This window comes from Tachysurus fulvidraco, chromosome 21 (assembly GCF_022655615.1).
Source record: "Tachysurus fulvidraco isolate hzauxx_2018 chromosome 21, HZAU_PFXX_2.0, whole genome shotgun sequence".
In the NCBI taxonomy this organism is placed as follows: Eukaryota; Metazoa; Chordata; class Actinopteri; order Siluriformes; family Bagridae; genus Tachysurus; species Tachysurus fulvidraco.
The window spans coordinates 3267530-3339078 of record NC_062538.1 but is presented as its reverse complement, the minus strand read 5'-3'; the positions used below and the strand labels follow the sequence as shown (position 1 = coordinate 3339078).

Below are 71549 nucleotides of genomic sequence, written 5' to 3'. Positions count from 1 at the left end.
TTAAATTCTTTTTTAATATAGTGAAAAATAATTCAATATTCTTCCAGCAGATTATATTTAATCCATAAACACTAAGGCAGGTTTACTAAAGAATAACGCAGAGGTTATTCACAGCACTTCAGGACAGTCATGCTTTCTCTTTCTCTCTTCACATCGTACACCATAAATTTCTGTTCATAATCTCTAAATAGAATCATTTACATTAATTCACTGTTAAACCAGCGTGATGTATTTCTCCCCCCTCACATTAAACAAGGAGGTCGTTGACACCCTGCAGTTCCTCAGTCAGGCTTTTGTAGACAAATGCGTTAAAAACCCAAACTAAAGATCTGTGTGAAGTAGGAAATGAAGACGTCATGACAAACATCATCGATTATAATGATGTTAAAGATAAAAACTCGATTCGATTATTAACATATGTGATCTTTCGTTAAGTAAATTTAAAGCATGACAGATGGAAATTAGGTAACACATTCTCACAAGACAGGTTTAAACAGTGAAGGATTATCACAGATTTTTAAAATATAATGATAGAGCCTAATAGTCAGAGACAATAGAATAAAGACTTGGATAAAATCAGGTACCCACATTATTACAGAAAGTTTTTCATGTACTTAAACACACAAACAAAAGCTGCTCATACTAAATATTTTTTTTGGTAGAAAACATTTTAGATCCTTTTGGCTTTACAGCAATTTCTTTACACAAGACTTCTTTACAGATTGTATGTCTAGTAAAAATCATATATATATATATGTGTGTGTGTGTGTGTGTGTGTGTGTGTGTGTGTGTATGATTATTATTGGAATCACTGCATATTATTTAACACTGCATTCGTATTGCACTGAAATCTCTATTTAAGATTTAAGGAAATCATCTTGGAATCACTTTCCTCCTCTGGAATATCTGCTTGAGCCCCTGTCGTATTTCTGTTGTCTGAAGGCCGTATATGACAGGGTTCAGGCTTGTAGGAACGACATGAAATAAGATACTGGCTAGATTTCGAAGTTCCTCGTGAGATGTGAAACGGTGCAAAATAATTACAGTGCAGCCACATCCAAGTAAAATGAGATACACAATCAGATGGGTGCTGCATGTTTTTATAGCCTTACTCTTCATTGTGCTGCTTTGGTTTTTACAGCAAACGTAGGCGATCTTTATATAAGTAAGAGCGATGCAGGATACCGACAGAGTCCAAAGCATGACAGAAGAAAGCAAGCCAAAGACCTGATTTAGCAACAGATTCTCACACGACAGTTTAAACAGTGAAGGATTATCACAGTAAGGATTTGAGATTGTTGAAGTACAATGAGAAAGCCTAATAGTGAGGGCCAATAGAGCTCCAACTGGGATAGTAGCGATTAGCCAAGCTATTACAGTAAGTTTTACAACCATCCTGTTAGTCATTATGGTGTGGTATCTTAACGGGTCACATATGGCCACGTGCCTGTCGAAAGCCATGATCATTAATATAGTGTGTGAACTTGTACTCAATGAGTGAACCATGAAGGCTTGAATTACACAAGCGACATAGCTGATATACCTGTCAGATTCAGTCAGAATGTCTTTGAGTAAACCAGGCAGTACAGCGGAAGCACTGAGTGCGTCACACACAGGGAGGTTACAGAAAAGAAGGTACATCGGTTTGTGAAGAGCTTTTTCCGTCGCTATCATCATGACGATGCCAAGGTTAGACACCATAATAAACACATAGATCAAGAGAAGAAGAACGAACACGGGATAAGCCGAGTAACGTGTGATCCGCAGTCCATCGATCTTGAGAATTTCATATCTGTATGATCCGTTTTCCATCGCCGCCTACAAGCCTGTAGAAAACAAACAGGTTAATGACATTTCATTCTTCATCAGTTTATCAGTTTTACCTTTAACAATAAAGTTTAGATCGTCTTAACAGCTGTGGAACTATCAGATGATGTGAGATGCATCTGTAATATATTTTCCTGTTCAAATCCCACCTTTAAAGAGGAAAGGCACAGGTGCCACTGTGATGGTCTGTTCAACTTTTATAATCTGTAATGTTGCCTGTTTCCTGGTAACTGTCTGACATGCCAAAACAAACAATTTGATAAATACAGTAAAAACAAAGTGTCACTTGGGAGTATTATCCCTTTGAGCCCCAAGCCATTTCTAAATCTGTGTAGTAAAATTTGTGTGTTATTTGCAGAGTTATTAAGAGATTCCTGTTGAACCTCTTTTGCACTCAACCATTATTGTTATTATTATAAATAACAACCAGTAGCATGAGAAACTAAATATCTTATTACATTTTAGTGTTGAATTATTGCACATGATCTACTACACACATAAACTGTATCAAATCATGACCGCTGAACACGAGGGCCGGGGTGGTGAAAAAGAGGTGGGTTGAGGTGAAAAGAGACGGCGGTGAGCTTTGGAAAGCAGAGCGAAGCATTTGTCAGTTTACTGTCAAATTAACACTTGCTTATCACAGATTGAGTGGGAAGTCGTGGCCAAGAGATTGACTCCTAACCCTAAGGTTGTGGGTTCGAGTCTCGAGCCGGCAATACCACGACTGAGGTGCCCTTGAGCAAGGCACCAAACCCCCCAACTGCTCCCCGGGCGCTGCAGCATTAATGGCTGCCCACTGCTCCAGGTGTGTGTTCATGGTGTGTGTGTTCACTGCTGTGTGTGTGCACTTTGGATGGGTTAAATGCAGAGAACGAATTCTGAATATGGGTCACCATACTTAGCTGTACGTCACGTCACGTCACGTCACGTCACGTAACGTCACCCTAGGACACTCCATGACATGTACCTGTTTCTTGGTAGTGGGTGGTGAAGTGGACTACTACATCGTCAATGTAAGAAGCCAAATACTGCTGTTGGGGACTCGAGATAACATCCTTATGTTTCTGAAATGTTTCTGAAAGGGAAGAACTTGGCCGCTGGTGGTTTTGGCTTGGTATCTAATGGTGAACCAGGTGCAACAGTCCAGGGGTGGAGGAGAACACGTATGCATCATGGTCCCCCAACTCTGTTAGGTCTTGGTTTTAGACTGGAGTGAGCTCAGCCCCTCACAGGACCGAGGTATGTTCCATGGGATCTGTGGAGGTAATAGCAAGACACCAGCTCAAAACATTTCTTTAGCAAATCAATGTGATAAAGTTGGGTGTCTCTGTCAAGGTTGTGGTGTTTCCCGGTTTGCTTCGAGTACATAGGGCAGGATGAGATCATGGTTCCTTTCTTACTCATCTGCCACCTCCCGGAGCATCAGCTTGAACTGACAGAACCCCTCGATCAGTCTGTTTGTCTTGGAGTGGCAGATGGACATCCTAAGGTGTTTCATCTGCAACAGACAATGTCTCCAATGGCTTAGTGGCTCAGTCCAGAATCACAGTGCTCCCAGAATCAAGAAGGGTCTAGCTTGGTCTGCATGGGCTCATCCATGTTGGGTCCACAGGCATTGTGGCTCTCTTGGTGCTTATGTCAAAGCGATGGACAATTTGGTGCTAGCGTGGACCAGCCTAGTTCTCTTGTCTGTCTTCCTTTACATTCTCCAAGGTGGCCATGGTACATTCAAAAGTCTCTCATTCAACAGCTTTTTACTTCTCTGGAAGCAGAGCTCAAAGTAACCAGTCCATCACATGCTATTCTGCTCTCCACAGCAGATGTGCTTAAGCGGTCCTGTCCTTCCTTTGTGCAAACAGTTGTTTGTTTAATCTACATATGGGCAGCAATGAGGGTTCTGTCGTCACAATACACAATACTGATAGGGAATTATTTTGCAGGCGGTGGCCATAGACAACTGCTCTCATCTTATACATCCTGAATAATTTGTCTCTAGTTTCATGCTTTGTTATGTTCTCTGTCATTACTTGTAGAATTAGGCATTACCTTTAAACCAATAAGGTTGCACATATCGTCTTGTGGGGGCACGGTGGCTTAGTGGTTAACACGTTCGCCTCACACCTCCAGGGTTGAGGGTTCGATTCCTGCCTCCGCCTTGTGTGTGTGGAGTTTGCATGTTCTCCCCGTGCCTCGGGGGTTTCCTCTGGGTACTCCGGTTTCCTCCCCTGGTTCAAAGACATGCATGGTAGGTTGATTGGCATCTCTGGATAATTGTCCGTAGTGTGTGAGTATGTGAGTGAATGAGAGTGTGTGTGCCCTGCGATGGGTTGGCACTCTGTCCAGGTTGTATCCTAGCTGCTTTGATACCCCGATTGATGCCTGAGATAGGCACAGGCTCCTCGTGACCCGAGAAGATCGGATAAGCGGTAGAAAATGAATGAATGAATGAATGAATGAATATTGTCTTGTCATAAGACAGGAATGTAAGTCACTCTGGATAAGGGTGTCTTCTAAATGCCATATGCAACATCCATATGTGTAATCACAAAGACGTTTAATAATGGGAGATGGGCTGGTACTTGAGAAGAGCAGGACAGGACCGTAGAAACTCCAAGAACCAAGCAGCAGGACCGGTATCTGATCCTTTTGGTTAGGAGGAACAGGAGATGCAATGCCAGAGCCCTACTAAAACTAAAAAGGGTACTGGTTTAAATGTTTCTTACCAAAATGTCACTCTGTCGCTTTATTTGCATTTTCCAGAGAACACCAGAAATGGCAGGTCTGCCACTGGTGCTCCATTCTCTTCACGGAAAAGAACATGCTCACATTGAGCCCATGTGACAAGCATGAAAGAGTCTGGCTGTGGGAAACGTTATGCTGCCTGTAACATTATCTAGCATGACCAGTTTGGCAGTGGATCACTGATGGTCTTGGGAGAAATATCTTTGGCGGGTCACACGGGTCTCCACATTTTAGCCAGTGGTACCATTAATGCTGTTAGATACCGGGATGAAATCCTCAATGCCATTGTCAGGTTTTACGGTGGTGCAGTGGGCCCTGGGTTTCTCCTGGTGCATGACAATGCTCAGCTTCAGGTCATCGGAGTGTGTAGGCAGTTTCTGGATGACAAAGGCATCAATGCCAATGAATTTTTTTTTTTTTAGTTTTATATACTCTAGTTTATTATATTTACTGTATATAAATATATTTATTTTGGGGACAAGGTCGGAGGGACTAGATTGAGATAGTTACAGGATATTGGTAGGATGTTGGAGAAGGGGGAAGGTCAAAGAGGAGATATATGGATGTGTTGAAAGAGGACATGAAGTTAATTGGTGCGAGAGTAGAGGATGCTGAGAATAGTAATAATTATTTAATGATTCATTTTTAATGAATATAATCCTTAACTTCACATGCATTTCAGTTCTAAGCATATTAATGAATTTTTATTTAAAAAAAAAGTTGGTATTAGATTATTGTTTGATGCCTTCTGCATTATTTTAATCAGATTTACAAACACCTTTCCATAAAAAGTCAGTAAAAAACGTAACACATTACACAATAGTCCACATTAAGAAGAAGAAGACAAAAGTTTAAATAAATATGATAAATATGACATCATAAATAGTCTTATTGTGTTTACTGATCCCTATAGTATTTTTTAAAGAAACGTATTTTTATTTACACCAATTTCTTTAACTTTTGCACAGTAAAATATTTGATAAGTAAACGTGTTTACAGACATGCAGTATGTACTGTATATCTAGTGAAAATCTGAATACATTTAACAGACAAGGTAATACTTCATCAATTCAATAGAGTTGCTTAGATTCACCATTCAATTCATTCAATTTAAACCATCCAGTTTTTTTAAAGAAATGTTTAAGCTTTGATATAGAATGCCAGTGCGAATAATAATAAGAAATGAACAGACTGCTGCGGTGCATTAACTTAGATTTTTTTATCTAACAATCATTGCTTCCTATCTCTGTGGAGAAAAAGAGCAACAGCAGAACAAGCAAAACCCCATGGGCTCACACTCGTGGGCTCACACTCGTGGGCTCACACTCGCCCGTTCAGTGAGGCAGAGGTACTGCCTGCCTCACCTCGTGCTTTGTCAGTGCAAATTTATGTCAGATACCAGGGGCAGTTCTAGGCCTTTTTTTAGGGTGCCTCCAGCCCCCTGTGTGTGATCTCATCCACCCTAAAACTATAAGTATAATTTTTACTTTCATAAATAAACAATAAACTGCACGCGCAGTCAGAGCTGGAGGCGTTTATGTATAACGTTAATCGGCGGAAAGACGCAAAGATGGCAACCAAAAGCAGTGAAATGTCACTATTCTTATTACCAGAGTTGTCATATAATATATAATATAAAACTCTTCTTGTTTTAAATTCTCACTGAGGGCTAAAACCCCCTAAAGATGAAATCCTATAACCGCCCCTGTCAGATACGCAAAACTACATATATTATAGTACACGTGGAATACATTACATAGACTATGGAAAGTGAGGAACTATAATAAAAGTGACTAGAAACGTTATATTGGTGACAGATGGCAACAGGCACGTGCCAATTACAATAAATGTCACTCTATCAGAGAAAAAAATTATAATTAATATAAATTATAGCTGTATATCTCATGTTGGCAACGTATAACATTGTATAAATTTATCCGTCCATCATGTTTCTAGTATAACATGCCATTATTGCTATCATGCTTTAGGCATTACTTACATTTTTTTCTCTGCAATCATATAAATATACAGAAATACATATATTTTATACTTATATATTTACGATTTAAGGAAATCATCTTGGAATCACTTTCCTCCTCTGGAAAATCTGCTTGAGCCCCTGTCGTATTTCTGTGGTCTGAAGGCCGTATATGACAGGGTTCAGGCTTGTAGGAACGATATGATATAAGATACTGGCTAGATTTCGAAGTACCTCGTGAGATGTAAAACGGTGCAAAATGAGTATGGTACATCCACATACAAGGAAAATGAGATACACAATCAGATGGGTGCTGCATGTTTTTATAGCCTTACTCTTCATTGTGCTGCTTTGATTTTTAAAGCAAACGTAGGCGATCTTTATATAAGTAAGAGCGATGCAGGATACCGACATAACCAAAAGCAGGACTGAAGAAAGCAAGCCAAAGATCTGATTAGGTAACACATTCTCACACGACAGTTTAAACAGTGAAGGATTATCACAGTAAGGATTTGAGATTGTTGAAGTACAATGAGAAAGCCTAATAGTGAGGGACAAAAGAATTATGACCATGATAATAGCAGGTACCCAAGCTATTACAGAAAGCATTCCAACCATCCTGTTAGTCATTATGGTGTGGTATCTTAACGGGTCACATATGGCCACGTACCTGTCGAAAGCCATGATCATTAATATAGTGTGTGAACTTGTACTCGACAAGTGAGCCCCGAAGGCTTGAATTACACAAGCGACATAGCTGATATACCTGTCAGATTCAGTCAGAATGTCTTTGAGTAAACCAGGCAGTACAGCGGAAGCACTGAGTGCGTCACACACAGGGAGGTTACAGAAAAGAAGGTACATCGGTTTGTGAAGAGCTTTTTCCATCGCTATCTTCATGACGATGCCAAGGTTAGACACCATAATAAACACATAGATCAAGAGAAGAAGAACGAACACGGGATAAGCCGAGTAACGTGTGATCCGCAGTCCATCGATCTTGAGAATTTCATATCTGTATGATCCGTTTTCCATCGTCACCTACAAGCCTGTAGAAAACAAACGGGTTGATGACATTTTTTGGTTCTTGATCCATTTCACTGTCAGTGTGATAAATAATATAACTTGCACCATGTACATTGAGTTACTTTTATAATAAACTTTTTCAGTACTATAGTAAATGATCAAAAGTTAAACGACTTAAACACCACCTTGAAAGAAATGTGCTGTATTCGGTTTTCCACAGCTCATCCGTTACCTGCTGTACCACTGTGGTGGTCTGTGCAACTTTTTATAATCTATAACATCTACTGTTTCCTGGCAACTTTCTGGCATGGCAACAGCAACCTGATTACAAATGGTCAGTTGAGAGTTGACGAATGTGTCAGATATTATTGGAGGACATCTACCCAGGGTATTAATATGCATACAAAACCCTTCAGAAGAAAACCTTTATGTGTTTTGAGAATTGTGTTTGGTATTTGTGAATGTTTTTTAAGAATCCTCTAAGGTAAGTTCATACACATAAAATGCACGGTAGGAAAAATAAATCAGAAAGCGTACACGACGGTCTGGGCCTTCTGATTTTTACTGGAGTTGATAAAGATTTATTATGAATACAAGAATCAAAACTGTAGATGAAGATGAAGATTGAAGATGTATTTGTATGGTGTTTACGACAGAGAAAGTAATAATAATAATAATAATAATAATAATAATAATATTAATAATAATAACAACAACAATAATAATAATAATAATAACAACAACAACAACAATAATAATAATTGTTATTATTATATAATACATACATAACTAAATGTCTCTAATAAAATATGGTTATTATTATTATAAGACAAAGAACAACAATATGGATGAATGAATGAATAGATGGATGGATGGACTGATGGATGGATGGATGGATGGATGGATGGAAGGATGGATGGATGGATGGATAGATGGATGGATGGATGGATGGATGGATGGATGGATGGATGAATGAGTGGATGGATGGATGGATGGATGGATGGATGAATGAATGGATGGATGGATTGATGGATGAATGGATGGATGGATGGATGGATGGATGGATGAATGGATGGATGGAAGGATGAATTGATGGATGGATAGGTGAATGGATGGATGGATGAATGAATGGATGGATGAACGGATAAGTCTATTGATAGATAGATGGATGGATGATTCTGTTTTCAATTTGAATTGAATAAAGAACAAAGGGCAATATGTGATCTTGACAATACTCATTCATGGTGACTCACACAGAAGAACATCAGGACACTCAGAAAGCTATATTTGTCCTCTTTTTAATACACAAGCTCTCATGATTGACAAATGTCGCTGTGATTGTCAACATTCTCACTGAAAAAGCTTGACTACAGATGGCAGTTTATAGAGTTTTTTTGTTGCAAAATTCAGAAGCCCAAAACAATGTAATATTCGAGAATAATTAACTAGAGACATTAGCTGTATGTTCATCTGTTAGGTTTCCTTCCTTCCTTCCATCCATCCTTTATTCCTTCCTTCCTTCCTTCCTTTATTTCTTTCTTTAGACTTTAAATCTGCTTTTCTCCGTCGTTTCCTTTTCACAATAATCACGGGCCACATCAAGGACAGTAGAAATTTCCTTAACTGACTTGTGGATCCAACACAGTGCTGCATACTGTGTTTAAAGTTCAAATCAATTCAGGTTCATTTTATTTGTATAGCGCTTTTAACGATGGACATTGTCTTAAAGCAGCTTTACAGAACATAGAAATATAGTACAAAATGTACAAAAAGTTTAACAATATGCAAAGAATAATATTATACGAAAGATCAAGGTTCATATTAGATTTATATTTAAGTGTGTTTGTATTTATCCCTAATGAACAAGTCTGAGGTGACTGAGGTGACTGTGGTGAGGAAAAACTCCCTTAGATGGAAGAGGAAGAAACCTTGAAAGGAACCAAACTCAAAAGTGAACCTCATCCTCATTTGGGTGACACTGGAGGGTGTGATTATAAACTGTTATAAACACCCCAGAGTGTTATTACGAATAATATCCTTTCTACAGTCAGATACATCTGATAATTGTGTATTGGAGCTGGAGCTGGAACAATCTCTAGATGCCTCTTGGTAGAAAAAGAGAAGCAAGTGTAGCTGCTGTACAAAATAGTAACCAGCACTAGATAATAATGTGTACTGTATTTGATCAGATCTACTGGAGCACACGGTTATAGAGTGTATTATGTATTATGTATACGCCTGGCTAAAGAGAGAGGTCTTTAATCTACATTTAAACTGGGGGAGAAAAGTCACTGAGCTCTTCAACTGCCAGAGATTGTCTGTGGATATTACAGTACATGTCGATAGATAGATAGATAGATAGATAGATAGATAGATAGATAGATAGATAGATAGATAGATAGATAGATAGATAGATAGATAGATAGATAGATAGATAGATAGATAGATAGATAGATAGATAGATAGATAGATAGAACTTTATTGTCATTGCATTGTACAGGTACACAGCAACGAAATGCAGTTTGGCATCTACCAGAAGTGCAAAATGTATCAGTCGTGCAAAAGTGCAGATAAATTTACAGCAAGTGGTATATATGAAAGCTTATACAGTGAATAAATATAAAGGCTATAACTGTAACGAGCCTGTCTGTGTTTGCCCTGTTTCTGTCTGCTGTCTTGCCCTGCTGTTGATTGTTTTGCCCCGCCCACTTGTTTGTTACCATGGACACTAATTATACTCAATCTTTCCCTCAGGTGTGTCGTCTCTGTCTCTCATTGTCTCTGCTTGGTGATTGGTTCATGTCACATATATATATATATATATATATACACACTGTTTGTTCACTTCCCTGTCGCGAGTCGTTATATGTATGTGAATGTTTTTCTGTTTCCTGTCAGCCCGGTGTTCTGCCGAGTCCTGCCTACCTGTCTGTGTTCCTGTGTCGTGTTTTGTTTATTAAAAGGTTAACTGCAATTGGATCCTCACTCGTCTTTGCCTCACCGTGACAATAACGTTGCAGAGATGTGTGGACATACAGGAGTACAGTGAATGAATATAAAGGCTATAACAGTGCAGAGATGTGTGGACATACAGGAGTACAGTGAATGAATATAAAGGCTATAACAGTGCAGAGATGTGTGGACATACAGGAGTACAACGAATGAATATAAAGGCTATAACAGTGCAGAGATGTGTGGACATACAGGAGTACAACGAATGAATATAAAGGCTATAACAGTGCAGAGATGTGTGGACATACAGGAGTACAACGAATGAATATAAAGGCTATAACAATGCAGAGATGTGTGGACATACAGGAGAACAACGAATGAATATAAAGGCTATAACAGTGCAGAGATGTGTGGACATACAGGAGTACAACGAATGAATATAAAGGCTATAACAGTGCAGAGATGTGTGGACATACAGGAGTACAGTGAATGAATATAAAGGCTATAACAGTGCAGAGATGTGTGGACATACAGGAGTACAACGAATGAATATAAAGGCTATAACAGTGCAGAGATGTGTGGACATACAGGAGTACAACGAATGAATATAAAGGCTATAACAGTGCAGAGATGTGTGGACATACAGGAGTACAACGAATGAATATAAAGGCTATAACAGTGCAGAGATGTGTGGACATACAGGAGTACAACGAATGAATATAAAGGCTATAACAGTGCAGAGATGTGTGGACATACAGGAGTACAACGAATGAATATAAAGGCTATAACAGTGCAGAGATGTGTGGACATACAGGAGTACAGTGAATGAATATAAAGGCTATAACAGTGCAGAGATGTGTGGACATACAGGAGAACAACGAATGAATATAAAGGCTATAACAGTGCAGAGATGTGTGGACATACAGGAGTACAACGAATGAATATAAAGGCTATAACAGTGCAGAGATGTGTGGACATACAGGAGTACAATGAATGAATATAAAGGCTATAACAGTGCAGAGATGTGTGGACATACAGGAGTACAACGAATGAATATAAAGGCTATAACAGTGCAGAGATGTGTGGACATACAGGAGTACAACGAATGAATATAAAGGCTATAACAGTGCAGAGATGTGTGGACATCATTAAGAATGACAGAATTACAGAAATGGTTCTAAGGCTCTGGCATTGAAGAGGAATGTGCTCGATTTGGGTGTCGCTAAAACTCCTAAAGTCAATAGTCTAGAGGGGTTTCCACATATTTTTTTTATGTATATATTGTATGTATTCGGTACGCATTGTATATGTATATATTGTATATATTACAAATATGTTCTATTACAAATGACATTACTGAATATTCTTAATAGATATAAATGTATATTTAAACCTACCTTCACTGCAATTCAAATACACTTGTCATAGCTTATTGCATTAAATAATATAAAATAATATTTACATTTACATTTACATTTTCAGCATTTGGCAGACGCCCTTATCCAGAGTGACGTACACAGTAAGTGCTTAAATCTCTCTCATTGAATACAATAATGCTGCTCACTAGGTTACATACTTAAGATACCATGAGTTTAAAACATTTGTTCAAAGTTACAATGAAAAAGTGTCAAAGGTTGTGTTTTTTTTTGTTTTGTTTTTTTTTAAATGCAAAAGATAAGGAAAGAAGTGCTAGTTGAAGTGTTTCCTGAATAAGTACGTCTTCAACCGCCGCTTGAAAATAGCCAGTGACTCGGCTGTCCGGACCTCTAGGGGAATTTCATTCCACCACCTTGGTGCCAGAACAGAGAAGAGTCTTGTAGTATACTTGCCTCTTACCCTGAGAGATGGTGGGACCAGTCGAGCAGTGCTGGTAGATCGGAGGGTGCGGGGTGCAGTGTGAGAAGTGATGAGGAGTGATGAGGGCTTTGAGGTAAGACGGAGCTGGTCTGTTTTTGGCTTTGTAGGCCAGCATCAGTGTTTTGAATGTGCAGCTACCGGAAGCCAGTGGAGGGATCGCAGCAGCGGGGTGGTATGTGAGAACTTTGGCAGGTTGAACACTAGCCGTGCAGCTGCATTTTGATATAATATATAGTAATATGCAACAATATATTACTTTGGCATAAATTGAATTATAATTTTTTAGCTACATTTAAACGTAAATCTTTTACGAAACAGACAGTACCGAGAATGTTAAAAGGACGATCGATACGACCGTCAGGATCTATCATGATTACAGCCGATATTCGGTGGTACAAATCTAAGGTTTCCAAGTAAAAATATCCAGTAAATCAGGGACAAAAGCTCCTAAACTATTATGTAATCACTTTTTAATATCAATCTAAAAACTTCAATTTAATAAGGTTCAGGTTTTAAAGGCTCATTTCTCTGTAATTAATATGCATAGTCCAATCTAGTGTGGATTTATTACTGTACATGCTTTTTATCAGAATCAGAATCAGAAAGAGCTTTATTGCCAGGCATGTTTTCACATGTGAGGAATTAGTTTTATTGACAGAAGCTCCACAGTGTAACAGAATGACATGTACTATATTGACAAAATTGTATGTACACATGTACAGGTTTGAAATGTGCAATTGAAGTAAACAGTATAGAAACATTTGTATGTACAGATGTGCAAGTACGAAATGTGCAATTGAAGTATACATGGTACAAATGTGCGAGTGTGAAATGTGCAATGAAGTGTTGTGTGTTTCATGTGTGTTAAGTGTTCATCAGATGGATTGCCTGAGGAAAGAAACTGTTCCTATGTTCGGTCATTCTGGAGGTCAGGGCTCTGTAGCGTCGACCGGATGGCAACGGTTCAAAGAGGGAGTGTGCTGGATGTGAGGGGTCCAGAGTGAGTGTGCTGGATGTGAGGGGTCCAGAGTGAGTGTGCTGGATGTGAGGGGTCCAGAGTGAGTGTGCTGGATGTGAGGGGTCCAGAGTGAGTGTGCTGGATGTGAGGGGTAAAGAGTGAGTGTGCTGGATGTGAGGGGTCCAGAGTGAGTGTGCTGGATGTGAGGGGTAAAGAGTGAGTGTGCTGGATGTGAGGGGTAAAGAGTGAGTGTGCTGGATGTGAGGGGTCCAGAGTGAGTGTGCTGGATGTGAGGGGTAAAGAGTGAGTGTGCTGGATGTGAGGGGTAAAGAGTGAGTGTGCTGGATGTGAGGGGTAAAGAGTGAGTGTGCTGGATGTGAGGGGTAAAGAGTGAGTGTGCTGGATGTGAGGGGTCCAGAGTGAGTGTGCTGGATGTGAGGGGTAAAGAGTGAGTGTGCTGGATGTGAGGGGTAAAGAGTGAGTGTGCTGGATGTGAGGGGTCCAGAGTGAGTGTGCTGGATGTGAGGGGTCCAGAGCGAGTGTGCTGGATGTGAGGGGTAAAGAGTGAGTGTGCTGGATGTGAGGGGTAAAGAGTGAGTGTGCTGGATGTGAGGGGTCCAGAGTGAGTGTGCTGGATGTGAGGGGTAAAGAGTGAGTGTGCTGGATGTGAGGGGTAAAGAGTGAGTGTGCTGGATGTGAGGGGTCCAGAGTGAGTGTGCTGGATGTGAGGGGTCCAGAGTGAGTGTGCTGTATGTGAGGGGTCCAGAGCAAGTGTGCTGGATGTGAGGAGTAAAGAGTGAGTGTGCTGGATGTGAGGGGTCCAGAGTGAGCGTGCTGGATGTGAGGGGTCCAGAGTGAGTGTGCTGGATGTGACGGGTCCAGAGTGAGTGTGCTGGATGTGAGTGGTAAAGAGTGAGTGTGCTGGATGTGAGGGGTAAAGAGTGAGTGTGCTGGATGTGAGGGGTAAAGAGTGAGTGTGCTGGATGTGAGGGGTAAAGAGTGAGTGTGCTGGATGTGAGAAGTCCAGAGTGAGTGTGCTGGATGTGAGGGGTAAAGAGTGAGTGTGCTGGATGTGAGGGGTAAAGAGTGAGTGTGCTGGATGTGAGGGGTCCAGAGTGAGTGTGCTGGATGTGAGGGGTCCAGAGTGAGTGTGCTGTATGTGAGGGGTCCAGAGCAAGTGTGCTGGATGTGAGGAGTAAAGAGTGAGTGTGCTGGATGTGAGGGGTCCAGAGTGAGTGTGCTGGATGTGAGGGGTCCAGAGTGAGTGTGCTGGATGTGACGGGTCCAGAGTGAGTGTGCTGGATGTGAGTGGTAAAGAGTGAGTGTGCTGGATGTGAGGGGTAAAGAGTGAGTGTGCTGGATGTGAGGGGTAAAGAGTGAGTGTGCTGGATGTGAGGGGTAAAGAGTGAGTGTGCTGGATGTGAGAAGTCCAGAGTGAGTGTGCTGGATGTGAGGGGTAAAGATTGAGTGTTCTGAATGTGAGAAGTCCAGAGTGAGTGTGCTGGATGTGAGGGGTAAAGAGCGAGTGTGCTGGATGTGAGGGGTCCAGAGTGAGTGTTCTGTATGTGAAGGGTAAAGAGGGAGTGTGCTGGATGTGAGGGGTCCAGAGTGAGTGTGCTGGATGTGAGGGGCCCAGAGCAAGTGTGCTGAATATGAGGGGTCCAGAGTGAGTGTGCTGGATGTGAGGGGTCCAGAGCGAGTGTGCTGAATGTGAGGGGTCCAGAGTGAGTGTGCTGGATGTGAGGGGTCCAGAGTGAGTGTGCTGGATGTGAGGGGTAAAGAGTGAGTGTGCTGGATGTGAGGGGTCCAGAGTGAGTGTGCTGGATGTGAGGGGTCCAGAGTGAGTGTGCTGGATGTGAGGGGGTAAAGAGTGAGTGTGCTGGATGTGAGGGGTAAAGAGTGATTGTGCTGGATGTGAGGGGTCCAGAGTGAGTGTGCTGGATGTGAGGGGTAAAGATTGAGTGTTCTGAATGTGAGAAGTCCAGAGTGAGTGTTCTGGATGTGAGGGGTAAAGAGGGAGTGTGCTGGATGTGAGGGGTCCAGAGTGAGTGTGCTGGATGTGAGGGGTCCAGAGCAAGTGTGCTGGATGTGAGGGGTCCAGAGCGAGTGTGCTGAATGTGAGGGGTCCAGAGTGAGTGTGCTGGATGTGAGGGGTCCAGAGTGAGTGTGCTGGATGTGAGGGGTAAAGAGTGAGTGTGCTGGATGTGAGGGGTAAAGAGTGAGTGTGCTGGATGTGAGGGGTCCAGAGTGAGTGTGCTGGATGTGAGGGGGTAAAGAGTGAGTGTTCTGGATGTGAGGGGTAAAGAGTGATTGTGCTGGATGTGAGGGGTCCAGAGTGAGTGTGCTGGATGTGAGGGGTAAAGAGTGAGTGTGCTGGATGTGAGGGGTAAAGAGCGAGTGTGCTGGATGTGAGGGGTCCAGAGTGAGTGTGCTGGATGTGAGGGGTAAAGAGTGAGTGTGCTGGATGTGAGGAGTAAAGAGTGAGTGTGCTGGATGTGAGGGGTCCAGAGTGAGTGTGCTGGATGTGACGGGTCCAGAGTGAGTGTGCTGGATGTGAGTGGTAAAGAGTGAGTGTGCTGGATGTGAGGGGTAAAGAGTGAGTGTGCTGGATGTGAGGGGTAAAGAGTGAGTGTGCTGGATGTGAGGGGTAAAGAGTGAGTGTGCTGGATGTGAGAAGTCCAGAGTGAGTGTGCTGGATGTGAGGGGTAAAGATTGAGTGTTCTGAATGTGAGAAGTCCAGAGTGAGTGTGCTGGATGTGAGGGGTAAAGAGCGAGTGTGCTGGATGTGAGGGGTCCAGAGTGAGTGTTCTGGATGTGAGGGGTAAAGAGGGAGTGTGCTGGATGTGAGGGGTCCAGAGTGAGTGTGCTGGATGTGAGGGGTCCAGAGCAAGTGTGCTGAATGTGAGGGGTCCAGAGTGAGTGTGCTGGATGTGAGGGGTCCAGAGCGAGTGTGCTGAATGTGAGGGGTCCAGAGTGAGTGTGCTGGATGTGAGGGGTCCAGAGTGAGTGTGCTGGATGTGAGGGGTAAAGAGTGAGTGTGCTGGATGTGAGGGGTCCAGAGTGAGTGTGCTGGATGTGAGGAGTAAAGAGTGAGTGTGCTGGATGTGAGGGGTCCAGAGTGAGTGTGCTGGATGTGACGGGTCCAGAGTGAGTGTGCTGGATGTGAGTGGTAAAGAGTGAGTGTGCTGGATGTGAGGGGTAAAGAGTGAGTGTGCTGGATGTGAGGGGTAAAGAGTGAGTGTGCTGGATGTGAGGGGTAAAGAGTGAGTGTGCTGGATGTGAGGGGTAAAGAGTGAGTGTGCTGGATGTGAGGGGTAAAGATTGAGTGTTCTGAATGTGAGAAGTCCAGAGTGAGTGTGCTGGATGTGAGGGGTAAAGAGCGAGTGTGCTGGATGTGAGGGGTCCAGAGTGAGTGTTCTGGATGTGAAGGGTAAAGAGGGAGTGTGCTGGATGTGAGGGGTCCAGAGTGAGTGTGCTGGATGTGAGTGGTAAAGAGTAAGTGTGCTGAATGTGAGGGGTCCAGAGTGAGTGTGCTGGATGTGCTGGATGTGAGGGGTCCAGAGTGAGTGTGCTGGATGTGAGGGGTAAAGAGTGAGTGTGCTGGATGTGAGGGGTCCAGAGTGAGTGTGCTGGATGTGAGGGGTCCAGAGTGAGTGTGCTGGATGTGAGGGGGTAAAGAGTGAGTGTGCTGGATGTGAGGGGTAAAGAGTGATTGTGCTGGATGTGAGGGGTCCAGAGTGAGTGTGCTGGATGTGAGGGGTAAAGATTGAGTGTTCTGAATGTGAGAAGTCCAGAGTGAGTGTTCTGGATGTGAGGGGTAAAGAGGGAGTGTGCTGGATGTGAGGGGTCCAGAGTGAGTGTGCTGGATGTGAGGGGTCCAGAGCAAGTGTGCTGAATGTGAGGGGTCCAGAGTGAGTGTGCTGGATGTGAGGGGTCCAGAGCGAGTGTGCTGAATGTGAGGGGTCCAGAGTGAGTGTGCTGGATGTGAGGGGTCCAGAGTGAGTGTGCTGGATGTGAGGGGTAAAGAGTGAGTGTGCTGGATGTGAGGGGTAAAGAGTGAGTGTGCTGGATGTGAGGGGTCCAGAGTGAGTGTGCTGGATGTGAGGGGTAAAGATTGAGTGTTCTGAATGTGAGAAGTCCAGAGTGAGTGTTCTGGATGTGAGGGGTAAAGAGGGAGTGTGCTGGATGTGAGGGGTCCAGAGTGAGTGTGCTGGATGTGAGGGGTCCAGAGCAAGTGTGCTGAATGTGAGGGGTCCAGAGTGAGTGTGCTGGATGTGAGGGGTCCAGAGCGAGTGTGCTGAATGTGAGGGGTCCAGAGTGAGTGTGCTGGATGTGAGGGGTCCAGAGTGAGTGTGCTGGATGTGAGGGGTAAAGAGTGAGTGTGCTGGATGTGAGGGGTAAAGAGTGAGTGTGCTGGATGTGAGGGGTCCAGAGCGAGTGTGCTGGATGTGAGGGGTCCAGAGTGATTGACTTTGCCCTTTTGCTCACTCTGGAGAAGTACAGATCTTGGAGGGTGGGGAGGGTTGTGCCAATGGTTTGCTCAGCAGTCCGGACTACCCTCTGTAGTCTTCTGAGGTCGGATTGGGTAGCTGAGCTGAACTAAACAGTAATTGAGGTGCAGAGGATGGATTCAATGATGGCAGAGTAGAACAGTTTCGGCAGATCCTGTGGCAGGTTGAACGTCTTCAGCTGGCGTAGGAAGTACAACCTCTGCTGGGCCTTTTTCCACAATGGAGTCTGTGTGAATGTCCCACTTCAGGTCCTGAGAGATTGTGGTTCCCAGGAATCTGAATAAGTACAAAAGTTGTGTTCAGTCGTGTTCAATCACAAGGGTTGGTTAAAGTCTTTTTTCAAGCAACTGAGAATTGTATTGTTTTGTACATTTCTGGCATTGAGCAGACACCCTTATCCAGGGTGACTTACAGTTTTTTATTTCAGTTTATACAACTGAGCAACTGAAGAGTTAAGGGCATTGCTCAGGGGCCCAGTGGTAGCAGCTTGGTGGACCTGGGATTTGAACTCACAACCTTCTAATCAGTAACACCACCTTAACCAACTGAGCTACCACATTCCCCCAATCCTCATTTGTAAAAATGAGCAATTGTTTAAACCAACATTGACTTTGATAATCATCTTAATGACTCAGCGCACCAATGACCAGGGCTTAATTGAATTAATACCACCAAGGGCAGATGCTAAGGGACTGAAATTAAGTCTCTTATTGGCATTAAGGTCTGGAATAAAGGACACCACAATGGAAACGTGTTGACAAACTCATACATTGTTTAAGACCCATATATTTTACAGGGCAGTCAGTGTTTCAAAAATTTCCCGGACAAAAATGGGTCACATTTCCTTCCTTCCTAAGACTTCTTACGTCTTTACTCACTCTAGAATATATTTTAAGATGTGATCCTCTTTTTTCCGTATAACGCTTTTAACTGTCACAATGAATATGAATAAAGATAAAAAATTTTAAAAAAATCTCGAGATTTTAGCCCGATTTTGACCTGATATTTCTCTCACTAAGTGTATTATTCAGTTAGTGCTTATTTTGAAATTTTTGTCATATTTTATTTATAGTGACTTCCTACTGTTTAAAAATATGTAAAAAAAAAAAAAAAAAAAAGAACCATTTGCACTTCCACCATTCCCAGCCATTAAAAAAACAATATTGATAAAAAAAATGACAAAGTGATGAATAACAACTATATATATATATATAGTTGTTATTCATCACTTTATATATATATATATATATATATATATATATATATATATATATATATATATATATATATATATAGTGTGTAGTGTGTGTGTGTGTGTGTGTGTGTGTGTGTGTGTGTGTGTGAGAGAGAGAGAGAGCGCTCTCATTAAAACCTAGATTTTATATAATATTTGCTTATTTATTTATTCATCTACGTTTTAATAAGTTTGTGTTACAAAGGTCTAGAAATTCTCTCTTGGGATTTCATTATCTGCTCCCCTCATTAGCTGAATTATTATATAAACATTCATTATCTTGTGAAGTAGCCCCAGTGGGATTAATTATTATCTCACATATTTAATGCTTCATGAAAACACCCTAATTTTAGAGGTCATTAATGACGGCGCTACAGTTACAGCTGCCCTGTAGAGACAGACACACATCTGGTGTGTCAACAGCTCATTAGAGTTCATTAGGGCACAGTGTGGTGGGTAAGTGGGTCCCAATAGTAGTAATGGGACAGAGTTTGATGGCATCAACATCTCAGTGTGAGAACCTTTTATCAAAGCCATTCAGTTCTCCATCATAAAGATTGGGGAAATCTATCTATGTAAAAAAAAGTTACAAATAAACCCAAAAAAATAAAATAAAAGTTTTGTTATTTAATTATGGACTTAATTACATATTAGTTCCAATATAAACTCTCCACTAGAGGGCAGTGCCATAAAACAAACTACAATGCAAGCAAGAGGGTTTAATTCGTTTTTAAAATATTCTTAATATATTTAAATAGCTATCCCTTCTTTAGCAACCTTGAGTCTATTTATGAGTTTTTTTTTTTTAAAAATATGTGTCTATAATTTATTTAATTTATACGTTTATTATATTATAATAATTAGTTATAAATATTAAAATAAATATTTGCCTTTATTGCATTATACTTCTAAGACAGAATTAGGGAAAGTAAAAAAAAGAGAAAATTATATGTTATGAAATTATATGTTTTTTCTTAATTATTAGGAGATTCACAACAGAATGAAATGTCTTTATGCTATAGACTGGTTCCAACATATTATTATTATTATTATTTTTGCTTGAAGAGGCGGAATAAATAATGATGTGCAACCTAATCTTCTTCCAAAAATTGTTCTAAACCACAGGCTTTATAATATTTTGAGCTTGAAACGATCAGCTTGTGTGTGGTCTCTTTTTTCGCTTAATCGTAAATAATCTATTGTGAGTCATGACATGCATATGAAGGTTCAGTGAACTACAGCATCTTCACCTCAGCTTAGAATAAACCATGTGCACTATTTATGACTGCTATGACTGCATACGACTTCTCCAAATTAATCCCCAGCAATCTGATGAGAGGATGGTGATCGTCACATACGGTGCGGCCTTAAAGTCCAGGATTTTTGTTTCAAATTTAGTTTGATGTGCAAACTTATAGTAATCAATTTACAAATGACCGCAAATTTGAGACTTGAGACTTGCTTGACAAATATTAAAAAAAGACTCGACTTGACTTTGACTTGACATTCATGACTTGAGTCTTACTGGTGACTTACATGTGTGTGACTTACTCCCACCTCTGTTATTTTTAATGAACATTAATGATGAATGGAAAATGTATTTAAGATCATATTTGTAAAATGCAGAAATATGTAATGCATAAAAATAGAAATTCATGTACTGTGTGTGTATGTGTGTGTGTGCGTGTGTGTGTGTGGTGTGTGGTGTGTGTGGTTTGTGGTGTGTGGTGTGTGGTGTGTGTGTGTGTGTGTGTGTGTGTGTGTGTGTGTGTGTGTGTGTGTGTGTGTGTGTACAGTAGGCATTGTATAAAAAGAATGAAACCATCTCAAAAATACTTGGGGTTTCTAGTCTGGGCAGAACACCAAAACCAATAAAACAACCTAAGACAACCTACTCTGGAGCAGTAACATAATCTCAGCAGAGTTGTATGCCTGTATGCAGTCTTCTGCACAATACTGTCAATAATCTGTAACATTCTTAAATCTTACATTAAAAAGTTATTAAAGTTAAAGTCTTCACCCTTCTAGTTCAATTGCTTTTTTTTTTTTTTTAAATAATTGTTGTTGTTCTGTAACAATCCCTTAAATTCTGATTATCCTGACCATCAAATATGACTTAAAACTAATGCAAAGTTGAAACAGAGATACCTGAACTTGTATATTTATTTTGTATGAACATTAACCCCATACTAATCTTTTCTGCAGATAATCTACAGCAAAGCCCGCCCTTCTGAGATCCAGTTTAACTGGAGGAAAGCTGTCTTAAAGTGAAAGCAGGACTAACCACATTCAACTCAGCAACACTACAGTAAGTGAGAGCCTTCCTATGAAAAGATATGACTTGAAATTTATTTTTGAAATTAAATTTATGTGTAGCCTGCATAGTTGTACTGGAGTCCTGCACAGGTAACCTGACAGATCTAGATTTCAGTGTAGAACAATTAAAAATTAAAAAGGTAATAGTTTCTTTGACTATTAAAGTGATATATATATATATATATATATATATATATATATATATATATATATATATATATATATATATATATATATATATATATATATATATACACACACACCAAATATAGTGATATATATATATATACTAAAACCTCTACATGACAAACTCTTTAAACAGAGATACAAAGTGTAAATGTGTAGAATGGGACCTGGGTAATTATTATACCATTTTTGCCATGATACATGATACCATTTTTTGCCATGATTACTATACGTCATAATGCAGCATGCTGTAACTGCAACCTGAAACACGTGTGATTTATTATATATACAGTATACAGTGTGTGTGTGTGTGTGTGTGTGTGTGTGTGTGTGTGTGTGTGTGTGTTTATATATATATATATATATATATATATATATATATATATATATATATATATATATATATATATATAAAGATAAAAGACTGTACCTATTTAAATAATGATCAGAATAAAATAGTAAATATATATTTATAAAGTAAATATATGTTGAATGACTGAGTTACATTATTTTTAAAAGGTATATGTGTTGAACTTATGAAGTGAAGTATTTCTGCATGCATGTTTATGACTAATAAATATAACACATTTATCAAACTTGATCAAATTGACCTCCGATTTAATACAGATTTAGTCAAGGCGCGTGGTCTGACGTCATCACCACGCGCGTACGCCGAATTTGAGTACAATTACAATACAAAGTAATTACACACGTGTCTTCAGTGGTAAGTTTAGATTATAAAAGAAGATATCCGTGCTTTTTATTTCATCAACTGAAGTATATTTCCGCAAACGCGTACAAAATCTGCGCGTGATTTGCATCGCAAACAGGCTCCCCGTGACCCGAGTAGTTCGGATAAGCGGTAGAAAATGAATGAATGAAACAAAATCTTATTTTGGCCACATTAATAACAAAACAACAACAACACGTGGAAATCTGGAGAGAATGTATAGCGTTAACTACGTTGCATTGCATAAGAAAGTAACATAGTTGTTTTGTGCACAGATGAATTTGTTTAGATGCGGAGTATGTCATAAAGTCATTGTTTTGATTAGATGAAAGAAGGAACCCTTTAGATTTGTATTGACTAAATAATATTCAGGTGTCAACAAAACAAACAAAAAAATCAATTATCAAATCAATCAAATCAAGTACAGTTGCTCAAGAATTAAAAAAACAATCAAACATTTAATTGGACCCATGATTGTTAATGGCTTAATTTTAAACTGATACCACAAGCATCTTTAGGGTGCCATTACTTTTTGCAGTATTTTTTTTTTGTTTACTTGCTGAATAGTGACGCTGATCTACGTGAATACGCATAATGTCATTGTGTCACAGAGTAGAGCGAGCATCTTTAGGGTGCCATTACTTTTTGCAGTATTTTTTTGTTTACTTGCTGCATGATGCTGATCTACGTGAATACGCATAATGTCATTGTGTCACAGAGTAGAGCGAGCATCTTTAGGGTGCCATTACTTTTTGCAGTTTTTTTTTGTTTACTTGCTGAATAGTGACGCTGATCTACATGAATACGAATAACGTCATTGAGTCACTGAGTGAAGAGCGAGCATCTTTAGGGTGCCATTACTTTTTGCAGTATTTTTTTGTTTACTTGCTGCATGATGCTGATCTACATGAATACGCATAACGTCATTGAGTCACTGAGTGAAGAGCGAGCATCTTTAGGGTGCCATTACTTTTTGCAGTTTTTTTTTGTTTACTTGCTGAATAGTGACGCTGATCTACATGAATACGAATAACGTCATTGAGTCACTGAGTGAAGAGCGAGCATCTTTAGGGTGCCATTACTTTTTGCAGTTTTTTTTTTTTGTTTATTTGCTGAATAGTGACGCTGATCTACGTGAATACGCATAACGTCATTGTGTCACTGAGTGAAGAGCGAGCATCTTTAGGGTGCCATTACTTTTTGCAGTTTTTTTTGTTTAATTGCTGAATAGTGACGCTGATCTACATGAATACAAATAACGTCATTGAGTCACTGAGTGAAGAGCGAGCATCTTTAGGGTACCATTACTTTTTGCAGTTTTTTTTTGTTTACTTGCTGAATAGTGACGCTGATCTACATGAATACGCATCCTGTGGAATTCAAGCATGAAACAAAGTCAAATGTACCGTGTGATTAATATTGTGTAACATATTGTTGTTGTATCTATTCCCATGCCCGAGCTTGTATAAGTCCTTATTGTTAGTCATCAGGGACGTCTGTGAATCATAAATAAGGCACAAATCCAAAAAAATGAAACAACGAGCTGAATCAACACAAATAGATTATAAATTACTATAGGATTAAATATCAGCAACACACCCTGAATAGAGCTGGAAATGATTGTCACGCTAGCTTCAATTCACACACGTGTCTAGCCACATTACACATTATCCTGAATAGGCTTGTAAGATGATACAAATAAATAAATAATAGCAATTACATAAATAAAATGAATTGTTCTGAAGAATTCTTTCGGGGTTTTTTTTTTCTTCCCCCCCCCCCCTTAAATGTCATTTCTTTCAGTTCTACTCTAAAGTTCGTTGGAAAACACCAACATATATATATATATATATATTTAGTTTTTAAACTAGTCTAAACTATAAATCTACACGACCTGAGGGTTCATGATGCTTTTCTGTTCTCAGGCTGCATTTAACTGGGATCTGAGAAAGAGAAGCGATGGGTCTCTTTAATAATATCAAGGTAAGGTGTTTATTCATCTATTTTTGTCATTTTATTCTCACAGATTTTCCTCATCGTGTCATCAAATGGAGGGAAAAAGGAGTTTATATTAGTCCACCGATGTGTCCTGAGTTCTGCTGTGAAAGATTGCATAATAAGATAAACGTATAAATTGAGTTTTCGTACGTCGATAAAGCGAATTTTGCTATCTATCTATCTATCTATCTATCTATCTATCTATCTATCTATCTATCTATCTATCTATCTATCTATCTATCTATCTATCTATCTATCTATCTATCTATGTATTTATTTATTTTTAATAAGTAGATTATTATCCGCACGTGTTGTAAACGCTTGCAATGGATTTCTATTACAGATTCTACAACATGTGTTTTAAATATTTACAACTATCCTTTGTTGACTTTGGAGCTCTGCAGATAAGTCAGCAGGGCTTTTGCTCTTTCCTGACTTTCTCTGCGCTTCCTCATATTGTTCTTTTTTTTTTACAATGGGTCAAACATCTAAACTCTGACTTTAAGCTCGTTCTCTTCACACATTCTATAAAACGGCTTCAAAAAACGGGGTAAAGAGCGTGTCATGTCATTACGAGGACAGTTCTAGTTTTATTTATACGACGCACTGTTCAGAGTTTTAAAAGGACATGGTTTATACTGATGATTTAAACCAGCAACTCTCTCTCTCACTCTCTCTCTCTCTCTCTCTCTCTCTCTCTCTCTCTCTCTCTCTCTCTCTGTCTCTCTCTCACTTTTTTCTTCTTCTCTCAGTTCTTTGTGCTGTGCCATGGAATGCTTCAACTTGCGCAACTGCTGGTGTCTGGATATCTGAAGGGCTCCATATCTACAATCGAGAGAAGATATGGCCTGTCCAGTCAGAAATCTGGAGTGCTGGCCTCTTTTAACGAGGTACATTTTGTTATACGTAAGAAGTCTGAGATGTTCTCCAACTGTGGGTTTCTTCAGCTTCTCTGAGCGTCTTTAAATCTTTAGTGCGTTCATTGAATTCGACTTGGTTTCTCATCCAGGATGTATTCTCACCTCCTTTCCCCAGTTAGTCAAGTCAACTTTATTTATAGAGCACATTTAAAACCAACAGCTCTTGGCCAAAGTGCTGTACAGAATTTAAGCATATAATAAAATACAAATACACAACAACAGATAATAGACTAAGGTTCTACCAGTGAGCTTACCTATGATCATACGCAACAGTAAAAAGATACGTTTTAAGAAGAGACTTGAAATCTACGCCAGGCTTCAGATTTAACCGTCACCAGTATAAAGTGCTTATTGTGGAAGAACGAATACGTATAAAAGACGATGTCCTTCATTTCCTGTCAAAACATGCACACCTTTATCCTATTGTTGGCGAGTCAGTGCAGGTGAAAATATTCACTTTATCGGTGGGATGCGTTTGCATCCACGTCAAGATGTGACTTATTTGCCCATTGTTACATAATTTAAACAGCTGAAAACATGTCCTGCTTTGTAAAATACTCACTACACCGGTTCTAGAGCTCACTTCATACGAAGAACCGCAAAATGGGTCTTTATATAGAAGGATCGGGTTCTTTGGCTTTAAGTTAGATGGTTAAAGTTAAAGTCTATAGTATTAATAACACCAAAACGTATCTTTCTTAGTGTAGAGTTTGTCTTTATTTATTTACTATTTATTAATAATCCGATAAAATAATGACACCTTCGTGATTTCAACTTTCACCTGAATTTTAGAAAAAGAAATTTCCACACGAAAGTGTCATCGCTTTCTGAGGGTTCTACTAAAGCCCTATTCGGACAGGATTAGTTTTACGTGGGGATGTGGGGGGTAAAGTAATTATTACCAGAGCTTCTCAGTGATTTCAGTCCCGTCCGAATGTGCCATCTCGGTAATCATTACGGACAATAGCCCTATTCGGACAGAATTAGTTTTATGTGGGAACATGGGGGTAAAGTAATTATTACCAGAGCTTCTATGTGATCTTAGTCCTGTCCGAATGTGCCATCTCAGTAATCATTACGGACAATAGCCCTATTCGGACAGGATTAGTTCTATGTGGAGACGTGGGGGGTAAAGTAATTATTACCAGAGCTTCTCAGTGATTTTAGTCCCGTCCGAATGTACCATCTCGGTAATCATTATGGACAATAGCCCTATTCGGACAGGATTAGTTCTATGTGGAGACGTGGGGGGTAAAGTAATTATTACCAGAGCTTCTCAGTGATTTTAGTCCCGTCCGAATGTACCATCTCGGTAATCCTTATGGACAATAGCCCTATTCGGACAGGATTAGTTCTACGTGGGGACGTGGGGGGTAAAGTAATTATTACCAGAGCTTCTCAGTGATTTTAGTCCCGTCCGAATGTGCCATCTCGGTAATCATTACGGACAATAGCCCTATTCGGACAGGATTAGTTTTACGTGGGGACGTGGAGTGATGCAATTTTACCTCAGGACGTCTGTAGCGTCTGGCGCATTCGGACGGGACTAAAATCACCGAGAAGCTCTGGTAATAATTACTTTACCCCCACGTCCCCACGTAGAACTAATCCAGTCCGAATAGTGCTAATGTCAGTAAAGATTATGCGACTTTTACCTTCTGTAAAATGGTCCGGAAAAATGACCTCAGGTAATACTGATCCCGTCCTAAAAGACCCGCTGTAAATATGTACGGTAAAATTCCGTCATTTTCTGTTTAAAAGTAGTTTTTGGAGCGTTTTACAAGCATTGAAGCGCCATGTTGTCTGTTCACGCACGTGATAACAGGAAGCGACGTCATACGCACATGACGACAAGGAGGTTACTGTGGTGCGTAAAGCGAGTTACCCCTCCCACTTCTGCTAGTTTTACTGAGATGACTTGTCCCGTGCGAATTGGCCAATTAATATTACAGACGTCCTGAGGTAAAATTGCATTACTCCGTGTCCCCACGTAAAACTAATCTAAAGTAACATAAAGTAACTAAACTAAGTAACATATATAGAACCCCAAGGATTTAGATAGAGTGCTGAAGAAGCTCCTTTTTTTTTTTAAATAAAGTGTGTGCTGTGTAAAACGTCAGGTTTGTTCTGCACAGATTATACAGGATGCCGTGAGATGATCAGCTCTCTGAAGAAGCAGCTTCTCAACACTGTTCGTTGTCTTTGACTCTAAATTGCCCCAAGTTGTGTTGGCAGTGTGCGAGCGTGTATGTTCAGTGCCGTGTGATGGATCTCAAGACTTCCCAGGCTCTGGCTCTAACCGTATTATAATGAACACGTTTCTTTTTAGAAAGAATATGAATCGAATGATCTTTTTTGTTCTCTTGTATTTCTCCCGAAACCTCGTGGTGGTTTCCAATTCCTTGGGACGTTTCCATCGAAATTTTTGGCCTATGAGTCGTGCCACATGTTTTACTAAAGCAGAAGTAATAGACATCTGTGACGGAGGGTTGAATCAGTCACCTCAGGAATGATTTCATTTTCACGATGTGTCATCGAGATATGACTAATCCCTGTGTGGCATGTGAAATCAGTTTTATCGAAGTTTTGAGGGTGAAATCAAGAAAGTCGTCTAACGAGAGATCGATATATCGACCCAATTTGGCTCTTAACGTCGCAGACGAGTTCGTTTATTGAGAGCACGTGTATCAGAGACGGACAACCGAGTCTTACGTAGCCAGAAACGTCTCACTTTTGTTTTCGGTCTGATGATTCGCTGACGTTACACATGCGTGGTTTTCTCTGCAGGTTGGAAACACGGTCCTTATCGTGTTCGTGAGCTTTTTCGGAAGCCGAGTACACAGACCCAGGTGTATCGGGATCGGAGCGATCCTCGCAAGCATGGCGGCGTTTCTGATAGCGTTGCCACACTTTTTCAGTGAGAAATATAAGTACACGGATGACGTAAACTGTAAGTACGGACGTCAGTGAATATTGTGCTGCTGTAGGAAGAGGAATTCCGAAACCGTATTAAATTTTATTTTTTGTTTTATCAGCAGCTGGCAACGAGAACGTTACTGGGCTTTGCCAAGCAGCGAGCAATCTCCAGGCAGCATCCTCTAACCAGATATGTTCAGAAGTCCATAGTGATGCCAACAATGCCGTGTTTCCTATCTTGCTCTTGGGTCAGTTGCTGCTGGGGATTGGTTCAGTTCCTATCCAACCTTTTGGGATTTCCTACATCGATGACTACGCAGATAAAAAGAATTCGCCGTTCTATCTCGGTAAGAGCGACGACACCCTCTGCATAAAAAAAACTTTTGTTACAGCTCACATGTGGTCGAGACAATAGATTACAACGGATAAGCATAATGTTAATGTGTCATTCAGCAGTGTTTTCAGATCAGCAAACACTCTGTTCAACATGTCTTCTTTTCCTACAGGAATTTTATTTGCGTTAACCGTCATCGGACCAGCGCTGGGTTACTTGTTGGGGTCGCTCCTGCTCCGCTTTTATGTTGATTTCAACACAATGTCTCCTGGTGAGAGAAAAATCTTAACACACACACACACACACATACACACACAAACACACACACACACACACACACACACACACACACACACACACACACACACACACATACACACACATGCATAGACTTATCTCCTCGTCATGGTAAAAACACCCAGAGCAAAGCAAACACTTCCTTCACACTTCCACATGTGTGTTATCTCTAGAATGATTTCGTAAGTCTTCCATAAAACCTGATGTGCACAAAGGGCATGCTGCAACAAGGAAAGTAGTTCTGCTAAAGTTTTCCTAAAGTGTTTAAGAGTTACGAGAGACACCCGACCACCATTCAAACACTTAACTGAGGCACAAGGTCCTGTAGGACCTGTGCATAGAACTTACTACACAAAAAAATTCTGACGCGTTCCAGAGCTTACGATCTGCGTTCGTTTGCATATCTTACGCCTCCATTCGCAAAACAAAAGACACAGAACCTTAGTACTTCGACCTTAGGCATGCATGCACACAGCGGAAAATACTTACACTCGTATTAAAAGGAAATATAAAAAAAACAGCTGGATTTCTTTGCCAATGCCGGGTTTGTCTAGCATCGATTCCAGCAGCTGAATACGAGCTAAATGATAAATATTAGTTTTTTTTACAGGACAATTTTATACTGGATTAATTCAGAAATGATCAAATGGTGTAGCATTATTTGTGGATTCAATGAACATATTTACAGAGATGATGATGATGATGATGTTTTGATGTTGTAAAGTTTTAGTCACTGTTCATGTTTATAATCATGAGATTTTTAGTAGCAACTGTTTGACCTCTAATTCCACCTACTTCCTTTTAACCACCTTATCCATTCTTTTACTTCAAGTTTAATTTCTCAGCGGTTTCCCGAGGACACAAAACGGACGAATTTCTGCATCTGTTCAATCTGTGATCGATTCTAATCAGGAAATGAAACGCAACCAAAAGCCAGAATAATAATTCAGCTCTAAAAGCTCCTGACCATCTGCATCGTTACTGCTTATCTTGAGCCATGAGACTCAAGAGACATGCTAAAAAATTTTCCGTCTGTGCTTAGGGGAAATCAAATTGGACAGAACGGATCCACGTTGGGTCGGAGCTTGGTGGCTGGGTTTCCTTCTAGCCGGCACCTTGCTCTTCCTTACCTCCCTGCCGTACCTATTTTTTCCGAGAAGCATGATAACAGAGGTATGTCTGCCATGTCACGCACTTCGCACAGCTCTTTCTTCATTCCTGCGGTACGTCTATGCCTAATTTGAGAAAAAGAAACTCGTACGAATGCAACGTGTCATATTGTCAGTGATGTAAACGATCCCACGGTAGTTATGAAGAAGATATAGATTTAATGACCCATCCCTTGTTTTTAGTCTGTTATGCTAACTGCAGCTGTGAGGTTGGATTTTGTCTTGGCGGCTGTCCATGGCATCCAAACGTTCGACGTGAAGAAAGATCTTGATTGTTATATAAGCCCGGATGGTTCTCACACACACACACACACACACACACACACACACACACACACACACACACACACACACACACACACACACACACAGCACAGAAGTGAAAGTTTAAAAGGAAATCTGAGATATATCAGACTGTACAAACATCAGGTTTTGCCAAGTCCTTCTCATGATCGAATATCACGCTCAGTTCCCATGCAACGAAACCGTCGCACCATAAACCGGAATTTAATAATCAGTAACTGTAATAATAATAATTAATAATTAATGTGTGTGCACATTCAGGGATTTCTCCTTCTCTTAACTGTCTCCTTCATGCCATGGGAGGTTTGTGTGATCCCAGTTCTCTTTATAACAGAGCGTTTACATATTAAAACCTTCGCTCTGTGGGTTTTCTGTTAATCCTTGTTACTGAACAAAGTTCCCAGTAGAATCTCAGACCCCTAGCACATCTCAAAATCTCATGACATCAGTATTTAGAATTAGAAAAAGAATAAAAACACTTGGAAAAAATGTTAATCAAGACTTAGATGTTGCTTTTATTAAATATAAGCTTTTGTTCAGGTGTTATGCAATTGCACATGTCGCAGTATACATAGATGAAATTAGTGTTGCCCTAGTGGTCAAAAGGGTGAACTGCAACACACGCGCAGACGTGTTTAGATGTGTTTATGATGTTGAGAACTGTTTCTGAAATATTTCAAATGTCACGAGATAGAAAGCGGAGTATTGAGTTGATATTATCTGTACGTTAGGAATACGTGTGAAGCGAATACTTACGTTTTGACCAAAAAAGAAGAAGAAAAAGTTGTTTGTTTTTTTAATGTCTTGGAAAAGTTTGTTATATAAAGCCTCAGCAACAAGCCAGACTGTACACAAAAGGACATTATGTTGTCAACTATGAACTTTTTTTTTATACTATTACATTTTTATTAGTCAAGAGTCAAGTATCAGTGTGATAGTGGGTCAAGAGCTGGCGCTGGATGGGAGCCAAGACAGACCACGAGTATAAAATAACAATACATCATAAAAAGGGCTTCCTTTTCTTTTTTTAAATAATGTGTATGTGTATAAATCTTTTTTCTTATCTTATTTTCAGGAATCTGCTGCAGCCACAACAGAGTGTGAAGCAGAAAAGCAAAAAGAGAAGCAGGAAGCTGGATCAGACTCGACACATGAACTCTCACTTCTCCAGTTTCTCAAAAGTGAGTCTGAGTGTAAGGTTGAGAATGCTGTGTTAGTTCTGAGCTGGGTATAAAGCACAGAAACACACACACACACACACACACACACACACACACACACACACACACACACACACACACACACACAGATTAAGATAAGAATGTTTACTTCAGTGTCGTGAAAAACAAGTTTGTATTCCACACGTACAGCATAAAAATAATTACACAGAACAAATACAAAAACTAATATCAAAAGTTACCGATGTTCAGCGTTCATTAACACCGGTTGTATTACTGATTACTAATCAGCGTTCATTAACACCGGATGTATCACTAATGACTAATCAGCGTTCATTAACACCGGTTGTATCACTAATTACTAATCAGCGTTCATTAACACCGGTTGTATCACTAATTACTAATCAGCGTTCATTTACACCGTTGTATCACTGATTACTAATCAGCGTTCATTAACACCGGTTGTATCACAGATTACTAATCAGCGTTCATTAACACCGGTTGTATCACTGATTACTAATCAGCGTTCATTAACACCGGTTGTATCACTAATTACTAATCAGCATTCATTAACACCGGTTGTATCACTGATTACTAATCAGCATTCATTAACACCGGTTGTATCACTAATTACTAATCAGCATTCATTAACACCGGTTGTATCACTGATTACTAATCAGCATTCATTAACACCGGTTGTATCACTGATTACTAATCAGCATTCATTAACACCGGTTGTATCACTGATTACTAATCAGCGTTCATTAACACCGGTTGTATCACTGATTACTAATCAGCGTTCATTAACACCGTTGTATCACTGATTACTAATCAGCGTTCATTAACACCGGTTGTATCACTGATTACTAATCAGCGTTCATTAACACCGGTTGTATCACTGATTACTAATCAGCGTTCATTAACACCGGTTGTATCACTGATTACTAATCAGCGTTCATTAACACCGGTTGTATCACTGATTACTAATCAGCGTTCATTAACACCGGTTGTATCACTGATTACTAATCAGCGTTCATTAACACCGTTGTATCACTGATTACTAATCAGCGTTCATTAACACCGGTTGTATCACTAATTACTAATCAGCGTTCATTAACACCGGTTGTATCACTGATTACTAATCAGCGTTCATTAACACCGGTTGTATCACTGATTACTAATCAGCGTTCATTAACACCGTTGTATCACTGATTACTAATCAGCGTTCATTAACACCGGTTATATCACTGATTACTAATCAGCGTTCATTAACACCGGATGTTTCACTAATGACTAATCAGCGTTCATTAACACCGGTTGTATTACTGATTACTAATCAGCGTTCATTAACACCGGATGTATCACTGATGACTAATCAGCGTTCATTAACACCTTTTGTATCACTAATTACTAATCAGCGTTCATTAACACCGGTTGTATCACTGATTACTAATCAGCGTTCATTAACACCGGTTGTATCACTGATTACTAATCAGCGTTCATTAACACCGTTGTATCACTGATTACTAATCAGCGTTCATTAACACCGGTTGTATCACTGATTACTAATCAGCGTTCATTAACACCGGTTGTATCACAGATTACTAATCAGCGTTCATTAACACCGGTTGTGACAGTTTTCAAACAGCACCTAATTTATAGTTGTGTTATTTTCGCTCCTTACACGTGTTTCTTATCGAGTGTCATCGTCACTTTCAGGATGAGAGACAACTGCTGCTTTTATACATCGTCACATGGGCCACGTTTGGTGTTCATTAAGAACGGTCTCATGCTTCCATCTCACATGTTCAGGTTTAGCATTAAGTGTTAAAGAATGTTAACGTCAATGTTTCTGGTTTTCTCTGACAGAATTCCCACACATCATGCTGAGAACCCTGAGGAACCCTATTTACCTTCTGGTGGTGTTGGCGCAGGTGAATCTAGCAGCTATGGTCGCTGGACTTGCTACCTTCATGCCTAAATACATCGAGAGACAGTTCTCTCAAACGGCGGCCTTCTCCAACATGATGATCGGTAAGAGTGTTAAATAGAAACGTCTTCTTTTGTGGACTTTATTTACATTTATGGCATTTAGCAGACACCTTCATCCATATTATCTCATTTTTATACAACTGAACAATTGAGGGTTAAGGGCCTTGCTCAGGGGCCCAGCAGGGATCGCTCGGACCTGGGAATCGAACTTGCAACCTTTAATTTGGAAGTCCAACATCTTAACCACTAGGTTACCACATCCCCTGTCCTCCATGTCCTTCATCATAAGGACATCATTCCACGTCTTTCGTCATACGAACATTATCTCCCGTCCTCAACGTCCTTCATAAGGACATCATCCCCTGTCCTCCACGTCCTTCATCATAAGGGCATCATTCCCTATCCTTCACGTCCTTCTTCGTAAGGACATCATCCCCTATCCTCCACGTCCTTCATCATAAGGACATCATTCCCTGTCCTCCACGTCCTTCATCATAAGGACATCATTCCCTGTCCTCCACGTCCTTCTTCATAAGGACATCATTCCCCGTCCTCCACGTCCTTCATCATAAGGACCTCATTCCCCCTTCCTCCACGTCCTTCATCATAAGGACATCATTCCCTGTCCTCAACGTCCTTCATAAGGACATCATCCCCTGTCCTCCACGTCCTTCATCATAAGGGCATCATTCCCTATCCTTCACGTCCTTCTTCATAAGGACATCATCCCCTGTCCTCCATGTCCTTCATCATAAGGACATCATTCCCTGTCCTCCACGTCCTTCTTCATAAGGACATCATCCCCCGTCCTCCACGTCCTTCATCATAAGGACCTCATTCCCCCTTCCTCCACGTCCTTCATCATAAGGACATCATTCCCCCTTCCTCCACGTCCTTCATCATAAGGACATCATAAGGACATCATCCCCTGTCTTTTACGTCCTTCATCATAAGGACATCATCCCCCGTCCTCCACGTCCTTCATCGTAAGGACATCATCCCCCGTCCTACACGTCCTTCATCATAAGGACATCATCCCTCATCCTTCTGCTACTTCTAGTTGGAGTCCCCATCATCATCCCACCTCACACAACCCAGATGAGAAGCAGTGGTGCATCAAGCGCTTAAGGCTCTGGGTTGTTGATTGGGGTTCGAGCCTCAGCACTGCCAAGCTATCACTGTCGGGCCCTTGAGCAAGGCCCTTACCTCTCTCTGTTGCAGTGGTGCTGTATCATGTCTGACCGTGTGCTTCGACCCCAACCTCCAAAGTTGGGAAATGCGAAGAAAGAATTTCACTGTGCTGTGATGTAGATGTGATAAAAATAAAAGGCTTCTGTTCTAAACCATTTAAAGGTCCATGACGTTACTGCGGACGGATTCAATTAGAAACCAAGAAGATGGCTTTAGGACTTCAACTGATACCAAAAGACATCACGTTTAAACTAGAATAAGTTTCCTGGTTACATAACAGACAGCGAAAGAAAGGAAACTATTTATAATCGCAGTATCCGGTGTGATAAGCATGCAGTCACCCTTTAATTCTGCTTCCTCTCCAGGTTTCTTTGTGTTTTTTTGGCTTTGAGGTGAGGGAGTTTTTCCTCCTCACGTCATCTTTGGATTTCTCATTAATGATAAATTGACGTCCTGAATATAAATATCCTGTATTTAAATTCTCCTGAAATGAATTGATATGAGTGGAGTTCATGTACAGAATTTACATCCAGTAGTTTGTAATGGATTATTTGAAGCGACCGCAACGGAGTATGAAGTCGTTTCGTTTAGTCGTTTTTTCCCCCAAAACCCGGTCCAGATGAAAAGTCTCACACAAAGGCTTCTTTGTTAAAGAAAATAAACCGTTTTGGGTTTTTCGCTTAACCAAAGAACCAAAGAATGTACAGAGTTCTTGTTGGAAGAAAACCAGTTCCATCTAGTTACGTATTCGTACTTTCATCTGCTGTCAGTAGAGTTTGGTTTAGTCTCTGTGTGTTCTTTTACTTCTCTCTCTGTTTCTTTTCGGACTTCTCCTACTCACCTTCTCGGAACTGCGAGTTGATTGTCTTCAGATTTCTCTCAAGAGCTTTCTCCAGAGCCGCTTCGAACACGTTAGCTATTAATGTTACCAGTCGCACGGGGAGCCTGTGCCTATCTCAGGCGTCATCGGGCATCGAGGCAGGATACACCCTGGACGGAGTGCCAACCCATCTCAGGGCACACACACACTCTCATTCACTCACACACACACACACACTACGGACAATTTTCCAGAGATGCCAATCAACCTACCATGCATGTCTTTGGACCGGGGGAGGAAACCGGAGTACCCGAAGGAAACCCCAGAGGCACGGGGAGAACATGCAAACTCCACACACACAAGGTAGAACCATCCACCCTGGAGGTGTGATTCGAACATGCTAACCACTAAGCCACCGTGTTCCCCCTATCGAACAGATTTGTTACCTTAATAGTCGCTTATTGGGTTGCTTTGTTTTGGAGGTTGTTGCGAGACGGGTGCCATTTTTGTTTATCTCAGAGTTATTGAAGTGTTTGTTGTTTGTTTGCTTCTGTTTCGGTCAGTTAGATTTCCAGATCGCTTTGTGTTTATGAAGTTATTGTGTTTTTGACAATTATTATGAGTGATATTATATTGTCTTTGTATGTTTTTATTTTTTTTTTTGTAATTGTTAATAAAAGCTATTTTGCTCTTGGTGATATAGCAAGGCTCGGACTAGCGCTAATCTTCACGTACACCGCTAGACTGATGTGGAATCGTAACGTATCTGTATTCTTTCAGGTGGATTGAGTATCCCATCAGCCATGTTGGGCATCATGGCCGGAGGTATGATCCTGCGCCGGCTCAATCTGTCCGTTAAAGCTTCGGCGATCCTGTGCAGCAGCGCCGTGCTGTTAGCGATGTTCTTCGCCCTGCCACTTCTCTTCCTCGGCTGTCCGACGCAGAACGTTGCCGGCGTGAACTATAACACCGCTGCAGGGCAAGTGTATAATGTATAGTTTCACAGAGATATAAAATGCTTCTGATTTCTGTGATTTAACCAAAAATTTCTCACAGCATGATGTTTTATATGAAACTGTTCTAAAAGCCACATGAGAACAGAACAGAACTTAGTACAGAGTTGTGCAGTACATTTTTTTTTTGGTGTGTGTTTGTGCATTACTTAAATATTGCTTACTGTTTTTGTGCCACTTCAGAACCTACAGGAATTGCAGTTTGTCTTGTTCGTGCTCTGACGAGGCTTTTAACCCCGTGTGCGGCTCCGATGGCGTGGAGTTCCTCACTCCTTGCCACGCTGGCTGCAAAACAAGAAACGAGACACCGCTGGTAAGTCTGCACAATCACCGTCAACTTATTTTTTTCTTTTTAACAGTCGACTCGATGACGCAAGACTTAATACGCAGGAGGTTTTGCTGCTTCGACTCAATCCCGGTCTGAATAAACTTCCAAAACGAACCCAGTATGAATCTGAGACGTTCTGAAAGGATCATCATCTTCCCTTTTTTTTGTGGACCGACTAAGATTTAATCCATATTTGGAAATGTTTACAGGATAATTGTTTTCTCACTAATTGTTTCCTTCCTTGTTGACTTCACCAGGACTGTGTATGAAGTTCAAACCCCTGGCTTTGTTCCACTCTCTCATTTCTGCACAGGTTTTTTTTTTCCGGAAGTTCGGATTTGTCATCATCCACTACATTCTAAACCGACTCACTAAATCTGTCCCTTTTTATTATACGGAAGTGTTTTCAATGTTAAAATGAATACAAGTATATTTATATATTCTTAAGTTTGCTGAACCTCCTCTGATTGGCTGGTGTTGATGCGATTGACAGGTGATCGAACGTATGCCCCGCCCACTCAGGCAGCACGACCCGAATCGAACTCCTGATCTGATGATGGAGTGCACGTGTTTTTTGCAAGCCTTTTTTTTTTTTTCACTCAAAACACAAAAAGCGATTGTTGTGAGTTTGGAACAGTTCCAGTGTTGTATATTGTTCAGGAGAAGCACTGAGTGAGTGGAGAACAATTAAAACCTTCTGAGCTGGAGCGTGTTTGAGTATCACATATCATCCTCCCTCACATTCCAACCAAAACTCCAGCAATTATTTAGACATTTGTTTAAAATAAGAAAACGTGCTCGGTTCCTGTTGACTGACCGGAGAGGAACCTGAGATGGAGCTTTGACATTTTTGTTGTTCTTCATGAGATTTACATTTACAGCAGTTAGCAGACGCCCTTATATCCAGAGCAACTTACATTTACATATACAACTGAGCAATTGAGGGTTAACGGCCTTGCTTAGGGGCCCAGCAGTGGCAGCTTGGTTCACGTAGGAATCGAACTCTCAACCTTCAGGGCAAGTCGTGGCCTAATGGTTAGAGAGTCTGACTCGTAACCATAAGGTTGTGGGTTCGAGTCTCGGGCCGGCAATACCACGACTGAGGTGCCCTTGAGCAAGGCACCGAATCCCCCCCAACTGCTCCCCGGGCGCCTCAGCATAAATGGCTCCCCACTGCTCCGGGTGTGTGTTCACGGTGTGTGTGTGCACTTTGGATGGGTTAAATGCAGAGAACGAATTCTGAGTATGGGTCACCGTACTTAGCCGTATGTCACGTCACTTTCCGTTTGGTAGCCCAACACCTTAACCGCTAGGCTACCATATCCGATGAGATGCTTTTCTGCTCACCACGGTCATAAATAGTGTTTGTTTGAGTTACCATAAAAACTTCCCGTCAGGTCGGACCGGTCCGACTGACGCTCGATCGAACCGAGTCTTACTCATCATTATACTCATACCTACTCATCATCTTACTCATCATTATGTTTATCAAACTCTCATAAGCCCTGTAGGCCAAGTGTGACTTGTTGTCTTGGCGATTCAGCAGACATGCTCGTTATTCCATGCCTCTAACGTGTTCTTCTTCTTCATCATCATCATCATCATCGGCTCTTTGTTTTCTCTTACAGAACTACACAGACTGTGCTTGCGTGGGTCCGGAAGGTTCTCAGGGTCACGCCGTACCACGAAGTTGTGGGAACGGCTGCTCCCACCTCCTCATCCCTTTCATGGTTTTCTCCTCGCTCACGTGCTTCCTAGCCTCTGTCTCTCAGACGCCGTCGTTTATGATGATTCTCAGGTACTCATATCGTGCTTATTATTATTATTATTATTTTTTTTTTGTTCCCTGCCATGTCACGTTTTGATTTATTATGCCCCCTTTATTATATTCCCCCTCAGCAAAAAAACTCAAATAGATCAAAGAGCAGTTTGTCAGGATCTATGAAATAATAATAATAATAATAATAATAACGCTCGTATAAGTATAGGCTTATGGAAAGGAAGAGACGTTACGGTTAATCCCTAACGATCCCATAAACCCACAGAGTGATAGAGTACGTTAGATTTCATCACATAATTAAAGGCTGAGGAAGACGAGCTGTAGAGAAGAGCGAGTGCTTGTACTGTAGTACCCGCGGTGTTGGCTTTTGACCTACAGTACAGTGAAAGCTTCATGTCAGTTCTTGCCTCAGGAGAGGATCTTTAATTACAACATGTTTTACTCTGCTTTCACTTACTGTGCTGAAGCTTTGGTGTCTGCAGCTGAAAGCATTTTTGGCAACTACAGCAAAAAAAAAATTGCAACAGATTTCTGTCTAAATGAAGAAAAATCATGGAACAGGACAAAAGTGTTTAGATAAAGATTTACTCCAATGTTCTAGCTGTTGCTCCATTAACCGTATGTTTACATTTACGTCCGTATTCAGACGACTTACGTTTTCTCTCTCACTCTTTTTTCTTTTTTTTTTACAACTGAGCAATTACGGGTTTAAGGACCTTGCGCAGGGGCCCGGCGCTGACATATTAGTCGACCTGGCATTCAAACCCACACCCTTCCCATTGGTAGCCCACCACCTTAACCACTAGGCTACAAAATCCCTGCTTGCTTATTTTGTATCTTTTAGAAAGTTCCTCCATGTGAACTTGATATAAAAGGAGAACAAAAAACACGTTCGTCGTTAATCTTTCCATGTGAGTTCAGCATGCTCACGCAGGCCCGCGATTAGCCACCAAACCACACGCCATTTACAGAGATGACAGACATCGGCACTAAAATGTGGTTACTTTAAAACCGCAGTAAAGATACCAGAAGAAAAGACCTTTTATTGTAAGTGATTTGTGTTTAACACTCGAGATTATATTCGGGAGGAGAAAACAAACAAGGCAGCGAGAGGTTTAATGGAACTAATGCTACATAGAAATAAAAGCAATCACATGATCGACGTGTGAAAGCGACGCTTTCTCTTAGTTTTGAAAACTTCTTCACGGTTACTTCATTTTCACTTTTTTTTTAAATCTATTTTTCTCGTGATTTTTTTTTATGTTCTTTTCACGTGTAATTTTTAAAAATGTATTCACGTGTGATTCATTTAAAAATATATTTTTTCACGTGATTTTTTTTAAAAGTATATTTTATTGTGTGTGATTCTTTCAAATGTATTTTTTATCTCGATCGCATTTCAAACGCGGCTTTTCCAGGAGATTCCTTTCATTTCACGTGATCTATACACGACGCATTTTCACACGTGACTTCTACGCGATTCTCTTCCACGTGACAAATTTTTCATGATTTTCACATATACACCCCCCCCCACACACACACACACACACAAAACGATTATGAAGCCATTTAGATGTTAAGGTTACGACATAAAATTCTTTTTAAAATTCAATATTCATTAATTTTATAAAATAAATATGAAATATCCCAACGTGTGTATATTTCTATAGCACAGACACGTGATCGGGGGAAACGGCTGGAGAACTTTCAGAAGGTTACTCATGCTGGAATTCTGTTACTTTTTTTTTCATACTACTTTTTCTTCTAGGATAAAAATTAGGATGTAAAACAGGATGTCTTGTGGATGTCATGCGGTCTTGTGGATGTCATGCGGTCTCATAAGGTTCGTTTTCCTCATACGTTTTTGTGTGTCTTCACTTTCACACAGGACCGTGACTCCAGAAGACAAATCCTTCGCCCTGGGAATCCAGTTCATGCTCTTCAGAGTTCTGGGTTAGTAACACAAACCTCTGTAATGGGAACAGTCCATAGCTGCTAAGATCTTAACTAAAGCACAGTCTTGGTTCAGTGATGAAGATCTTGTTTTGTTATAATAGAACGTCATGAAGGTTTGTCAGTGATTTAGAAAACCAGTTAAACCCGGTGACATTCAGGACATAAAGAACGGCATGAGATCGACTCGGAGATATCGATTCATTAAAAGAAACCATTTTGCAAGTGAACAAAAGAAGTTATCTAACGAACTGATACGTTATCTAATATTTTTTTAGATCGTTATCTATGTTTTTTCTCGGTGAGATTTTGACCTTAAAGTATATTTAACATTTCAAGCTCAGGCATGTCTTATTCTGAAGCAACTCAATTTTTTGCTTCTTTCCAGAAATGAAAACTCGGCTGTAAAGTAAAATTGTGTTCTGACACAATAAAACAAACCGATTTATGTTTATTTCAAAGATTTCAAACATTTTATATATGATTTTTACACAATTCTTTATTTTCAGCTCTGATTGATTTTCCAAAGATCTTTTTTTCTTCAAAAAGCCCCAATTAATCAATTTCCTGTGTGATGTGATTTTATACGATTGTGCGATTTTTACACCAGAATTTTAAATTTAAGATTTTTTTTGATGACTTTTTGTCTTGCTCACGAATTTTATCCCACATTTTTTGATTTTTTGACACGATTTTACCAAAGACTTTTATGTGTTTATTTTCCCGTTAAACAATATCACACAAAGCCTACGCGAGTAGATATATATATAGAATTATATAGATATAGAAATATAATCTGTTCTAATAGAAATATTAATTACGTTTGACTGTTTTTTTACTTATTAATGAAAATTGTATTTTTTGCGAATGAAATTGTTAATGCGTAAGTCGAGTATAGAATAATCAATTAACTTTGAGTCTTACTAACGTTGAATTTGTTTCACCTCCAGCGTTTCTCCCAGCACCTGTTCTGTATGGAAGCGCCATTGATTCCACCTGTATTCAGTGGGGCAGAAAGTGCAACAGAAACACTTCCTGTCGTTACTACAACATGGATTATTTCAAACAAAGGTAGGTTTGTTCATCCTCTCCGTGCTTATAACGTGTCTTCAGCCGTTTTCAGAGAAAAACATTTTTTTGGAATAAAACAAAATTCTTTTTTCCTTTTTTTTAAAAAAATTCTATTTCAGATATCTTGGACTTCAGACCATTTTCGTGTTTGGAGGTCTGGTCTTTTTCTTTCTCTCCTTTTTGGTTCTGAAGAGGACGGAGTCTATCGGGCGAAAGCAATCGGAAAAGATGAAGAGACTCGCCGCGAGTGAGAAGCAGGACATTAAAGACTCAAAACCGCTAATGATGTGCAACGATGCACAAAATGACAAACTGGTGTGAGGACAGAGATCCTGGCAGAGAACAAACCTGAGACATCCTGAGGGAAAAAAAAAAAATATACAAAAGACTGCTGTAAATAGGCATCATCTGTGAGTCATAAATCACACCGATACTATAATCTTTTCCATCAAACGTTAATCAAACAGCGCCGCTGCCGCCGTCGTAGAAGAAGCGGCCGCGTGTACGAACACACTAAATACGCCAATACACTGTGAAGCCGATGTAGCGTTTCCTTCGTCTGAGCCTTTAGCCGAGCCTGTGCGTACAAGCGTACATGCCGCATTTTCCTAATATGAAGATAGCATTAAGATGGGTCAGGCATGTCATGAGTGTCGCGATCTCGATCGAGTCGGTTATTAAACTTCGAGAAATGAAGTTATGATCGGTTGGAGCTTGTTACTGGTGAATTATGGATAAAAATACAGAGGGCATTGAATAGATATCCTATATTCTAGGCTGCAGATATAAAAAGCCACACTGTGATTGGTGAAATGACTTTTCTATCTTGTTTTTAATCCAAACGTAAGCTTTCCACTTAACGTCGTCTACGATACGTATTTGTTGTTTTTTTTGTCGCCGTTAGCGCTATACTATGCTAACAGTTTACAGTTTCTGTGTGTACACTAAAATTAGATTGGAATTTCATACTGAACTGTGACAAAGTTCTGGGATTAAAGGACAAAATAAAATGTTATGTACGCTGTGAAACTAAACACACGGACCAGCGTTCGTTCGCGCGGTTATACGATCAGTCGGTCACGTGGCGGAACAATAATAAAATCATGCAGATAAAGAAAAATAAATCTGGATCACTTTTTGGTGCAGCATCAGATCTTTCTCGGCTGGACAGAACCGGATCCTGATGTGATCTCCTTCTGTTGTAGCTCATTCGCCTCAAGATCGGACACGTTGTTCGTTCTGAGATGCTTTTCTGCTCAACTGGTTTGTAAAGATTTATTATGAACCTGCATGAACTGGAGCATTCCTTATAGTGTGAACCGGTTGCACCGGTGTTAGTGTGAATCTGTCTATTTCTCTCTCTCTCTCTCTCTCTCTCTCTCTTTCTCTCATCCACAAAGTGTTTGTACCTTGCGTCTGTTGTTTTTTTTCCTAAACTCTAGAGACTGTTATGAATGAAAATTCTGCGATTTCCTTTCTGAAATGCTCAAACTTGCACCATGCCATGGCCGGTGTCACAAACACACACACACACACACACACACACACACACACACACACACACACACACACACACAGAGCACTTGACAAACATCGAAGTCAACCAACACTCCTAAGTTCACTGAAAACCTTCTGCATGATTTTCTGCACCATATTGCTGTTACCTGATTGGATGATTATATTCATCGAGTGTGTAGGTGTGTATATTAACATGACTGGTGTATTTTCTAGCTCGAACACATTCGCTGTGACACCTTTACTTTAAAATGTGAACTGTTTGAGCATCATTGAACTTTTTAAACACAAATGTAGCATGTATTACAATTATTAGATCTGTATGTCTGTACTTTTCCTGCTGGTCTATTGTATGTCTATTGTATTTCTGTTCATTTATTAAAAAAAAAGCATATATCTTCGTGATTTAATCTTGTTTTATTATTACACACATTTACTAACCCACCCTTTTGACGGACAGATAAAAACCTTTTATCCTTCCTGGCCTTTGATGTTAATTAGCTTTCTTCCTGCCTCATCTTTCTTTGTAATTAGAAATGATTCTGCGACCATCTGTTGACATAAACAAGCTGATCTGGGGAGGATAGGAGGATATTTCTGGAAGGGATGTGTGTGTGTGTGTGTGTGTGTGTGTGTGTGTGTGTGTGTGTGTGTGTGTGTGTGTGTGTGTGTGTGTGTGTGTGTGTGTGTGTGTGTGTGTTGGAGGGAACATAAGAAACGAATCCTGTTTCTGATCCTGAATCCTGTCTTTTTATGTATGTTGTAATTGAATCTTTGAGTCACATACACAACCGTACACATTATGACGTGATGCGCTACCTCTCCGTCGAGGTCCTGATGATGCATAGCGGCTGTAGCTTCTCTCCTGCTTCATGCTGCACTCCTTTGTCTCTCTGATGTTAAAGAAGTAAGTTCTCTTGGCGTTAATACTCCAGGCTTTTTATCTTCTCCAGGTAGGCCTTCTCGTCGTTGGATATCAGGCTCACCGTAAACCTGACGATGGTGATAGAGTCACCTCCTGGAGCATGTGATGTCATATACTGAGGGCTGATGTGGCTGTAGGTTTTTTATTACAGCCAAATATTAGGTACATTTGATTGTTAATTGGAGAACAAAAGGAACTGATTAAGTCAGTGGAATTGTCTGTGTGTTCGTGTTCGTGTGTGTGTGTGTGTGTGTGTGTGTGTGTGTGTGTGTGTGTGTGTTTAAAGAAGGATTTCTAATGAACTTCCAGTTCGGCTTCAAAGAAAGCCTGCACACACATCAGCCCTCGAGAAAAGCACCACATGCTCCAGGAGACGTTGTCAGTTTTTTTTGCAGTCCTTTTGTGTATAAAACCGAAAACCCCAAAAATACAACTAACAAAACCTACCAACAACCTAACAAAATAGTTTTGTCAAAGAAATTTCGGGCCAGGATGTAGTGGAAAGTCCATGTTGTGCAACACAAGACTGAATGATGCAGCATTATTAAAAGTGCCTAGTTATCTTAGGAAGCCAGACACATGTTAATGTTTATGCAAGACAGACCACTGGGAAGCGTATTGTAGAAAGTATGAGCTCTCTTGCCAGATGCTTGTTACAGGAAACCACTGCATGCTACGGGAAAACGCTTTGTTGGTCCTTTTTAGGGGAGTTTTAAATAATAACGTTGACTTTTGGATTTCAGGAACGTCTGATCTTGATGATATTTGGGAGTATTAAGGAGTAACTAAATACTTAACTTGAAGCCAAGCAGGTGGTGTTTGTTTTACCCAGATGAGACATTTTGGACTTTAAGACTCTGTTCTAATTTAACTTTTAGATAAACATTACAGTTTACACGGGTTGAATCCTAGTAGAAAGTTTTTCCATTACGTTACATACCGTATTTAAAGTTCATAGCATTCGTGGTTTTTTTTTGTGTGTGTGTGTGTGTGTGTGTGTGTGTGTGTAAAACCTGACAATCCTGATCAGGTTAGATCGTATGCACATGTGCTTCACTGGAAAAGATCAGGTTCAGGAAAATCTGCAAAAAATTTAATCTGCACAGACATTTATTGCAAATTTTAATAAAAACCTAATAATAAATTTTTTTTTTCCAAATGTATAAACCTTTCTCTGTATTTCTTGATTATTTTGAGGACAGTGGTGGCTCAAGTAGTTATGGTTCTGGGTTGTTGATTGGAGGATTAGGGCTCTTGCCTCAGCACTGCCAAGCTGCCACAGTTGGGCCCTTGAGCAAGGCCCTTAACCCTCTCTGCTCCTGAGGTGCTGTATCGTGACTGACCCGGTGCTCAGACCCAGACCTCCAAAGAAAGGATTCCACTGTACTGTAATGTAGATGTGACAAAAATTTCTGTTTAAATTCCAGAGTGGTTTCTTGGACCCGAGCGTATGTCTTATATTGAACATGTTATTAGACTATGAATAATAACTCACACACTTATCTAATCTGATGAAGTCAAATAATAAATGTTTGAATAATCGACATGATCACAGAAGGTCTCCAAGTGAAATAGTACTTATAAGGGAATAAGGGAATAATTCTGAAATTTGACTTCTACATAGCTTAACCCTGATCCATTTCCTGTATTTCCTGGACGTCCACTGCTATTGTGAAATGGTGTCTAAATGAAAACACTGTGGCTTCCTGTTTAAGAACAAAATGTGAATGTTTTATTTGACAAAGTCAGTATGCGCCTGTACATCTCCCGAAGAACACTTGAGTGGAAAAGATAAATAATCCTCTTCGATGACTTCAGTAAGATCATTTGACTTAAGACCTTCTGCGCTCCTCGGTTCTAATGACATATTTTCCTTATATAGAATCTCAGAGCTGCAGATGTTTTTCTGAACTAAACTATTATTCATTTAAACACACGTTAAATAATTCTGGAAACACAAAGTCGTGTGTGTGCTTGTCAAGAAGAATGTAGAAGAATGTCATGCATTCATCACATAATTCTAACCAAACTCATTCGATGTGTGAACCGATAGTCTGGTATCTTTAGATGTCAAAGGCATGTCTCAAACAAACCCAGAAAAACATTGAAATCTGGAAATCTCGACGATGCAAGAAAAAACAGCAGAAATTCATTTTCACGAAACCTTTATCTACATTTCTATCATATCCAGGGGATCCACTGGCTTACAGCTTTAAATAGTCAGAACTTCGTCCTGCACCACTTTATAAGTTTTATTGTTGTTGATTTTTAATGTTTATTTGTCAGAATTTTGTTCTGATTTTGGAAATCGTTTGTTTCATTTTAATTTTTGAACTTGGAGCAGTAATGATCTTCAAGACTCCCGGATATTTTATTCTTTTTGGAAATCTACACCTGAAGCTCATCATTTGGTGACACATTCTGGCCAAATAAAGCATTACACGGAAGGGTTGAACTTTTTTTGTTTTCTTTTTTCTTTTTTCTTGATTTCCCGATCGTCCCCTACGCTTTACTAAAATAAAGTGCTCTCTTCCAGTATATTGTTGCCTTGGTCTATTTTTACCTCACATGGAAGCCAAGCTAGAAATGTGTTGCTCTGAAAACAAAACAAAACAAAACAAGGACAAAAAAACAAAAAACAAACAAAAACAAAACAAGAACAAAAAACAAAACAAAACACAAAACAAAAACCACAAAACACAAAACAACAACAAAACACCAACAAAACAAAAACAAAAAACACAAAACAACAAAAAACAAATAAAACAAAACAACAACAAAACAAAACAACAAAAAACAAAACAAAACAAAAAAAGCAGTTGCTTTTGTTTGTAAATGTACTTTTTTTCTGAAATCTTAGTTTTACAGCAAATATCAAGCCCACAAGAATTTCTACTTAGATGAATTTATTTAAAATTTGCAGCACAGTTTCATTAAATGCTCTTTTGTGTTTATGTCATGTGTCTTTAAGGGAGTTTTTAATGTGTATTGTTTCACACTGTATGATAAATTATTTTAAGAGCAATGACGTTAATCAGTAAGGGCGAATCCTCAGCTGGCTGGAATAAGTCTGATTTCTCAGAATAAAAACAAAGACACAATGAACCAATCCAACAGAAAGAGGAACAGGAAAAAAAGATATAAAATAGACTGCTAAAAATATTGATGCAAAGGGGAGAATACTGTAATTAAAAAAAGCTTGGCACGTGATTTCTCTGATACTCTGGAAAATGTATTCCCGTTTCAACAGAAAAAAACAAACAAACAATCTAAACAATTCTAGATAGATAGATAGATAGATAGATAGATAGATAGATAGATAGATAGATAGATAGATAGATAGATAGATAGATAGATAGATAGAACGGCAGACAGACAGACAGACAGAAAGACAGAAAGACATGAAGATTATTTTTAGTTTTAAGAGCCAGAACATCAGGATGTAACACAAGACTCACCAAATATCAAATATGAAAAACTGAATAATAACTTTTTAAATCATTTAGCGAATGAAACTAAGATTTTTATCTGAATGACAAACATTAAATACAGTTTTAAATCTGTAAGTTAGATGTATATGTAGATGTATGATGAACAGATTGATTAGATTAGATTAGATTCAACTTTATTGTCATTACACGTACAAGTACAAGGCAACGAGATTGGTGGTTAAATTTGAGTTGTATAGCGGTTTTAACAATGGACGTTGTCTCAAAACAGCTTAGAACATTAAAAATATAGTACAAAATGTTTATTATTATACAAAGATTAATATTATACAAAATGTGTATTTAAATATTAAATGTGTTTGTATTTAACTCCCAATGAACAAGTCTGAGGTGACTGTGGTGACTGTGGTGACTTATGGAAGAGGAAGAAACCTTGAGAGGAACCAGACTCTAAAGTGAACCTCGTCCTCATTTGGGTGACACAGGAAGTTATGATTATAAGCTGTTATGAACATCAGAGAGTGTTATTATGAATAATGATAATTGTGTATTGATGGGGAGGTTGTTGTCCTCAGAGACCACATGGAGTTGGCATCTTCTCTTAGAATGTCTGAAGTCGGTGTGTAAATAATGTATACTGACACCATGACAGTATAAAAATGTCTTGAATTGTAACCTAAATCACTAGTGCTGTAGTTTTTATATTTGTTGTTGACTCATTGACTCATGACATAGTGAGGAATTGACTCCTGTACCTCACAAACACTTACTTTATATCGTGTTTTTCTCTTAATGTCAGGAGTTACTTGGACAGTACCTTGTCAGACCAGCAGGGGCCTGACAAGTGCATTATTCATGTATATTCACTGTTTTATTCCCACGTGGGCGCCATTTCTCTCTCTCTCTCTCTCTCTCTCTCTCTCTCTCTCTCTCTCTCTCTCTCTCTCTCTCTCTCTCTCTCTCTCTCTCTCTCTCTCTCACACACACACACACACACACACACACACACACACACTTTCTCTCTCTCTTTTCTTTCTCTCCCCCTCACTTTCACTCTCTCCCTCCCTCCCTCCCTCCCTCCCTCCCTCCCTCACATTCTCTCTATTTCTCTCCCTCACTTTCTCACATTCTCTCTCTCTCTCTCTATCACACACACACACACACACACACACACACACACACACACACACACACACACACACACACACACACACACACACACACACTTTCTCTCGCTCTTTTCTTTCCCCCCCCTCACTTTCACTCTCTCCCTCCCTCCCTCCCTCCCTCCCTCCCTAACATTCTCTCTCTTTCTCTCCCTCACTTTCTCACTCTCTCTCTCTCTCTCTCTCTCTCTCTCTCTCTCTCTCTCACACACACACACACACACACACACACACACACACACACACACACACTTTCTCTCTCTCTTCTTTCTCTCCCCCTCACACTTTCTCTCTCTCTTTTCTTTCTCTCCCCCTAACTTTCTCTCTCTCTCTTCTCTCTCGCTCTCCCTCTCTCTCTCCCTTACTTTCTGTCTCTCCCTCCTTCCATCCCTTCATCCCTAACATTCTCTCTCTTTCTCTCCCTAACCTTCTCTCTCTTTCTCTCCCTCATATCTTTTCTCTCATCTCATTCTCTCATATATATAAGCCTGTCTTGTTGTCTTGGTCCTTGTCAGTCATTATATTCACATACAATATGTTGATATGTTGTGTGTGTTTTTAAGGCATAGTCTCGTCTTGTTTATGTTAAAGTTTCCATGTCATATTTTATCTTTAATGTAATGTTGTGTATCCCAGCATTTGGGTCAGATCTGCCACTGTGGGAGAGCGAGCTTATGGCGGAGATCCTGGTCCGATCCTCGTCATCGGTCAGCGTCGGTTCCCGCAAGTTACACTTAAACAGTGCTAATAAATCTTACGTTTCTTAATTACTTACTTGAAATGACATCATTTTTATTTGAAGTATCAATGAAGCAATTGTAAAAGTCAGCTTTAAACCTGTAACAGCTCCACTTCTTGTTGGCTTCACTGTCGAATCTGCACAGCAGTTTGGATTTTTCCACATGGCACGGGCTAAAGATTCCAGAGGTGTCTGAAAACTTTCCCAGGCTCCAGGCCTGACTGGAAAAACACATGCTGAGTTGGCAAAACTGTGTTTGCTTTGTTTTATACTAAGTAAAAACACCAACACGACACTCGTTTATCGTTACGGTAAACGGTGATGGGGAAAAAAAAAAGTCTGTCATCGATGAGGAAATTTCTCCTTAACCTGTGTGAATCCTTAATCTTTGTGTGAATTGCTGCCAGGAAAAGTGTCATGGAAGTCTGTTACATAAACACTGGACTAAAAAGAAGAATTGATTTTCCCATAATGCTTGGAGCCAAACCAACTCACTCAGCTCCTCACATCAGTACTTCTGAGTACAACGCACAAAGAAACCACAGTGTATGTGCTTTGTAATAAAATACACATGATCACAAAATACAGAACCAAACCAAATACCACAGAATACCGACCAGATGTTTTTTCATTTTCTTTTATTTGTCTTAATATACAAATTCAGATGATTTTTGCTGGTAAATATACAAACAGAATTGCCAACTGCTAAGAAAAAGAAGTCATGCACATTACATTTAACTGAAAGTAATCCACAAAGCACTCACATGCAGAATCCAAATACTTGTTATCTAGAAGCTACGATTTAATGCACCGTTCAGCTGGAATATTTGGGATCGGATATATTTGGAATTTGCCAACATGGCAATCTTAATGCGTATGACGCTGTTATTAAACACAAAATGAAACAAATCCATTTTTAATGCATCATAACTTACTGATAAAGATAATCTCTGGGAATTTGTGCGTATCCATACTTGGGTTTTAATTATAAAGATGTGCGATTGGATTGTTTAATATTCGTTCACGTTGATTTATTGAAGAAGCTTTGCTTGAACTGTTCATGCACTGTGAATGTCTTAAAACACAGAAGTGCTTTGAAAAAGTTCAATAAACTTAAGCCTGATGTTAGTGTAGAAGTCTGCAGCTCTGTTGTATATAGACGCATGTCGTTATGTATCTGTGCTCGTGTATGTACGCTGCTTTCATACACTCGCCAGGTCACGTGGGTTGAGTACCTTTCCGATGAACAGGAGCGCGCCCGACGGCTCGTCACGAATCAAGAAGACGAAGGGACGGTTCACGTTGTAAGAAAGAGCCAACGACTGGCCGTTGTTAGCCGACGGGGTGCCGGGATATTGGCTACCCTCTGGTGCTGTCTCCATGACAACCTTGTGACGGACCGTGGTCAGCTTCACTGGCTGAGATGTGATCTTGTCAAGCTCTGGGGAGCTCAGCCAATCGGATAGACCTTGAAGTAAGAAAGTGGGAGGGGGCAAAAAAACAGGGGTATTACAGAAAAGAAAGAAAAAGAGAGAGAGATCGTGCAAAATACTATAGTAACATTTCTGTGTAATATGTACGTTACAAGGTGTTGAACAAATACATCAGTGCTTTTTAAAAAAAACAGACTTAATCTAAGCTTGAAGATGGAAAGCAAGTCATACCGAACCACAGTCTTACCCATGTCAGAGAGGGGACCTAAGAGGTCAGTGTTGTAGCCTAGTTTGAGTACAGGGAGTGTGAGCTGAACCTGGACTGAGTGCAGTGTGTTCGTCAGATCCTGCACAAACTCGGCTGACAAAGCTTCCTCGATCAGGGTCAAGTTCTTAGTCACATCATCTGGCAGGAAATAATACATGCTTACTCCATCCTCCATGGGAACTTGTGCTATCTGTGATGGAAAATGGGACAAATGAAGCCATATTATTATATTTTTTCATTCAACAGTGACGTAAATCTATAGAGTTCTTATTGTTGGCCCTAGTGGATAAAAATAGGAACTATGAATGCGAGAACTTAAACCAGCAAAACTAATCTAGTTAGCGAGAGAGTTTTATTATTACACCATTTTATTAGAATATATATATATATATATATATATATATATATATATATATATATATATATATATATATATATATATATATATATATATTATATTGTATATTATTTATATATATATTTTTTTACCGTGCAGCCAAGGTCCGAGTCAATGCCCATCTTTACTGGGTAATGATCCTGCTTCATCATGGTTGTGGTAGTTGGGGCTTCTCCATCCAACTGGAACTCCTCCTTCTTACCAGCCTGGCTGAACCTGGTTATCCATTTTCCTTCAATCAAATCAGTGGATTTTACTATTTATATCATTGTTTCTTTTTCATTAAGTAATTTTCATGTATAATTTAACATACAGGAAACAATCAAACATGAAATAGCTCTCATGAATATTAGATCAAATAAATTACAGGTAAAATTAAAATCCTTTACTGACCTTTGAAAGCGGCTGCTCCCACAGGCACCACCGCTGGATTACGTGGGAGAGCAGTTCCAAGGACACGGTCCACTTTACCCCCCGTGTGCTGTCTGAACCAATCATTTACAGGCTTGAGTTCCCGAGCTCCGCCCATGAGAGTTTGGGGTCGTTCCCCGTACTGTTTCTCTATGGTGCTGAGGTATTCCAAGTTAGGCCGTAGTCCTTAAGACAAATATGAAAGAGAGAAAAACAGTATACATATGATTTACATATTGTTTAAAAAATAAAAAAAGACTCTTTTTCAAATTTGTGCTCACTCTTTCCTATGAGGAGGCGCTCTACAGAGCTGAAGCCCTTGGCAGGGGCTCGGAGGTACGCAAGGAGGTCTCTTAGAGTGTCGTGTAGCTGTGGGTCATTAAGAGTGTGGTAGCGCAGGACCCGGTGCAGATGCTTCATCGTGCGCTCAGATGCTCCTGAAACAGCACACAAACATCAGGTGTTCACATAGCATGCTTTAGAGCTTTTCTAGAGTATGGAGGTGTCTGTGAAAGAGAAGGGAATCTAAAACAGTCAGACTATTTATAGTCCTTATAACTCCTGGAGCTTTCAGTGCTGCCTTTGGTAAAGGTCGTCATAGTGGTTTACTTTTCTGTCTGTAGACTCATTCAGGTACAGTATTAGCAGAACACATGGTTCTGATAATGTATCACTGATAATCCTTCATGAGTGAATGATAATCCAATAATGGATGGACTGTGCCGTCCAAACCTATCCATAAAGTTCCAATATGGCTGCAGTACAGCCACACATAATTCGTCCCCAAAAATTTTCTCCCCAAGTCGGTACCGATTCAAATTGTCAACCCGAATCTCAGCCCTTATACAACAGCTTACTCTGAGACAAATACATCTTTGCAAACTGCTGCTCATGCTGTATCACAGTGTAGGTAAAAATGCTCTCTGAGAATAATGCTATCTGCCCTCTTCTGCAAACATGAGCTCACAGATGTCCATGTTTGGCTAGTGTTACTGTGACTGATGGGGAAAGAAAGTAACTCCATATCTCCTAGCCAGGTAACACAGCCAAATTTGCTCCCTTGACTCCTGACCATGAACAGGATGGCTGTGATTGATTTGAGTTGATTGAAAACCCATACAAAATAAGATCTGCAGCTACACCGGCCCTTTAAGAGTAAGACTGAATTGAAGAATGAATAAATTACAGGATATTAAACCGTTTCTGCTACCCATGGAGAGCTGTGTGAAGGCAGCTGAGATGCTCATGGGAGACAAAAGGACACTGGACTTGGGGTCACGGGCAGCCAGAGCACGAAAGAGGTTGTAGCCGAAGTCTGAGGTTGCGGCGCTGAGTTTAGTGCGAGGTGTAGTGAAGAGCTCGACCACCTCATCCTCAGCTCCACCATCCTCTGTGTCTGACTGAAAGACAGATAACGAGGTTTTAGAACAATGTGCCATGGAGGTAAGATAAGAGTCACGGCATTGAACGGAAAAAAGATGAGACCTATACAGTACCTGTTGAGCAAACGATAGGGAAAGGAGACCACAAAGACACGACAGCAAGATGATCCTCATCATCGTGAGAGACGTGAAGAAAAGCTGCACATACAAACATACGGTCACTGTTTGTAAGACGACACACTGTTCAGCGTTCACATCAGGAAACATTTTCAATCAGCAGATGGTTTAAGAGCTATGGCAGATCCATCTGTGGTATGTTACTGGAGTGGGACTAAGGCTACAGGTGGAGTCTGCATTTCCAATCATGCTTTGCGACCTAGCTTGCTTGCTTGCTTAGGAAACCAAAGGCAGTCAAACAGTTCATTAGATGGTTAGTAAAAAAGTAAAAGTAAAAAGTGTGTGTTTCTGTGTGTGTGTGTGTGCGCATGTGCATATATGTTTTTTTTCCTAACAGAAAAGAGGCCAAAAAATCTCATTTTGGTTACTAAGGTTACTATGAATGTGTGTGTCTCAAAAAAAAATCCAAAAGTTTTGAAATCGATGGAAAATTCTTGCATTAGCTTTGATTTGGACCATTTATATAGGACCAAAGTCAAGGGGGTGCCTCTGCAAGAATTTCTCACTCACACACACACACACACACACACACACACACACACACACACACACACACACACACACACACACACACACACACACACACACACTCTGTTTCTGTGCTCTTGTTTCAGCAGAACATCTGTTAGTCATTACAGTTGGCTAAGAATTCTCTACTGGGAGAAAGATGAATATCCATCAGGAGAACAGAAGCCAAGCCCACTGTTAGTCCATCCAACCCAACCTCCTCCTCCACCACCACATGAACTCCACTATGAGGAGCAATCACTGCACCAGAAGTCATTAAAGTGCCACTCAACTTTAAGTAAAAATGATTGACAGCAAAAAAAAAATTGTGTAAACCTTTTCCCAAAGGTATGAAAGCATGAAAACCCCCACAATAAACCAGTTATTATGGAGGAGTTTCATTATAAGTCAGAGCTATAAGACTTAAAAAATGGTTTAAAATGGAGAATATTACGTGGCATATATTACAAGCCATTATAAAACCAGACTTGAGGATTGTAGCACATATCCATCCATCCATCCATCCATCCATCCATCCATCCATCCATCCGTCCATCCATCTTCTAAGCAGATGCTCATGCAGTTTCTAGACTTGAACTTATTACGAACAAAGTATTAAAGGAATCATTTCTTAATATGTGCAAATTTTGGAATGCAAAAAAATAAATTTAAAAAAAGCAAATAAGTACAAATAATTGTGTTAAAAACAAAAAAAGGACAAGGATTTTATTTAAAATTAATTAATTATTTAATTACTTAATGAACCCCAACTTGCATGGACAGAGATATGAGACTTCATTCATAACTCTATAAAATACACTCCAAATGTCATCAAAAACAAAAAAAAAAGGATATTTTTCGAAAGGAAATAGTTCATGAAGATTGTTTACTGACCTGTTTGCCTTCTGACTGCTTCGGGAGTCACTGTTGTGCCGTCCTCCTCACTGCACAGACCGGTCGCGATTCATGAACGACTCGTTCAAAAGAATCGGTTCTCAATCACGGACGAATCCAATGGTGTAATTTCGTCCGCGATGTGGACTAAAGTGTTATTCTAAAACTGGTTCTTTGGTTTAAAGATAAAATAAAGATGTCTTTAATTACTTTTAGATAAAAAAAACAAAACAAAAAAAAAACAAAACAAAAAACACCTCCACCTTCAGTCTATCATCTAGTTTGGTTCACATATTATATATAGGATCATGTATTAAGCTCCTCCCCCTTTTGTCTGATCATCTCTCCTTCATACAACTTCCACATGAAGTTAGAATGAAATCCAATACCTGTATTTGCTCTTTTTTAACCAGGACGATCACTTCGTAGTCTGTATCTTGTCACTGATGCACAAACTGACCTCTTGTTCCTGGCTATGTTCACATTTATCACTAGAGCATCTCTGACCCTTTCATTCTGGATGCTTCAACATTCAACTTCTTCCCTTTAGCCCTCAGATCAGACAATAAAATGGTCTCAAACAAAATTAAAATTAAAATTAGGCTGCTACAAACTAGTCTGAAAAGATGAACATTTTTCTTCCTTTCCTTTCTTTGTGTTGGAAACATGGTCACTTTTTTCAGATACTGCTTTGTTATACTGCTCCATTATACTATTCCATTATACCTCCTCTTTACCGTATCCATGTATTATCCCACCCACAACAGTTCATAAGCAGGTCACTGAATATTGTGTATTTGCAAGGACAGAACTTGACAAGCAGGTAGGGAGATTATTTATTTATTTAAAATCCATAGTATTTATACAGATGCTTGATACATATATTTAAACCCACTCTGCACACAACTGACTGGTCATTATATCCATATGTCCAACCTTCAATTTTACTCTGTAAGCTAAATTAAAGGGTAGAGACCACCCACCAAATGCAAGCACACATTTACACCACAGTACAGAAAATGACCATTCACCAGTAGTCCAAAACCTCCCATGTTTGGCCTCATCAACATTCTACTCTTTCCTTGACCTCCTTGCTGAATGCTTTCCAGCTGTTAACCGTAACAGTCTGCGCTAGGAATCTGCGGCACAGCCGTGTTTCAAATCGTCTGATTACCATGGACTTGCTTTACCTCAGTTCTGTTATCTGACAATGTAAAACAGCTGAAGTTACGTGGAAATGCTGAAATTTACTTTCCATGCTTCTTTTAATAATTCACAAAGCTTTAAAGCCACTCAGCCACTGCTCCTGTCACTTTAACTGTCTTAACTTTCGTAACTGTCTCTATATGACTATTCTACTTTTGTAATGTTGCCCACTCAGGTTGTGGTGGCTCAGCGGTTAAGTTTACTGGTCAGAGGTTCAAACCCCAACCTGCAACTGTTGGGCCATTGAACAAGGCTCTTAACCCTTCTCTGCTCCAGCGGTGCTATACCCTGTTGGCCCCCTTACTGACCCCAAATCCCTAGCAAGCTAGGAGAAAGAAAGAGAAAGAATTTCAATGTGCTGTGATGACAAATATATCTAATTACTCATACATAAGCGGAAATCTCACATACAACTCATCGCAATCTGTAGATAAATTCACAATTCTGATAACATTTTATTGACTTAACTCCATCTATAACACTAAACATACTGTATATCTTCTAAAAACCAACCTGTTCATGCAGATGCTTTGGAACCAGACGTGTCTTTTCTCCCCACACAGACTCTCCAAAGCCAGATCTCAATTTTAATTTTATTATCTTTACTTCCCCCAAAACCCTGGAATGCATTATTACTGCAACACCACTTAATTCATGTAATTAATTAAATAGATTAATACAAATTTCTAACCACATAAAAGGGTATTCAAAAGAAGAACTGAAGCAAATTGTAATGCACCATTAAAATTCTTGATTATGAAAGTTTACAGGTATATAATTATTTGTTATATCCATACTTGAACTCTGCTTTACATACAACTGGATGTCTAAACAAAACCCAGACTTAAAGAATGCGTTGATTTTTCAGTAATATTGTAATTTTACAGAGATGCAAATATGAGAACACTTTTTTTAAAGTGACATTTTAATTGCTAACGTTTAGACCAGAGGAGGAGAAAAAGCTACATCACCTCAACCTCCTGACAACATGCAGTTTGCAATGACCAAATAAAAGAAAAAGCACAAATAAATGTGAAAAAAACAACAACAACAGACTGAATATATGATTGTTGCTTCATTACAAAGGGAATAAAAAACTGTAACGTTTGTGAAAAGACATCAGCTAGTTTTTAAATCCAAGTCCTGTGGTATTATGGCTATCGTATTATAAAAACATGCATGTGTAGGTACACTGTGTGACTGAGAGAGGTCCATGTGTTTTCTGTGCTCTTCTCACGCCAATTCCCCCCAATTCTAATGTTTGGGGAGTCCCTTAACTTCCTCATTCACTGAGAATCATCATGCAGCATGTTATCTGAGTACGGGTGATCATTCTGTGGCATATCGCTTGGCATGTTGCTGTTCAAAATACCTAAGGTTTCTGGGTCATCACTTAATTTGACAGTCGCTCTGGGATTTGGGTTGGTGACCATGCCGAGGAAGAGAGGCGTGTGCGAGACGTCATCCACCACAGCAAAGATGAACGGCATGTTGACCGCGAATATGGGGATGGTGCGCACCAGAGTGACCGATGTAGCAGCTGAGGCCACAGCTCCCTCTTCATTTAATTCTATGCTGGAGGCATGTTGCACACCCGAGACTACAAGTGGACCCTCTGCAACACCGGATAGATCAGGTCCAGAGAATAGTGTACCCAATCCTGAAAGCCAAAAGAACCAATTAATGCAAAGAGAAATATCTGATGTTCGTTAGCTTAAATTGGACTCCAGTTTATCAGCAGGCTCTCATTTAGCAGCGTAAAGGGTTCTTTGGTTCCTTGTCTTGAGGTTCAAAAGAACCTCGTCTTTGCCTACAGGTTGATTAAAGTTAATTATGCTCATTTCGTTCAAATTTTGTGCTCTTATTCATCCAAAGAACCAATAAGACGTGCATTTTTAAACAGTCTGGAGCATGACATTAACAACAACCATCTTTAAAAAGTTTAGATGAAATCTCACCCATGCTTGTGAGTGCTTGTTGCAAATCCTGTTTATATTCTAGTTTGAACTTGGGCAGTTTGACCAGCATTGGTATCTCGCTTGGTAGACGTCGATACAGATCGGAGATGTTGAGGTTGGTAGCTGCTCTTGCTAAATTCTGTGATGGCATGGGCATGACTACCAGGAAGCTTACATTTCCCTGAAAAGGGAATCGAGCAACCTAGACAAGAGGAAGGAAATCATGTGAAACAAACAGATTGACTTTGTTGTGCTTCTAGAGTTTAAAGCTACAAGAATGTATTGAAGAAATGAAGGAAGACTTCAAGACATAGGTATACATTTCAACATTACACCAAACTCATCTGGGTGGCACAAGATTATAAGTCATTTATAAGTCATTTCCTTTCTGTAAATCATAGAGCCAATAAATGAATCCATTATCTGACCTGCTCATATATTCAAGTATCAGCCATTCGAGCATGTGGCAGCAGCACAAAGGCATAAAAATCATGCAGATACAGGAGCTTCAGTTAGTGGGTAAGAGGGAAAATATGATCTCAATGACTGTGGCATTCATGTTGGTGCCAGTTTGAGTATTTCAGAAACTGGTGACCTGGGAATTTTTACACAACAGCCACTATGCTAAAGGACAACAGTGAACATGACCGGATTAGAAAGACTGGAAAGAGACCAGGTGATTTTTTTCTAATCTGTTTAGCTGAACCTACTGTAGCATCACATGATTGGCTAATTCGATAATCGCATGAATAAGCAAGTATATAGCTGTTCCTGGTTATGTGGCTATAAAAAAGAGAGTGGAAACAGTCTCAGTGTTCAGATGAATAAATCCACAAAACAGTACCTGTATGCCTTGCTCTCCATCCACAAACATGCTGAGAGGATGTTTGGACCCCATCATCATGTCCACCTTTACTGATGTCTGTCTGTCAATGTAGAAAAGATCCTTGGTGGTAAAGCGTGCGTCAAAGCGAGACTTCCACTCCCCTAAACACCAAACATGGGCTCGGTTTTACAACTAGAGGAATTATCTGTTTCTAGAAGTTTTTCAAGTATCACCTCAAATTATTTAAATAGTACAAATTAGAATTAAGATCATGCAAATGACAATATTAGCTTTTATTATATCCGGTTATGACTTGCCTTTAAAATGAACAGCATTTATCAGCATCAAGACAACACTGGGTGGAAGAACGGACAAAAAGTTCTTGATGTGATCGTCGGTAGCCTCCTCGACCCACTGGTTAACTTCGTCTACAGAAGTGAGCGGTGTAGGTGCGGATCTGAACAGTTGAAGGGATTTTTCCAGAAAGTCTTTCTTCAGGTCAAAGCCTAATCGAGGGCGAGAGGAAACACTAATAACCCACAATATCGTCTGTTAAGATTCATGGAGTAATGTGTGATGTACAATTTCAGCCATGCTCAAGACTCACCTGGTTTGAGGTAGATACGAGAGGCCACTTTAATGGCCTTGACCATCAGTTGATCTTGGAGGCAGCTTAAAACTTCATAATAGTCAGATAACAATTCCGCATGTAAAGCTCCTAACAGTCGCTCCTTAGTCTCATTCCTGGCACCTGATCAAAGCAAGGCATTAATGATGATATCGAACGTTATTAAATAATGTGAAAATTACGATCGATCCCACTTTGACTCACGCACCCAAAGCTAACTGTGAAAGCGCAAGAGAAATGCTCAGTGGAGACAAAACGACATTTGGTTGTTCAGGCCCAGGCTGCAGATTCGCCAGTAGCTTTAGCCCCAGCTGAGCTATAGCGCCACCGAGAGCCTGTCGAGACTCCAGGCTCAGGTTGCAGTCCTGAGCAACCTGGTAAGGAGTACTGGTGCCATTAAGTGGAAGAGAGCTGAGCAGAGTGGCGTTCTCAGGAGAAACTTCACCCTTAAAATTAGTAGAAAAAGAGAGAAAATGATTGGTTGGACGTTACACATCTAATGACCTCTCTGGTATTTCCATGCTAACACCATTAATGGGGAAAATACAAAACAGAGACATTGATTGTCCAATGATCCAGTTGTTCTGAGAATACGTCTTGCTAGAACTTGCTAGAATCTTAAGCGTGTTATGTTTATAAGTTCATCTTACCATCAGTCCATGTCTAAGCAAACAGAGCAGCATCAGCAGTGAAGGACAGAGCTTCATATTCTCCACGTTGACCTGGATCACATCAGAAGGACACTTTATTTAATGAACTGCATTTAGTACTGTATGTAATTTCATTTAGATTCAGTTTACATGCTTCTGGCTTAACTCTGTAGCAACCGATTGCATGAAAGTGCCCTGAAATTGATCGTAATTCATATAAAATGTTACAAAACCTTCAAACTTCGCTCAGGTATTAAAATAGCAGAAGATGAAGAGTCATGAGAATCGGCTGTTGACGAGGAGTTGACGTCTATGAATAGAATTATCACTCAATGCCACCAAAATCATGACTTTGTTTGTAAAAACTTCACTCCTGTCCCTATACCATTCGTTCAACTAACGAAGCTCTTCCTCAGCAAGTTTGTTGGATGCTAGAGATGAGTTAGTCAGAGAAGAACCTGAAAAGAACCTGGACAACCATCCAAAGAAGACTTGGTCAGCGCATGCCTGGGAGTGCAGACCAAAGCAGGAATAAATAATGAATCTGCTGTATTCATGGATATAACATCTCATGGGAATGTTGCAGAACAGTGGGTAAGTTGTTGGTCTACTGCTTGGAGGGTTGTGAGTTGGATTCCCAGGTCCACCAAACTTCCACTGCTGGGCTCCTAAGTAAGGCCCTTAACTGTCAATTGCTCAGTTGTATAAAAATGTAAGTCTCTTTAAGCAATGGTTAAGACTTCTGTTCAAAAAAATTGTGAGTTCAAATCTCAGGTCAACAAGGAAACTGCCACTTCTGGGCCCCTGAGCAAGGCCCTCAACCCTCAAGTGCTCAGTTGTTTAAAATAACAATGTACTGTAAGTTGCTCTGGATAAGGATGTTAACAAATGCTGTTATTATTATTTTTTTTTTTTCAAAAAAGATTTTAGAATTTGTTCTCAGGGCGCTTAATTAAAAAAAAATTTGCCACTTCTCACATCTAGTGAACTTAACTAATGAACATAAACATAAAGTGATATTTAGCTGCAATGACTGGCACAATGGAACACTGATTTCTTGGTGTACTGTAGCCGAATACACCTTTATCCTTAAAAAGCAAAACCATATTTAATTTAATTTAATTAAAACTTTGTGTCATAATACCTTCCTGTTGTATTGCCTCTCATTCATCACTGGGTTGCAGTTTTGTCACACTGAAATGTAATCACTATTCGACCACAGCCCTGTTACAGTCCAGTTTCCACAAGATGTTGATGCTTATACGTGATGTGTTAAAACGTGTTAATGACTGAAAACACTTACAGCTCACAACATGATCTTGGACTTATCAAATGTCTTAACATAGGACTGTATCGAGCGTCAGTATGGAGCTGCAGGACGTTAACCTTCACTCATTTTCATCAACATAGATTTTGGAATATTTTCTACTGGACTTTCTTTATTCGGTTTTTCTCACAACTGACTGTGGGAGCAGGAAGGTTTGGTCAGAATTCCTCTGGTATTGGGCGGGAGTGGGAATAAAAATAAAAACCCCTGCTAAAGCTAGAATGAGATTTTAAAAAGACAATGATCGAAATTTTGGTTATATTTTGGTTATTTACTCAGAATAGTATTGTTCTAAAGGTTTAGAACAAACAGAAGGAATATTATGAGAGTAAGGAACTAAAAACACTAAGCTTTACGACAAACATTAGTTCACGTCCCTCATTGCGTCCCTCGTGTCCATTATTCAGGTCACACTTTTGCTACGTAGCACTTAATTTGGATAAAATACACAATGGTGTAATTGAACGCAAAATAGATTGTTGTCTCCAAAATGATAGACTGCAAAAATCGATTGTAAAGGACATGAACTCAGTGTCAAGTTTTCACTGGTCTTTAAGCACTCTTACTGCCATCTAGTGCTGAACTGACAAATTCACAGAGCACTTCACTGTCAACAAAGCAAAAATATTCCTTTCATAATAATAATAATTATAATAGAATTCAAATAAGCATTAAAACGGGCATTAAAAAGGTGGACGATGTGAAATTCAATATTGAATAAGAAAGTATTGAAGAAAAAAAAGAGTTATTCCTGCCTAATTATTTAGTTGAAAGAAACATCTGAAAATTTAAAGCTCTACTCTTCCATTACAATGGGGCCTTTATTTAAAAAAATTATTCAATTAATCAAACGAATCAGACGACTGAAAATGATCTCGAAATCATTTTACTTCATTCTACTTTATACATTTTACTTCACACAGTATTAAGACGCTTATAAATAAATAAATAAATAAATAAATAAATAAATAAATAAATAAATAAATAAATAAATAAATAAATAACATAAGAGTCATAAGGGGGTACGGTGGCTTAGTGGTTAGCACGTTCGCCTCACACCTCCAGGGTTGGGGGTTCGATTCCCACCTCCGCCTTGTGTGTGTGGAGTTTGCATGTTCTCCCCGTGTCTCGGGGGTTTCCTCCGGGTACTCCGGTTTCCTCCCCCGGTCCAAAGACATGCATGGTAGGTTGATTGGCATCTCTGGAAAATTGTCCATAGTGTGTGAGTGTGTGAGTGAATGAGAGTGTGTGTGTGTGCCCTGTGATGGGTTGGCACTCCATCCAGGGTGTATCCTGCCTCGATGCCCGATGACGCCTGAGATAGGCACAGGCTCCCCGTGAAACGAGTAGTTCGGATAAGCGGTAGAAAATGAATGAATGAATATAAGAGGCATGTTCGTTATGATAAAGAACGAACATACAAAAAAGATTGATCTTTTAACACATATTATGGCCGAAAGTATGTGGACAATCACATCCATCATCGTTAAATTGGTTTTTCTTTGCTGCTATAAACAGCCTCCATTTTTTTTCAAGAAGGGAACTACATGTAGCTTTGTACTGTACATAATGATGAGGTCTGGGGTTAAGTCGGTGTTCCAGTTTATCCCAAAAGTGTTCAGTGGGGTTGAGTCCGAGTCCTGAGCAGGACACTTGAGTTCTTCCTCTCAAACATTAATCTCCACCCCATGTCTTCATGTAGCTTTGCTTTATGCACAGACACATTGTCGTGCTGGAACCGGATCGAGCCTGTTATTTCCAGTGAAGTGAAATTGTAATGCTAAAGTGTACAAAAACATTCTATATAACTGTGCTTCCAAATTTGTGGTAACAGTTTGGGGAAGATCCACGTACAGAGGTGATGAACATGTGTCCATTATATTTTGGCCATGAAACATAAATCAGTGAATTATTATTGCATATTATTTTATCTTGATTCCTCACTCTATGCAAGATAAACATAAACGAATGACCTCAAAGTGAAGAAGAAGCTTGAAAGCCACAAAATAAAAGTTGTTTTAATGTTACCAACTACACTTTGCATGTTTTATTGCCCTAACTCACCTCTTACACCAAAGAGATCCAGGGATCGATTGGGCGCAACTGCACCACACTGTATAATTAAGTACTAATTATTAAAGCCATTCTAAATAAAAATATGAAACTGTTCTGAATATGTTCCTAATTTAATTTGATACTTAATGCACAAAGTAATTCTATCTGAAACGATTTGTTCGTTTGTGAACGAAAAAAGAAACACTTCTATATTAAATAATATACCTAATATTACAACAAAAATATTCTTAAATTAAAATAAAAAATGCAAATTTTAATCTGTAATTTAAAAAAAATATTTTGTAAACCACAAAAACAAAATCGAAGTGCAAAAGTTCATGAAAAATCCATGTGAAAATCCATGTGACCTCTACCCACGCTCCTCTAAAACCGAAGCATACAAATCAGTTACAGCTTTGTTTGCATTTGAATCATCCAATTTTTTTCCCAATCCACTATCACGGAGTTAAACAGCTTGGGAGATATGGATTCTGTATGAAAGCAGGACAAGAAGAAAAAAAATGCTATATGCTATATGCTATCTATTCATTGACAATTTATTTAAAAAATAAAATAAATAAATAAAATTCATTACTCCAGTGGAAAAAAAACTCCACTGATTACAAATCATTTGAATAATTAAAAACAAATATGATAATGACTAAAAATACTTTTTAAAAGTGGTTTAATTAAACACTAACTGAAATGCATTAAAGTTACGTGCAGGTATTCACATGTTTCACGAGGCATGAGAGGCCCGAACTCATGGCCTTTTTGGAAATTAAACTCCAAAGCGTGTAATTCAGACGTATTTATGACTTCATGTTGACCGTACGTGAAAAGCGAGAACGATATTGAAGGATAAAATAAAAGGATTTAGACTTACCAAACCCACGTTTGGACTGGTGATAATTTTGAGCGATGTAGCTCCTGGACAGATCGCTGTAGCTCAACCGCTTCCAGGCACCCCACTGCTGGTTAATGTTTTATTACTCATTGATTTATGTCTCCCTACATATACATACACAAAATATAAAACTACAATATCAGTCATAGATCAGCTTTAAAGAATTATACTGCCACGGAGTTGAGCGTGTGTGGAACAAACATTTAAAAAGCATGAAGAAAGGATTTATTGCATCTTCAATATCGCACAATAGTTGTAAGGTAGTTAGAAAGCTATGATTTACTTATCTTGTGTGCTCTGGACTGTTGCCATTTCCACCCACACAGGACCTTGAAGCCTCCAACCCCCATACTGTTGCATTTCAGATGAGGGGTTCCACTGTGCAGGGAGTCATTTCGGGTGATCGGAGTGATCAGTTGTTTTTTTTAAGAAGATCACTTTTTACCAATCATTCAGTTTTTGTTTCAAGATTTGCAGTACTAGCTTTTTATTTGTTTGAAGATACCCGTACCCACACATACTGGGTTTACCCCAGGGCGTTTGAGAAGAATGTGTATCCGTCTGTGTAGGTGACTGTACAAAAAACTCTACAGTGCCCTGCCTTGCCTCAATGTCTATCGTCCCGTCGCACTCACACCAATCGTGATGAAGTGCTTCGAGAGGCTCGTCATGAGGCACATCAAGACCCAGCTCCCACCCTCATAGGACACACTGCAGTTTGCATATCGTCCAAACAGCATTCAGCATTCAGCATTCAACACAAACATGAGAATCTAAGCCTGCTAGGCCTGAACACCTCCCTCTGCAACTGGATCTTGGACTTCCTGGGAGACCTGTCAGTCGGGATCGAGAACAGCCTCTCCAGTACCACCACACTGAGTAGTGGAGCCCCTCAGAGCTGTGTGCTCAGTCCACTGCTTTTCACTCTGCTAACTCACGACTGTAAAGCATTGCACAGATCGAACCACATCAACAAGTTCACCAGTGACACGACCGTGGTGGGTCTCATCAACAAGAACAACGAGTCAGCATAAAGAGAGTAGGTACAACTGCTAATTGCCTGGTGTAGAGGCAACAACCTGTCTCTGAATGTTGCTAAAACTAAAGAGATGGTTGACTTCCGCTGAGCACAGAACAACCAGTCTGACTTTGAGAGATCCTCCGTGGAGATCATCAAGAACACCAAATTCTTTTGTGTTCATCTGGTGGAGAACTTTACCTGGTCACTCAACACTTTAACTTAAAATATATAAACAAATAAAGCACTTACATGTACAAATGCCAAATCAGTGAAACTTAACAGCTTAATTTTCCACGTATACAATCTAAAGATGAATAGAATCAACATGAGTGAAAAGTGAAGTATGGTGACCCATACTCAGAATTTGTTCTCATCCAAAGTGCACACACACCGTGAACACACACCCGGAGCAGTGGGCAGCCATTTATGCTGCGGTGCCCGGGGAGCAGTTGGGGGGGTTCGGTGCCTTGCTCAAGGGCACTTCAGTCATGGCCTGCCCGAGACTCGAACCCACAACCGTAGGATTACGAGTCAGACTCTCTAACCATTAGGCCACGACTTGCCCCACATGAGCCTTAGACTATATGAATGACTACACAAGGGTGTTTCATTTATGTATAAGTGTTTCTGTATTTTTATTTATACGTTCTATGGATAAAAAAATCTATTTTTTGATGTATTCATTTTGACATTCATTAAGTATTTAATTAATGTTATATTATTACTACATAACCTTTTAAAAGTTTAACCAAATATCCATTTAAAAAACATTGAATAAATTAAACATTTGTTTGTTTGTTTGTTTGTTTGTTTTTAGAGGTGCTGTTTAACAAAACAAGAAAGATAAATGTAAATTGATATTACTAATTGATATTATGCTGTACTACACGCATGCGCAATGTAAATTTGATAGCGTCGTGTCTGGGGATAAATCTACATCGCGCATGCGCAAAGACAGTTTGGGTAGATAGGACACATTATGGGACTTTGTTCAGATTATTATGCGTTTATTTGCAATATAACTTTCAACACGTGGTGGCAGTAAAAAGACGTTTTAGGCAAAAGTACAAAAGTAATTTAAGAAAGTTGAAGGTTTTGTTTTTTTTAGAACTTATCTAGAAATATGAAATATTAGAATTAAGTGATAATGTCTGACACCAAGCAACGTCTGAAAAAAGCAACATTTTGATTCTAAAGCATGGTCCATAATGTTAATTTAGCTATATACTTGACTTAATATACAGAATATACAGAAAATAAAAGTGAGGTGGTCTCAGAACATCTGGCCGAAACTCCAACTGAGCAAAGGTTTTGTTGTAAAATATCTTAGTAGAAATAATTAAAATATTATTCCTTACAATACTATAACCAAAGTAAAGTATTAGGCCTTGCAAAATATTACAATTGCTGTCATAAGACATATGTAGGTGATGTTGTAGGCCAAAGATGTTTATTGTAACCAGATTCGGGGCTGTCAGGCCTAGTCAGTCTGAGCACATTTGTAATAACAACTTGTTATGTAGAAGGGAAAAGACCATTGTTCCCAGACCTTAGCTCATAAATTGTTATGGAAAATGAAGAAGACCATGGATCTCAGACCTTGGTCCATAGCAATAACATGTTATGTAGAATGAAAAAAACAGTGGTCCACAGACCTAGGCCCTGAAAAATAAGGGGAGGAAAATCCATAAATGGGCATGTGGTGCTCATAAACTTGTTGTGCAGACTGAAGAAGGCCCAGGTGTTTAGTCTGAGGTCATGAAAAATAAGGGGAGGAAAATCCATAAACGGGCATATGGGTGAAAGGTAATGGGAAATGAGGGGAAATTGGGTCAGTGTATTTAGAAAACATAGGAGGTAATGCCGGTAAATAAGGTGATATGGCACCTGGGCTCCTAGGAGCGCCAGGGTATATATTGAGAAGATATCTGAGGTTTTTTTGGTTCTTCGGGGGCGAAGGTGTGGGTGAGCGTGGGTGCGTGGGGGCGCGGGCGCGTGCCCGTGTCCGTGGGTCAAGGTGGGTGGTTTTTGTTTTCGCAAGGACGTCGCGAGAGTTTTTGTTTCTTTTTTGATTGATTTGGCATGATATGCTCTTTTGGGGGGTTTAATTTGTTACTTTTAATTTGGCAATTTGTTACTTTTAATTTGGCAATTTGATACTTTTAATTTGGCAAATTATAATTTGTTGGCTGATTGACCACAATAAAGAAGTTTGCTCATTCTCATCCGGGTCTGAGGAGTTTTCTCAGTATTTTTGTAGTAATTATAGAGTTAACAGTTAAGTTTAACTAAAACAGTCTTTAGTAACCAAAAAGTCTAAGTGTGGAGATCACCCTGTGATGTGTCGACTTGGAGACCGGCTCTGAGTTCCGAAAGTTTGCTTCAGAAAACCTCGCTATCAAGTCCAATGTGCCAGTGGGTCACCCCATTGGTGTCTAATACCCACACAGCTAGACTGTGGGATGGAAGAAAGATTTGCCCTTACAGGATAACTGGCAATGATGTGCAGCAGCTCAGGCAAAGCATTACAAATAGCTTCATAGCCATACAACTGAGAGTTGAGAGAAGATAACAGAATATCCCTGGGCTCCTAAAGCAGCTCATATGCCAATTGTTGTCCTTCCTGGACTAATCTACCTGATTATAGAATGCTGTTATTTGAGCAAACAAGCCTTGGAGAATGAATTTACTGCTACTGTTATGGCAGTGTTATATTCAAAGGGAGCTCTGTGATCAGAAGTATACCAGAAGATACTACCAGAAGATTGTACTGCCGAAGGTTGTCATTGATCAATACTGAAATTATCTGTGAAAACGATCAAAACTAATCATAAGGCTGCATAGTTCAGTAGTCAGGATCTAATCGTAAAGTCCTTCTAATGCTGAAACTGGACCGTTCAAGTCAAGTCAAGTCAAGTCAAGTCAAGAAGCTTTTTATTGTCATTTCAACCATATATAGCTGTTGCAGTACACAGTGAAATGAGACAACGTTTCTCCAGGATCAAGGTGCTACAAAAAACAAAGACAGGGCTAAGGACATGTAAGTAGTCTTAGCCACATAAAGTGCAACTGTGCAACCTGGTGCAAACAGTGCAGGACAAGACAAGCAAGACAGTGCAGGACAAAAGACAGTGCAGGACAAAAAACAGTGCAGACATTAAGTTACAAGACAATACAAAAAGTACAAAAAATGCAATACACAAAAGACAATACACAGTAACAGAAACAGCGCCGACCGACCAGTGTAAATACTGAATGTTCAAACAGTATTTTGTGCAGTAAAAGAATGAACAGCAGCAGGTTCTTAGCAGCAGGTCCTTTGGATTATATATGGAGTTGTGCAAAAAACAGCAGATGACTGAGATATTGTCCAATATGTGCAAAAACAGCAGAAAAGTGTGCAAAACAGTGTGTGTGTTTTGTGAGGGTCTGTGCAGTCCATACAGATGATATGTGTGTATGTTGTGCTCAGTATAGTACAGTTCGGTTATTGAGAAGTCTGATGGCTTGTGGGAAGAAACTGTTACGCAGTCTGGTCGTGAGGGCCCGAATGCTTCGGTACCTTTTTCCAGACGGATCCCTTAAAAAAATTACACAAGCAGAGCAAAAGCCATGGTAACACAGTCAAATCATGGTAACACAGTCAAGTCAAGTCAAGAAGCTTTTATTGTTATTTCCACCATATATAGCTGTTGCAGTACATAGTGAAATGAGACAACATTTCTCCAGGATCAGGGTGCTACATAAAGACAGGGCTAAGGACTTGTAAGTAGTCCTAGATACATAATGTGCAACTGTGCAACCTGGTACAAACAGTGCAGGACAAGACAAACAAGTCAGACAAGACAGTACAGACAAGAGACAGTGTAGACAAAATGTTAATGCCGGATAATATATAGAATTGTCCAAAAAAAGCAAATGACTGAAATATTTTATAGTATGTGCAAAATGGCTGAGATATTGTACAATATGTGCAAAAAAATTGGAAATGATGTCACATATTCTGAAGCTTTTCAGATGTAAAAAAAAAAACTCTCAGCCAACTTTGTCTACAAATTTGAGTAGCTTGTTATATCTGCTGGCGCTCTAGAAAAGATATACAGTACAGTATGTTCGTGATTTTTAACTTTATCTCTTTATAAGGATTAAGTGCTTTAATGATTACAAAAATCCACAAAATAGCTGCAGTACTACGATTCTTGTTGATGACAGAAACGTGTGTGATGGATATGGAAATTAGAAATACTGTATATAGAGTCCCAATAGAGAGCCAGCGTCCTTACCAGTGCATAAACCTATACGAGACTGGTTCATTAATTAGGGATCTAGGAAGCTGAGAAGGAAAATATAATAAGGCTCATCAAATAATATTGTTGTTTTGGGATTGAAAATAATGAACCATTAAGAGATAGAGATAAGAGAGATAAAAAGATTTTAAGGCAAGGAGAAATGAATGGCGGTGTATTGAAGTGCATCGAAGCCTCGCAGCTCCAGGAGCTCAGGTTACTGTTTGGCTTTGTCCAGGGGTCTCTATTTTTTCCTTCTGTCCAAATAAACATGGGGGGCAGAATGACTTTGCTGAATTACCCTTAGTTGTGAATGAGTGTGGATGATTGTGTGGATGATTGTCCTATATGAGGCCATTGTTGAATGGGATTGGCTCTGGATCCATAAAGATGAATGAACAAACAAATGGATGGATGGATGGATGGATGGATGGATGGATGGATGGATGGATGGATGAGCAAATTGGCCCAGTGTAGTAATGTAACGAAGTACAAATACTTCGTTACCGTACTTAAGTAGAAATTTCACGTATCTGTACTTTACTTCGCTATTTAAATTTATGTCAACTTTCACTTTTCCTCCACTACATTTCCTAGATAAAATGTATACTTTTACTCCGTTATATTTCCAATAAGCATCTTCGTTACTCGTTACTACAAAATAAAATCATAAGAAATGTGTGCGACTGCAGTAAGGGAGCTTTGGCGAATCACTGCTCCTACTGTAGATTGCATTATGCACGTCCGCACGCTCTACGGAGAAGCTCAGGTACGCGCAGCGTGCACGCGCAGTCAGAGCTGGAGGCATTGATATATAACGGCGGCAACCAAAAGCAACCAAAAGCAGTGAAATGTCACTATTCTTATTACCAGAGTTGTAGCACAAACAAAATATTAATGCAAACAATCCATTCAATACTAAATAAAAATAACATTTATTGATTTGGTCTTTGTCTTGTGAATATTTATTTATTAATGACTGCATTCACTGGACACACTGTTTGTAGAGAACGCACACATACATGAACTGATTTATTTCAAGACTGGCATCATTACATCATGCATAAAATGTTGGTGTCCACTTTTGCCATTTTAAATAATACCATAACTTTTGGCTTACTATGTAGTTATATAATATATAATATAAAACTCTTCTTGTTTTAAATTCTCACTGAGGGCTAAAACCCCCTAAAGATGAAATCCTAGAACCGCCCCTGCTCTTATGCCTACCGAAAATCACTGAAATTTTACTTTTTACTTTTACTTCAAATACTTACATTAAATATCAGAAAATTACTTTTCATACTTAAGTACAGTAAATATCAGATACTTTAATACTTTTACTTGAGTAATAATTCTAAAAGGTGACTTTCACGTCTACCAAAGTCTTTTTCTAGTACGATACTTGTACTTTTACTCAAGTATTGCTTTCTAGTACTTTATACAACACTGAATGGTTCAGAGGTAAAGGTAACCATAAACATTTCTAGTCATTTTACTTGCATCAGTGAGATTAAAATGCAATCTGATGTTCAACAAAAGGTTTAGACAATTAGACGTGTAGACATACAAACATGAAACAAAAAAAAAAGCAGATGCTGGCCAACCTTAAACCTGAGACCAAGCCTGGGTTTATCAGAGTTGGACTCAGGAATGTTATGATTAAGGAAACCTCATCCTTGCTCTTGTACAGACCTCCATTGTCAGTCTCTCAGCAGGCCTGTTCGTATGCCTGCTAGCTCACACTGTGTAGGGTTTCAGCGAGACTAACAGTCAATGCTCTATGTTTTACCCCTCCATGCACTAGTCTTTCTCATACTCTCCAAGCCTTACCTCTCT

General features: G+C 39.7%; 5 protein-coding genes across 8 annotated transcripts; 1 reads left to right on the top strand and 4 right to left on the bottom strand.

The window, feature by feature from the left end:
- Nucleotides 1-873: 873 nt before the first annotated feature.
- Nucleotides 874-1812, bottom strand: LOC113646920 (olfactory receptor 52N5-like). The gene has a single exon (XM_047805546.1). The coding sequence runs from the start codon at nucleotides 1810-1812 to the stop codon at nucleotides 874-876; it is 939 nt and encodes a 312-aa protein (XP_047661502.1).
- A 4834-nt stretch (nucleotides 1813-6646) lies between these two features.
- LOC113646947 (olfactory receptor 52N5-like) lies at nucleotides 6647-7585 on the bottom strand. Its single transcript, XM_027153462.2, has one exon. The coding sequence runs from the start codon at nucleotides 7583-7585 to the stop codon at nucleotides 6647-6649; it is 939 nt and encodes a 312-aa protein (XP_027009263.1).
- A 13362-nt stretch (nucleotides 7586-20947) lies between these two features.
- slco2b1 (solute carrier organic anion transporter family, member 2B1) lies at nucleotides 20948-43494 on the top strand. 4 transcript variants are annotated; one of them, XM_027153414.2, is made up of 16 exons: nucleotides 20948-21022; nucleotides 21294-21396; nucleotides 24246-24303; nucleotides 25071-25208; nucleotides 28026-28188; nucleotides 28274-28501; nucleotides 28661-28759; nucleotides 29828-29958; nucleotides 31333-31438; nucleotides 33305-33469; nucleotides 36219-36417; nucleotides 36635-36764; nucleotides 38408-38577; nucleotides 40448-40512; nucleotides 41463-41583; nucleotides 41703-43494. In XM_027153414.2, exons 3-16 carry the CDS (start codon nucleotides 24280-24282, stop codon nucleotides 41902-41904), a joined length of 1941 nt encoding a protein of 646 aa, XP_027009215.2. In that variant the 5' UTR covers nucleotides 20948-21022; nucleotides 21294-21396; nucleotides 24246-24279; the 3' UTR covers nucleotides 41905-43494. The 4 variants fall into 4 exon arrangements, with proteins under 4 accessions (XP_027009215.2, XP_047661571.1, XP_047661569.1 ...); XM_047805615.1 differs by having other exon boundaries at nucleotides 21014-21046; nucleotides 28277-28501; XM_047805613.1 differs by having other exon boundaries at nucleotides 21016-21046.
- A 6504-nt stretch (nucleotides 43495-49998) lies between these two features.
- On the bottom strand, nucleotides 49999-55118 carry serpinf1 (serpin peptidase inhibitor, clade F (alpha-2 antiplasmin, pigment epithelium derived factor), member 1). The gene is made up of 8 exons (XM_027153344.2): nucleotides 54847-55118; nucleotides 53383-53466; nucleotides 53097-53286; nucleotides 52168-52323; nucleotides 51869-52072; nucleotides 51568-51707; nucleotides 51058-51268; nucleotides 49999-50845 (listed from the first exon to the last, which is right to left on the bottom strand). The coding sequence occupies exons 2-8, from the start codon at nucleotides 53443-53445 to the stop codon at nucleotides 50580-50582; spliced, it is 1230 nt and encodes a 409-aa protein (XP_027009145.1). The 5' UTR covers nucleotides 53446-53466; nucleotides 54847-55118; the 3' UTR covers nucleotides 49999-50579.
- Nucleotides 55119-55670: 552 nt separating this feature from the next.
- Nucleotides 55671-64626, bottom strand: serpinf2a (serpin peptidase inhibitor, clade F (alpha-2 antiplasmin, pigment epithelium derived factor), member 2a). The gene is made up of 8 exons (XM_027153489.2): nucleotides 64383-64626; nucleotides 60115-60186; nucleotides 59673-59910; nucleotides 59444-59587; nucleotides 59154-59342; nucleotides 58855-58997; nucleotides 58011-58212; nucleotides 55671-57712 (listed from the first exon to the last, which is right to left on the bottom strand). The coding sequence occupies exons 2-8, from the start codon at nucleotides 60169-60171 to the stop codon at nucleotides 57339-57341; spliced, it is 1347 nt and encodes a 448-aa protein (XP_027009290.1). The 5' UTR covers nucleotides 60172-60186; nucleotides 64383-64626; the 3' UTR covers nucleotides 55671-57338.
- Between the last annotated feature and the right edge of the window lie 6923 nt (nucleotides 64627-71549).

What these genes read in the sequence shown, in the direction of transcription:
- LOC113646947 (XM_027153462.2), bottom strand. Translation starts at nt 7,585, where the DNA reads ATGGAAAACGGATCATACAGATATGAAATTCTCAAGATCGATGGACTG.
- serpinf2a (XM_027153489.2), bottom strand. Translation starts at nt 60,171, where the DNA reads ATGAAGCTCTGTCCTTCACTGCTGATGCTGCTCTGTTTGCTTAGACAT. An exon ending in TGCTTAGACATGGACTGATG is followed by an intron (nt 59,911 to 60,114) that starts GTAAGATGAACT and finishes ACTAATTTTAAG; the next exon opens with GGTGAAGTTTCTCCTGAGAA. An exon ending in ACAAGCACTCACAAGCATGG is followed by an intron (nt 57,713 to 58,010) that starts GTGAGATTTCAT and finishes TTTGGCTTTCAG; the next exon opens with GATTGGGTACACTATTCTCT.
- serpinf1 (XM_027153344.2), bottom strand. Translation starts at nt 53,445, where the DNA reads ATGATGAGGATCATCTTGCTGTCGTGTCTTTGTGGTCTCCTTTCCCTA. An exon ending in GGGAGCAGCCGCTTTCAAAG is followed by an intron (nt 51,708 to 51,868) that starts GTCAGTAAAGGA and finishes ATTTGATTGAAG; the next exon opens with GAAAATGGATAACCAGGTTC. An exon ending in ACTCGGACCTTGGCTGCACG is followed by an intron (nt 51,269 to 51,567) that starts GTAAAAAAATAT and finishes TTTCCATCACAG; the next exon opens with ATAGCACAAGTTCCCATGGA.
- slco2b1 (XM_027153414.2), top strand. Translation starts at nt 24,280, where the DNA reads ATGGGTCTCTTTAATAATATCAAG. An exon ending in TGCTGGCCTCTTTTAACGAG is followed by an intron (nt 25,209 to 28,025) that starts GTACATTTTGTT and finishes TTTTCTCTGCAG; the next exon opens with GTTGGAAACACGGTCCTTAT. An exon ending in TCGTTTATGATGATTCTCAG is followed by an intron (nt 38,578 to 40,447) that starts GTACTCATATCG and finishes ACTTTCACACAG; the next exon opens with GACCGTGACTCCAGAAGACA.
- LOC113646920 (XM_047805546.1), bottom strand. Translation starts at nt 1,812, where the DNA reads ATGGAAAACGGATCATACAGATATGAAATTCTCAAGATCGATGGACTG.